This window comes from Schistocerca nitens, chromosome 1, assembly GCF_023898315.1.
Source record: "Schistocerca nitens isolate TAMUIC-IGC-003100 chromosome 1, iqSchNite1.1, whole genome shotgun sequence".
NCBI classification, from domain to species: domain Eukaryota; kingdom Metazoa; phylum Arthropoda; class Insecta; order Orthoptera; family Acrididae; genus Schistocerca; species Schistocerca nitens.
In genome coordinates this window covers 1,266,379,083-1,266,451,171 of record NC_064614.1, presented here as the reverse complement: position 1 = coordinate 1,266,451,171, position 72,089 = coordinate 1,266,379,083, and the positions used below count along the sequence as shown (strand labels likewise).

At 45.5% G+C, this 72,089-nt stretch overlaps 1 protein-coding gene across 1 annotated transcript; it reads right to left on the bottom strand.

Annotated features, from left to right (window-relative positions):
* Nucleotides 1–18,616: 18,616 nt before the first annotated feature.
* Nucleotides 18,617–61,154, bottom strand: LOC126233972 (proline-rich protein 36-like). Its single transcript, XM_049942897.1, has 6 exons — nt 59,957–61,154; nt 57,337–57,570; nt 56,995–57,281; nt 56,548–56,815; nt 55,369–56,072; nt 18,617–18,892 (listed from the first exon to the last, which is right to left on the bottom strand). The coding sequence occupies exons 1-6, from the start codon at nt 61,152–61,154 to the stop codon at nt 18,617–18,619; spliced, it is 2,967 nt and encodes a 988-aa protein (XP_049798854.1).
* Between the last annotated feature and the right edge of the window lie 10,935 nt (nt 61,155–72,089).

Genomic DNA, 72,089 nt, shown 5'->3' with positions numbered 1-72,089 from the left:
TGTTGTGTGTTTCTTCAAAATTAAGAGTGTTCATTTTCAGAGAAACACTTATTAAGTCTTCAAAAAACATCATTAACAATCCTTCCTGTGTCTTTGTTGCCAGTTGGGTTTGTTGTAACACTAGTACCGTCTGCAAGAAGAACAAATTCTGCTTGTTGAATGTTAACTGAAGGGCATTCACATATATAAGGAATAGGACTGGACCTAAAAGTTGAACCCTGTGTGGCACCGTTTGTGATTTCTCCACAGTCACTAAAATTTCCTACACATCCAACGTCATATGAATTATTCAGCACAATGTTTTGCTTTCTGTTTCTTACGTACGATTCAAACCTGACGTGTGTAAAGCCATCAGTTCCATAAAACTTGAATTTTTCTAAGAGTGTAACATGATCGACACAGTCAAACGCCATACAAAGTTGACAAAAATTACCAAATGGCAATATGTTATTATTTAAGGCGTGTAATATTTGATGAGTAACTGTACAAAAAGGATTCGGAGTCGAGTAACCCTTCTGGAATTGAAACTGTGATATGCTAAGTAAATAGTTTCTACTTAAATAAGAGACTTGATACATTACTTTTTGGAATATTGGACGATAATTATTTAAGTTTCTCTCGTTACTTCTATTAAAAAGAATTTTAACAATAGCATATTTTAAAATGTCTGGAAAAATTCCCTGTGCCATTGATGCGTTACGTACATCATTAATGTCATTACAAGTTAGAACAAGTTTTCACAATTATGTTTCAGATTTCATTTACACCAGATTGGGTTTTGTTTTATAGAGTTTCCATAATTCCTTCATGAGTAACATTGGTGCTACTTCTAGTTGCTTAAAACTTTGTGGAATAATTTTCTTAACATATTCTCTTACTTCTTCTACTCAACCCTGTAACTGCACTTTCGCTGCTACATTTAGAAAGTGATTGTTGAAGGTACTCGCAGCTAGTGAGTTATCAGTCACAGCATTGTCATTTAGCTTAATTGTTATGGTATCTCATGCACTGACTGGCTGTCCTGGCTCCTATGTATTATTAATTTCTGTCAGGATGTGCATACGTCTTGACACTGTAATGATTTTGCTCAAAATAATGCAACATTTTTTGTAGTGTGCGAAGTAATCTCGGCTCTTGACTTGTTCTGGCCTTTATATAGATTTCCCTCTTCCTCTTACTTGGGATTTTAACTCCCGAAGTTATCAATGGCTTACTTTTTTTTCTGAAATGGGGTTTCTGTATAGCTTTTTGGGAAAGTTACTTATAAATATCGACACGAATTTACTGTGTAATAAATAGAATTTGACGTTAGTATCTCTTTCTATGTACACCTCTTTCAACTTACTCTTAAAACAATTTATCATGTTCTCATTAATAAGCATCACTGCTTTCAATGAATCTGCCCCAATTCTTTAATGTGCTATAATGTTTACTTTTGTGGCGGCGTTCGTAGCGACAAACAATTCGCTGTAGAAACGGCTTACGAAGTCACCGCCACACTTTTAATAGCGGGCCGACCGGTCCGCTGGAACAGTGAACAGAAAGATGAAAACCCAAACACTCTGATTAAATAAAAGTCGGTACTTATCTTTATTAACGAAGATACAGAAACACAGTAGTGTACTCCTTGTCTGCAGTGATCTGTCCAGTTCGAGTCGGAGCGGCTAGGTCAGCCTCGGCTGACGACAAACAACAACTCTGCTGCGATGAACACACAACTGACTAGCAAGTACACAATTCGGTGGCGAGTATACAACTGAGCGGCGAATACAGAACTGTCCTAGCGCTCGCGACTCCAGCGCTTAAGAAACCAGAAGCCAGCGGTGGCGCGCGCAGACTTGCGGCGATTTCCTGTCTCGCTGGCGCTGCTTATGCGGACGGCGTCCGGACTTTGATGCTGCCAACCTTTTGGCAGCGGGCTCGGGTGGCAGTACTGGCTAGGATACAACATTTACTTTGTTTAGTAGTGCATCACGATAAGATAGTCTGTTGACAGTTGGGTGCACGTTAATTGTTTCAGCCTGAGCACTGACAACAAAAGAAGTTATCAATAAGTGTCCCACTACCTGCCTGCACGTGAGTTACCTGATATTTGATTTCTACATCCCTGTGGTTACATGGTATTCAGAGAGGCACAGATATCTATCACTTCAGAATTTTCCACATCATCTAGGCGTATAAGTTTCTCATTTATCTATTTTTCAATCCCATAATGTTATTATGAAATTTTTTTCTGGAAACATTACATATATTAAGTTCCAGTTCTGCTTTAATTTCTTTCAATACTGCCATAATCTTACTCTAAAGCAAAATACGTTGCACTAAGGCTCCATTAATAACAGAGATTTTGTCTTGTGCGCTTGTGGCCCACCTTCACTTCCCGGAAGTTGCCCAGCTAACCATTCCGTGTTTCTGCTATTCAGTTACAGACCATGAACTGTGTCTATCCATCTTGCAAATGCAGCAACAGGCACGGCACAGTTCTGCGTCTTCATTTCAGGCAAAAACAATCCACTCAGCTCTTTGTTCAAATAGCTAACAGCATCGTTAATCTCGGGATGGTCATGGTGCTGCAAAGTCCCCGCAAACCGCGAACGAGTGTGTGCCGTTGCTGTTCCTATTTCCTCCAGGTCACCATTAATACTATCTGTTGGTATCCTGGTTGCTTCCTGCTGCTCCTACTAAAATACAAGGTGTTCTCCATCAACATCTCTTATGTTCTCTGTCACCCGGATAAGTTTTACATTAGGTTTCACGATGTTTGTGACCTGGTATTTTACATATACCCTTTCCTGTAGTATTTGACCTAGACACCTCTCATGATTGCTACCTACCAGCAGGACTCTCTTTTCTTTGTACCCGATTTTTCAAGTGACCTAGCCTTAAAGATGTTCCTACGAATCTGCTGCACTTTACTTTGCTCAAAAACTGGCTGAGGCCCTTCTCCTACGTCAGGTAATTTGTCATGCTACTGCTAATCGGAATTTGAAATTTGGTTTCTGAGGTTTTCTGCTTTTGCCTATTACTTGTCACCTTTCCCCAGCTCGTGTCGTCTCTTTCCCCCTTCAAGCTGTCTAATTCAGAATATACCATTTCTAATTCTGCCTGACTAACTATTTTCTTGTCTCGACCACATACTCTACAACTCCATGGGAGAGCCCATGTGATATTTTGCTAGCTTCCGCTCTCCGATTAGCCCAGTGAAACATTAATCCAGTCTTAACATGTTTCTCCCATACTAACTAACCTACGGCATCACGCACATTTGTTTCGTATGACACTGCTTTCACATAAAAGGCACTGTAACACACTTAAGCTATAATGAAGTAATAATTGGAAACATGAGCGGAAAAACGGGTTAACCTTCAAATGCAAAAACTTAGAGGTAGGTGTTGCCATCTGTTGCTAGGTACATTAGGATATTTAGGGGTGAGACCGATGTTAATTTGTCAGTTCACCCGGCCGCGGTGACCGAGCGGTTCTAGGCACTACAGTCTGGAACCGCGCGACCGCTACGGTCGTAGGTTCGAATCCTGCGTCGGGCATGGATGTGTGTGATGTCCTTAGGTTAGTTAGGTTTAAGTAGTTATAAGTTCTAGGGGACCGATGACCTCAGATGTTAAGTCCCATAGTGCTCAGAGCCATTTGAACCATTTTGACAACACTTATCTCTGAGCTTTTACACTGGAGGATTAGTCCGTTTCTCCGCGCATGTCTTCAGTTAATAAAAACTTATATTTCGGTGGGCTGTACAGGTAACTTCTTGGCAGCAGGCCGACTTAAAAATACTAGAATGTAAACAACACACAGATGCTCGCTAAACGTAGGTTGTAGGTTGCAGAAGACACGAAATGAATAAAAATTACAGAGTACGACATTTTCCAACAACAGTTCTAAACAGTCACTATCAGGAAATTATGTAAAGCACTGAAATGTTTCCAAAACAACTAGTAGCGCCTAGCTGGCGGGTGGCCGTAAACAAACCACAGATATTCATTGAACGTAAGTTTTAAATCATATAAGAACCGAAAGTAACGAAATCTAGAAAAAGCACGTCATTTTTAATAATAGTATTGAACAAGCACTATCTGGAATTTACGAAAATTACTGCAATGTATCTAAAACTCAACGAAGCATTCCGCAACTGCTGATGAACGTGCCGTCATTAAAATCTGTCACGTCACCAGATGCTATATTGAAAAACTAACCCACTGGGACGTGATCTTTCGACAGCGTGCTGTTACTGAATTCCTTGTTAAAGAGAAAAAATCTGCTCCTGAAGTTCACCACAAATTTCAACGTGCATAAGGTTACGCATGCATGCGCTCCAGCTGTATCAAGAGACCGGTGAAACACTTCGGGCACGAGCATCCGACATTACGGTTGTGGCGGTCATCCTAGAATTGCCTTCAAGGTAAGCGACAAGAAAAAATCTGCTAGCTGATTAGAGAAGAACAACAAAGTTTGCAATAGAAAGTAAACCAGTGATGGAGATGATTCAATGCTTGGTTTACCGAAAGTTCTGCTCTCGTTGGGTCCTGTGTTCATCGATCGAGGAGCACAAAAATCAGGGAAGAGCCACTGAAAGTTTTCGTGCGTGATTTTAAAGTGAAGTTTTTTCATGGGCAACAAAAACTCGCTCTATCATTAAGAGCGTAAAAGAAAAGAAAGTAACGGTGGGATAAGGCATCATTTGCATTCGCCATGGAATACAATGCAAGGACAGGTGAAAGTTGCGGGCAGCGTCCTCTGTGAAGGGGCGGTGACATTTTGGTTGACCTTCGTTATTTTGGACAGGTAATAAACACTATTTGTTGCAGCGAGACACTTTCGAAGCTTCTTTTTCTATCGAATGATTAAAGCTCCGTGGTGCAGGTAATTCTGCAATATGACAACGGGCTGCCTCACACGGTTCATGCTACTAAGGAGAAAATTAGGGCACGCGGGCGGCAAAGTGTTCTTCACTCTCCCTGCATTACGACTTGGCAGACGCGAGAACAACGCTAAGAGACGCTGGAAAACATCCAGTGCGCCGTGAGTCAGTATCTCAGGACTGCCGCAAGCGAATTCTAATGCAAGGGAGTTCTCCCAAACTAATAGAAGAAGAGTGGTAAAAATTTGTGCAAAGATATGGAGATTGTACTGAAATGTGGCAAAATCCTATACTTTAAGATCCTATAATGATCAGCCTGATAGGTAAAAATTAATAGTCAAAATAAAGGGTTGCTCACGATTTTCAAAATGCCTGTAGTGCAATCAACATACATAAAGCAGAGTCGCTACTCCTCCTAGAAGATTCAGATGTTACAGAACTCAAAGAACTCAACAGAAGAAATTGGTCACATGTTTCTTAAAGATTCATTAATCTATACGCCCCAAAAAGTGAAAAAGCGAAAAAGAGGGGTATATTTGGATCTGTACAACAATTAAAATAGCTCAGCGATTAATGCGGTACATACCAGAATTTTTATTTATTTATTTATTTATTGTTCCGTTGGACCAAATTAAGGAGAAGTCTCCATGGTCATGGAACGAGTCAATACATGAAATTATAACACGATAGTAGAAACAGATAAAATGAAATACAAGAAACGTTTTCAGGCGGCAATTCGTAAGTTTAAATAAAGAAAATCAACAATGTAACACTGGAATTTGCTTAATTTTTCAGCTCTTCCATTAGCTCCTCGACAGAATAGAAGGAGTGAGCCATGAGGAAACTCTTCAGTTTGGACTTAAAAGCGTTTGGGCTACTGCTAAGATTTTTGAGTTCTTGTGGTAGCTTATTGAAAATGCATGCAGCAGAATAGTGCACTCCTTTCTGCACAAGAGTCAAGGAAGTGCATTCCACATGCAGTTTTGATTTCTGCCTAGTGTTAACTGAGTGAAAGCTGCTAACTCTTGGGAATAAGTTAATATTGCTAACAACAAACGACATTAAAGAAAATATATACTGTGTTGGCAATGTCATAATTCCCATACTATTGAATAGGGGTCGACAAGAGGTTCTCGAACTTACTCCACGTATAGCTGGAACAGCCCATTTTTGAGCAAAAAATACCCTTTTTGAATCAGAATAATTAACCCACAAAATAATATCATATGACATTAGCGTATGAAAATATGCGAAGTAGACTACTTTTCGTGTTGAACTGTCACTTATTTCAGATACTGTTCTAATGGTAAATAAAGCAGCATTGAGTTTCTGAACAAGATCCTGAACATGGGCTTTCCACAACAGCTTACTATCTATCCGAACGCCTAGGAACTTGAACTGTTCCGCCTCGCTTATAATATGCCCTTTCTGTATGATCAAAATATCAGTTCTTGTTGAATTGTGAGTTAGAAACTGTAAAAACTGAGTCTTACTGTGATTTAGCATCAAATTATTTTCCACAAGCCACGAACTTATTTCATGAACTACGTTATTTGATGTTTCAATATTACACACAAGATCCTTCACTACCAAGCTGGTGTCATCAGCAAACAGAAATAGTTTTGAATCACCTGTAATACTAGAAGGCATATCATTTATATAAATAAGAAACAGCAGTGGCTCCAGCACCGACCCTTGGGGAACGCCCCACTTAACAGTGCCCCATTAGGACTGAACATCACTACCACCGGAGAATTACCTTCTGCTTTCTGTTCTTAAAGTAAGAGACGAACCAATTGTAAGCTACTCCCCTTACTCCATAATGGTCCAACTTCTGCAGTAATATTTTGTGGTCAACACAGTCAAAAGCCTTCATTAAATCAAAGATAACACCTAGCGTTCGCAACCTTTTATTTAATCCGTCCAAAACCTCACAGAGAAAAGAGAATACAGCATTTTCAGTTGTTAAACCATTTCTAAAACCAAACTGTACATTTGACAGCAAATTATGCGAATTTAAATGCTCCAGTAACCTTGTATATACAACCTTCTCAATAACTTTAGCAAACACCGATGGCATAGAAATAGGTCTATAATTGTCAACATTATCCCTGTCTCCCTTTTTATAAAGTGGCTTCACTACTGAGTACTTTAATCGGTCAGGAAACCGACCACTCCTAAAGGAAAAGTTACAGATATGGCTAAGTACTCGGCTAACATACATGGAACAATACTTCAGTATTCTGCTAGATACCCTGTCATATCCATGTGAGTTCTTGGTCTTTAGTGATTTAATTATTAACTCAATCTCCTTCTTGTCAGTATCATGGAGGAGCATTTTAGGTAACAGTCTCGGAACACTTTTTTCTACGAGTGCTATATGATTGCCTGTTGGGAGTAGGTTTCTATTTAGTTCACCTGCTATATTCAGAAAGTGATTATTAAATACTGTACATATATGCGACTTATAAGTAACACGGATATTCCCACTACGCACTGATTCTATATCCTCGACCTGTCTCTGCAGACCTGCCACTTCCTTTACGACTGAATAGATGGTTTTAATTTTATCCTGAGACTTAGCTATTCTATCTGTATACCACATACTTTTTGCCTTCCTAATAACTTTTTTAAGCACCTTACAGTACTGTTTGTAATGGGCTGCTGCATTTAGATTTTGACTATTTCTAACGTTTTGATATAATTGCCACTTTGTTCTACAGGATATTCTTATCCCTCTGGTCGGCCACCAAGGCTGCCTGTTTGTGCTAGTACCCTATTTTGAACGTTCTAACGGAAAGCAACTTTCAAAGAGCACGAGAAAAGTCTTGAGGAAAGCATTATATCTATCGTCTACTGTATCAGCACTAAAAACATCTTGCCACTCTTGTTCCTTGATAAGGTTTACAAAGGTCTCCACAGCAACTGGATCAGCTTTCCTAAAAAGTTGATAAATATATTTAACAAAAATCGTTTAGAGTTAAAGCTTGTGCATCATGATCTGAAAGGCCATTCACTTTTTTGGTAACAGAATGCCCTTCTAGTAATGAGGAATGAACAAAAATGTTGTCTATGGTTGTTCTACTGTTCACTTGCACTCTCGTTGGAAAGAATACGGTTTGCATAAATTATATGAATTAAGGAGGTCTACCAGCATCCTTTTCCTTGCACAATCACTTATACAATTAATATTGAAGTCACCACATATAAATAACTTATTGTATTTCCTATAAAGTGAACCAAGAACCTCCTCTAGCTTTAGCAAAAATGTTGTGAAATCGGAGTCTGGGGATCTATAAATAACAACAGTTAGAAGTTTAGCTCCATTAACCACACCTGCACAACATTCAAACACCTTTTCAGTGCAGCACTTTGAAACATCAATTGACTCAAATGGGATGCCGTTTTTCACATACATGGCTACTCACCCACACCGCAAAGAGCTCCTAGAAAAGCTGCCAGCCAACCTGTATCCTGGTAAAGGAAGCCTCTGAATTATCTCCTTATTTAAGAAGTGTTCAGATATACCAATAATTTCAGAGTCAACATCTATAAGCAGTTCACTAACTTTATCTCTAATACCTTGAATATTTTGAAGAAATATACTAATTTCCTCATTACTCGGATACCTAAGCTTTGTCAAAAGTGGTTCCTTTGTTTGAGAGACTTCCCTTAAGCAGGAATACCTATCAGCTGACTTCAATCTAAGAAAGGTGTAGCTCTGACACCCACTACTGCAGGAATTTTCCCATGAATGATCTCACCACCCCAGCCTATGCTGTCACCTATAAGCTTTGCCAACATGTCGTTCCCATACTTGTTGAGGTGCAGGCCATGTCCAGTGAACCCCGTCCTGCTGATAGACTCCACCGACACCACTAAAATATGACCCATGCTTTCTGTCATCAGCGCACCCCCAAGTCTCATGTTATTACGCCTGACGGCTGTATTAAGATAAGGCCGATCGTGACGCTGAAACAGTTCCACGAAATGCACATTCGTGTTGCCAGTCTGAGTGGATATCTTTTCCAGGTCACCATTTATGTCATAGTCCCCATCCCTATCAATACTATTACCAGCCCCATCCACAATCACTACCTGATCCTCTTTAGCAAAATCCCTACATAACCCCCATATGTTAACAGTCACCTGAGCCAATCCTGCATTAGGTTGGTTGGTTTCGGGGAAGGAGACCAGACAGCGAGGTCATCGGTCTCATCGGATTAGGGAAGGATGGGGAAGGAATTCGGCCGTGCCCTTTCAGAGGAACCATCCCGGCATTTGCCTGGAGTGATTTAGGGAAATCACGGAAAACCTAAATCAGGATGGCCGGACGCGGGATTGAACCGTCGTCCTCCCGAATGCGAGTCCAGTGTCTAACCACTGCGCCACCTCGCTCGGTAATCCTGCATTAGGCTTCACAATGCTGGTGACCTGGTACTCACTCCCCAACACTTCCTGCAACTGCTGGCCTACACCTCTACCATGAGAACTACCTAACGGCAGAACCTTCTTCTTCCTCTTAGACTTTGCAACTGTCCTAGCCACCGTAACTGCTGAGTTCTGCTGCATACTTCCTACATCTACAGCTACTAGAGATTCCTCTCCACTAGACTCTGACAGTTGGTCATATCTACTGCAAACACCAATAGTAAAACTGTCTGAAAATCTCCTTCTCCTAGCAGATCTCTTGCCAACAGGCAGCTCCCATTCCCCAACCCCCTTCTTCCTCCTCATCCTATCTAGCTCCTCCGGTGCGTGTTTCAACTGCGCCTGAAGGGCAGAGATCTTACGCTCCTTTATCAAGTTACTCTTGCTACATAACCTGCAGTTCCAGGAGAGGATCTCACCAGAATGCCCACTGGCTTCCCCAACTGCATTCCTCCAGTAAAAATACTAACAAGTCTCACACCGCAATCCACTACTCACGAACCTATGGCAAAGCCCACACTTCTCACTCATGGTAAAATTTTACTTTTTCTAAGTTCCGCTAGTACAATAAGAAGATGTTAAAAAACTGACTACAATAATCACAAACTTATTCTACAAGGGAAGTAACTACTATTATTTACAGTATTAATCAACAGCAAATAAGAATATACCAAAAGACTAACACAGAAAGAAAATCAAACGTCTAATGACACAGTAACGAAACTGAAAACAGTTCCCAAGAATTTCTTCTGAAATTATTTCACCAGAAAACACCAAGAACACCGGTTGATGACTACTAAAGTTCCTAAATAAACCACCATACACAAACAATTAATTAGTACTTAGCTTTCAATGCGCCGCTACAGCTGCAACTCAAGCAGAGCAGAATGTCTCAGTATTTACAGTGAAAACATTCGTGAGAATATGAACTAAAAGAAAGATGCTGTGAAGCTTCTCAAACGGATTTACAGACTTTACTAACTTCGGAGACACTTCCATTGATACGTTAGCAAGTTTTTTGTATTTTCACTCTTATATCTATGCTCTGTGAAACATAGCGAAATGCTTGATAGAGGGCACTTTTACTTAAACATATATGAAGGTTTATTACCGTTCTAGGAGGGGAAAAAGTAACAGTTATGTGCCTCGATTTATGTGCATGAACTCTGCCAGATGCATACCTATGGGCAAGAGAAATAATAGCAGTACCTAAACTGAAAGTCGTCTGTTGAAGTTTTATGAGCACATCCCTGTAAGACGTATAAAGTCTTTTTTAGAATGTTTGACACTTCCGATTTTTCCTACATTTCTGTCACTCTCTTGCGGTTGCAACAAATATAACCAATCGCCCTGCCCTTCTTGCTATGCGCTCGCTGTACCCTGTTTGCTCGCCCTGATACACGTTCAAATGGCTCTGAGCACTATGAGAACATCTGAGGTCATCAGTCTCCTAGAAGTTAGAGATACTTAAACCTAACTAACCTTAGGACATCACACACAGCGATGCCCGAGGCAGGATTCGAACCTGCGACCGTAGCGGTCGCGCGATTCTAGACTGAAGCGCCTAGGACCGCTCGGCCACAACAGCCGGTTTGATACACGTCTTCTGTACACAGTTTCGTTTGTAGGCGACACGGCAGTTTCCCAGTATTCTACCAACGAATAGCAGCCCGCCATTTGGGTTTACCTACAACAGAGACTGTGTCGTCGTCGTACTTCGTATCGCTAATACTGCTGTCAAATATTTTTAACACATGACTTGACCTACTTGTGACTCATATATCCTGTAAGTAAGGCATGGCACGGTTTTATGTTTCCTGTAGATCCCAGACAAATACTGGTTACCACGTGTTTCATGTTTGCACAGTATCAACTACACACGATGTATTCCTTATCGCTAGGAACAAAATTTGTTTTAAAGTGGACTCTTGCGTAACCACCAATAGAGCGGACCCAAATTAGTCATGTGTTATATTCGGTTCAACGATATGTGTTAACAGAGAAAGCAAAACAGGAAGGATAAGAAGCAGTCCCATAGCGTGCATTGCGCCAGCCTTTAGATACCACTAACGCCGACTTTGTACTGTGTTTCAATCGAAGGAGATATACTTCATGAATAAGTTCTAATACGTCGGAGAAAAGCAACGTTGGCCAATGTAGCTCACTCTCGTAATACTGCAGTTAGTTGTCCTAACAAGGTCTTGCAGGCACTCAATGACGTAATCTGTGTGACTTGAAATAGTCGCCTGTACTAACACACCGACGTCACGTAAGAGTTCAGCTTCTCAGGCTATAAATTACACTACAGCTCGATACATCGCTATGTACGAAAGGATGGACACAATAACACTTTTCGAGGTATAATGGGGTATTGATAGCTATCTGGATATTAATTACAACAACGCACATGACTATCAGGGTTCACTAGATTCGAAAGATAAACCACTATTAAAGCCAGTATAAGCCATCAGAAAAATACTAAATGCAAGAGTCTATTGGGAGTAGGAATGATGTACTTACTTTACCAATAACAGCAACCTAGATTGAAGAATGTGTTCACAAGGCAAAGACAATTTTATACTGTTTGTGTCTTGTTGTCAATCAACGATAACCTCTATCATTAGCGGCTTGCTACAACAGTATCCTTGACTCTGTTGAAATTTTATCGTAACAAACTGTTTCGTTAATCGCAATCTTTCAGAATTAAGTGGACAAATTTTTCATTTATCACTTTTCAGTAACACGCAAACGTGTTTTTCCTGTCTAAAGATTAATTATCTTTCTTTTCGTTATAAGTCGTTCACTGAAAAATAATATTCATTTTCTTTAATTTATTTGAACTACGCTTTTTCCAAAATTTCAGTCTTTTACTTTATTGGACTTTGGATTTACTTTATTCATAAAAGATATATTCCAGATATTAGTCTGCTTTCAAATAAACGTTTGATTATTTTTTCTTGTTATAGTTTTGAATTAGTTTGGAGATAAAAGGCAAGTTGGCTACTGATTTCTTAAGTTTAAAACTGGTTTCTTTTTTTCCCGCAATTAAATCAACTTCAGGTACAAGTCACCGATTTATTTTGCGAGTGTTGGTTATCTACGCAAAACCCCACTAAGCGGAAATGTAATAAAAAAAATAAAACAAAATAATCTCAGTCTCATCGTCAGTTTTCAGTTGTATGAACTCAAATAATCACACAAAACTGAACCACTTCAGGCGTTGACTTCCGCGACCCATTAATATTTAAAATTCAAAACACAGCACTCAGTGATCTCTTTCAGAGATAATTAGCTTGGTCTCTTTTAAATGGTTCTTGATTTGTCGTTTAGGGCCAAAGGGAGAAGTTGTCACATTCACAAAAGTTAACCGTTCTCTTTAATATAGACTACACATTCAGTGCATCCGAGATTTCCGGAATTTGCTATGTTACAACTCTTACGACGAAGACACAAAATAAATCCTAACTCAAATATCACTAAGTCACCACTCATTAGTGCTTGCGTGCACCTATACAACCACAATAATACATTGCAATGGTACTGTCCCTTAGTGTGTGCTTTAATCCTGAACCACAAAACAAAGAACTTCGCGTTAACACGTTTCTTCACATACACCACCCAACGGAGAATCTCTCAAAGATGTTGAAATACTGTTCGCCTGCCATTACGTCGATATTAAACAGCACAACGTACAATTAATCACAATTGGGAGAAACTGAGGTCACATTTCAATGAATCACAGGTGAGTCTATAACAAAATAGGCGAAATAATCATTTCCTACACAATGCGATAATCTTCTCGAAATAAGTTTCTATACGACTTAGAACTACTTTGAACACATTTGAGTTCAATCCGCATTGAAAGCTAGTTCATGTATCGTAGGTGTGAGCCGATCTCACCACACACTTGAGATAATCTCTCTCGAGGTTCACTACTCGAAAGATACTCTGATACTACTTGAAAACTACCACTGAAATTATCCAAGGACAAGCCAAGACCCATTCTCTGCGAACAAACATATCATGCTAATTTTCTCTTCAACAGTAACTGTTCCTTCTTTGCAGTCGCCGGCTAAAGCTCGTAGTGGCCAGCTGCATCGAAGTTATCTTTGCCGTACGCTGCGATTCAGCAATCATCTGGGCGTTGCTAGCTCGCTGACTTTACAGGACAGTTTTTGGCGGTCATCAAGTGTCACATATCCACAACATTTTAACACAAAAATAAAAAAAAACTGCATTAACAGTTTAATCTCTTCATTGTTATAACACATAAAAATCGACAGTAAGTTCAGGCGACACAAAAAAGTGATGTTCTTTTTTCGGACTGAAGATGTTTTGGCGCATTAGAAGCGACTCGAAAGAGTTGCTGCCTGGCGGAAGAAGACGGGAAAGAGCCGGCTCGCGAGGCAGTGCAAGGAAGACACGGCAACAAGTGTTTACCCATATGTCCAGAGGTAGAGGGCCCTGGAAAATGAATTATTCTGTCTCAAAACATGGTGAAATACAGACGTATCATCATATTAGGGATACGAAAAATCGAACATCTAGTTACTCTCTGAAAAGTTTTGAAAAGCTGTCCCGAGCTGTATTAATACTGTTTTTACATCGCACGTTCTTGATGACTCGGATCATGTGGGTAACAACAACAGACACCGAAAGATCGTTAACTATTTGTTCGATACATCTTTTTGGGCCAAACATTCAGTGCCTCGTGTTTTTTCTGATGGACTCGTTGGTAGTTGCTGGACGTAAGTTCGTTTTTCTTTCGCGTTAGCTGTTCCTTTACACATATCGTTACATCGAACAGAGCGCTAAATTAATCTGGGACTGCTTTATCGCATGGGCATATAAATTCCACCTTAAAGAAAAAAATGTTCGCAACGATGAAAGGTGCGTGTTACTCCGTAATTCCGTTTTCTCACCTTACATTTTGTGTTTGAGTTTTTGTAAGTATTTGTATGCTATAATCTGTGAGATCTTGCTGTAGCCAGTTTCGACATATCGATACTAACTTCTCAGGGACGTCTTTGCGTGATCGCCGTGACAGACTTTAGTTCTTGGGCGGGTCGGTTGTGCTCTCAGCCAACAGCATTCGTTCGCAAGGTTGAAACATGTGGCTTTGTTAGTGTGAACGTAGTTGACCATTACTCGCGGTCATTTCTTGTCTGGAGCTGGTACAGTACTGAAATCTGTTAATCGGTGGCCTTTCATGAACCTCTCATCTCACGCGCTTGTGGTTCTCATTTTCAAGATGCACATTATTTTATTCATTTTACCAGGAGCTTCTCGAGAAGGGATAAGCCGATCTGTTAATTTATTTTGCTTATAAAAATCCTCCCCAGTCTCTATGTATCTTAAAATTAATATTGAACATGAGTAAGTGAATACTTGTGTGTCTGGCATTCGAGTGTTCACACGGACAAAGACAGCGTTAAAACAACGAAACAAACAACAAGAAACAGTTACTTAATTAACACATCTGTACATTTGCTTTCACGAAGCAGGTCGGCACTGCAGTCAGTGAGACTGTCCGACAGATGTGACGAGTACTGAAGCCAACTCTAGTAGACAAACACTACCCGACTGTCGGAATAGCTTCCCCCATTGTGTGAAGGGACTTTGCTGCCGCCGGCCGGAGTGGCTGTGCGGTTCTCGGCGCTACAGTCTGGAGCCGAGCGACCGCTACGGTCACAGGTTCGAATACTGCCTCGGGCATGGATGTGTGTGGTGTCCTTAGGTTAGTTAGGTTTAATTAGTTCTAAGTTCTAGGCGACTGTTGACCTCAGAAGTTAAGTCGCATAGTGCTCAGAGCCATTTAAAACCATTTGGCTTTGCTGCCGATGCATAGAGACCAAAGAAGGTCAATGATCCCCGCCATTCACTGTATGAACATCAATCGGTAGTGTGCCGGCTGCAATCTAGAAAGAACTTTAATGAGATTTTCACTCTGCAGCGGAGTGTGCGCTGATATGAAACTTCCTGGCAGATTAATACTGTGTGCCCGACCGAGACTCGAACTCGAGACCTTTGCCTTTCGCGGGCAAGTGCTCTACCATCTGAGCTACTGAAGCACTACTCACGCCCGGTCCTCACAGCTTTACTTCTGCCAGTACCTCGTCTCCTACCTTCCAAACTTTACAGAAGCTCTCCTGCGAACCTTGCAGAACTAGCACTCCTGAAAGAAAGGATACTGCGGAGACATGGCTTAGTCACAGCCTGGGGGATGCAGTATCCATTCTTTCAGCAGTGCTAGTTCTGAAAGGTTCGCAGGAGAGCTTCTGTAAAGTTTGGAAGGTAGGAGACGAGATACTGGAAGAAGTAAAGCTGTGAGGACCGGGCGTGAGTCATGCTTCGGTAGCTCAGATGGTAGAGCACTTTCCTGCGATAGGCAAAAGTCCCGAGTTAGAGTCTCGGTCGGGCACACAGTTTTAATCTGCCAGGAATTTTTATATAAATACCGTTTCTTCCAAATCGACCCAAACAAACGCAAAATAATTTTATTTAAAAAAGCGGATAAAGTGTCACTAGAAGCCTTCCTAAGAGACAATCTCCATTCCTTCCGAACCGTCTATGCAATTGTAGACGAGATGTGGCTCAAATTCAAAGATATAGTAGCAACAGCAATTGAGAGATTCAATTGGTAAGAGATGGAACTTATCCCCCATGGCACACAAAACAGGTCCGAACGCTGTTGCAGAGGCAACGGAAAAAGCATGCAAAGTTCAGAAGAACGCGAAATCCCGAAGATTGGCTAAAATTTACAGACGCGCGAAATTTGGCACTGACGTCAATGCGAGATGCCTTTAATAGTTTCCCCAACGAAACATTGTCTCGAAATTTGGTAGAAAATCCGAAGAAATTCTGGTCGTATGTAAAGTACACAAGCGGCGAGACGCAGTCAATACCTTCGCTGCGCAGTGTCGATGGTACTGTTACCGACGACTGTGCCGCTAAAGCGGAGTTATTGAACGCAGTTTTCCGAAATTCCTTCACCAGAGAAGACGAATGAAATATTCCCGAATTTGAAACACGAACAGCTGCTAGCACGAGTTTCTTAGAAGTAGATACCTTAGGGGTTGCGAAGCAACTCTAATCGCTTGATATGGGCAAGTCTTCAGGTCCAGATTGTATACCGATTAGGTTCCTTTCAGATTACGCTGATACAATAGCTCCCTACTTAGCAATCATATACAACCGCTCGCTCACCGATAGATCTGTACCTACAGATTGGAAAATTGCGCAGGTCGCACCAGTGTTTAAGAAGGGTAGTAGGAGTAATCCATCGAACTACAGACCTATATCATTTACGTCGGTTTGCAGTAGGGTTTTGGAGCATATACTGTATTCAAACATAATGGGTCACCTAGAAGGGAACGATCTATTGATACGTAATCAGAATGGTTTCAGAAAACATCGTTCTTGTGCAACGCAGCTAGCTCTTTATTCGCTATCGACAGGGATCTCAAGTTGATTCCGTATTTCTAGATTTCCGGAAAGCTTTTGACACCGCTCCTCACAAGCGACTTCTAATCAAGCTGCGGGCCTATGGGGTATCGTCTCAGTTGTGCGACTGGATTCGTGATTTCCTGTCAGAAAGGTCGCAGTTCGTAGTAATAGACGGCAAATCATCGAGTAAAACTGAAATGATATCAGGTGTTCCCCGGGGAAATGTCCTGGGACCTCCGCTGTTCCTGATCTATATAAATGACCTGGGTGACAATCTGAGCAGTTCTCTTAGGTTGTTCGCAGATTATGCTGTAATTTACCGTCTAGTAAGGTCATCCGAAGACCAGTATCAGTTGCAAAGCGATTTAGAAAAGATTTCTGTATGGTGTGGCAGGTGGCAGTTGACGCTAAATAACGAAAAGTGTGAGGTGATCCACATGAGTTCCAAAAGAAATTCGTTGGAATTCGATTACTCGATAAATAGTACAATTCTCAAAGCTGTCAATTCAACTAAGTACCTGGGTGTTAAAATTACCAACAACTTCAGTTGGAAAGATCACACAGATAATATTGTGGGGAAGGAGAGCCAAAGGTTGCGTTTCATTGGCAGGACACTTAGAAGATGCAACAAGTCCACTAAAGAGACAGCTTACACTACACTCGTTCGTCCTCTGTTAGAATATTGCTGCGCGGTGTTATCAGGTGGGATTGACAGAGGACATCGAAAGGTTGCAAAAAAGGGCAGCTCGTTTTGTATTATCACGTAATGGGGGAGAGAGTGTGGCAGATATGATACGCGAGTTGGGATGGAAGTCATTAAAGCAAAGACGTTTTTCGTCGCGGCGAGATCTATTTACGAAATTTCAGTCACCAACTTTCTCTTCCGAATGCGAAAATATTTTGTTGAGCCCAACCTACATAGGTAGGAATGATAATCAAAATAAAATAAGAGAAATCAGAGCGCGAACAGAAAGGTTTAGGTGTTCGTTTTTCCCGCGCGCTGTTCGGGAGTGGAATGGTAGGGAGATAGTATGATTGTGGTTCGATGAACCCTCCGCCAAGCACTTAAATGTGAATTGCAGAGTTATCATGTAGATGTAGATGTACTAGATAGACCAGTAAGCCGTAGCCGAATATCCCTGGAAAGGAAGAGGGAGCGCCGGGAAACGATATGCCCAAACCTGTTCGGAGTTCACTCTTAGGAGTGCGGAACTCCCTTTTCAAGACAATGATGATGATGATGATGAGTCCCATACTTCTTTACAAAGCGTAGGGGAGCGACGCGGGAGAACCGCGCCGCCTTACTAGGCAAGGTCCTAATGGAGGTGGTTTGCCATTGCCTTCCTCCGACCGTAATGGGGATGAATGTTGATGATGAAGACGACACAACAACACCCAGTCATCTCGAGGGAGGAAAAATTCCTGACCCCGCCGGGAATCGAACCCGGGACCCCGTGCTCGGGAAGCGAGAACGCTACCGCGAGACCACGAGGGGCGGACAGGCAAGCAAAAAAAGGGGAATCATTCCGGATGATGGAGACATGTTCTCTGAAATCCGGATCACTTGTTGACATACCCTGCACAACACAGAACGTGATTGAGGTAAATAATAAGGTCGTAGGAACTGCTCGATTCTGGGAATGCTGACCGTAAATGGAAAGAAATGCGTATGTGGCAGGATACCATGATTACATCCCTGAGTTGATTTCTCGTCAGTGTTTCAAACGCTGAAATAAAAATTGTAACAATGTGAGCATACACTTATCAACGACAGTGCAATTTCTCGAAAGCTGGTGCTCTCCGTACTAATGCGAATCGTCAGGATCTTGTTTAACGGGGACTGACGAAGCCACCGGCAGTGTAGCCCTAGCAGTGCAGGAAGTAACGATTTTCGGCTGCTTCAGAGGGAGCGGCCGCCGAGTTTCCCACGTCGCCGCTGCTGCACGCGACGACAAGCGGAAACAACACGGCAGGGCAGGGCAGCAGCAGCACAGTAGGGCAGTGGGTGGGCTTTCGTGACCGGCGGCACGTAACGGGTTTAGCATCGGCCGCGGGGGCGGCGCACCGTGTCACCGCGAAACCCCGCGGCTGCCGCCGCCGACAGCCCACAAGTTCCGCCGCCACACGATACTCGTCAGGGCTCTGCGCACAACACACGTGGCGAGCGCTGAGTGACCGCAAAACCCCTCCTCCCCCCTCAACCCTGTTACCTGGATTAAATGTTGATTCTACAGTACTGCTCTCTCTATCTCTCTCTCTCTCTCTCTCTCTCTCTCATTTCCCAGTGTTTTTGAGTAGCTTTATTCCCAAGGTACACATATCAATTTTTTTCCACTTTGACTTTTGGGAGGTGCCCATTCTGCCAGATCAACAGTGGAATGTCACCTACGACGATGCGAACACCCAGTCCCCGAGCGGAGGATATCTCCGACCTGGGCGTGAATCGAACCTGCGCCCCTTCGCTTGGGAATCCGCCACACTGACTGTGCAGCTACCGAGGTGCACCAGTAGTAACATTCGTAACCGTGATCCTAGATCACACGTCTCCTATAAACTTCTATTCTCACTCCTCCACGTGTTCTGATACAGTCAATTCATACAAAACTTACGTGAAAAATTTCTTTAAATCCGTAACAGATTTTATTAAACACTGAATTTACTGTAATTTGTGTTTGAAGAAAAAAAGCTCCGTAGGATGTCTATCGTTCACTCAAACCACAGTCGCATTCACACGATTTCACTTCACCACCCGAGTTAGCCACTGCTTTCAGTTTCAGTACGGTCCAACATTCGTACGAAAACGCTGGTAAATCAGTGATTACATTATCTTCGCGTGTATATTTTCCGCGACCCGAATGTGTGACTGGGCCCACCTCATACGTGTCCGAGTCACACCACACACACACAGGCTCTGTCCCACATCGTAAAACACATGTGAATATATTATAATCACTACTCCCGTCCACTTTCCATACTTCGACGCACATCACGCTCGAACGCGACCCGTTCTGCAGGCGTCGTCAAACCAAACTGACGCCTACGTGTCAAACCGGCAGCCGCGAGAACCCTACTTCTCTTGAGGGTGGTGGGATTTCCCAGCGCTCCGATCCCACACAGACGAGCAAGATTCGAAGCGTAGTAACAGTATCCATGTATCCACATCGGCACCCTTAGATACTTCCGGAGCTCCCTAGACAGAGAAAAAAAAAACAACTCGCGTCCCTAAATGAGCATGAGTACATGTATAATGTGCATGTTAGTCCACCTTGGTGGTCTAGCGATAAAGCGCTTGCCTGCAAACCGAACGATCGCGCGGTCAGATTATGGAAGGACCATGGAGTTTTTCGGACTGCCTTTTACCTATTCTTCACCTCTGAACGATATGAAGATTCGCCAGACCAACACGTGGTGGGAGTTCCCGCTAAACTGTAGGTTATCTACGGGGTTGAATGGAGTATCGACTGTGCCATCTCTACCGTAAGCTCGTTATTCGTCAATGGTTGAACAGCTGCTTTCAGTTCTCCCTTTTCGTGTGTCCCCGGTTCTTGTTGGACACCTGCTGGGAGCACTAGGAGGAATCTCACTGTTGTTTCTAGGCAGCTTAGTGTTTAAATACTGCCAGTTTATGTTGCCAAGACGGGGTGGATCAACTCACTGGAGCTCCGAGAACGCAGATTTATCAAAAAAGTATTACGACCCACAAAGAACCTCGAAGGCGAGCGAAAAGTCAGGACTGAGCATCTAAGAGACGTCTTACGTAAACGATGGTTGAAGTTCTATGGCGATATGAAAAAACCCACTGCCGTCAAACAGGTTGACATAGAGGGCATTGATGTATTGTGAGATACTCTGTCTGAATCATGCATACGTCAGATGCGTCGGCAAAGTCGGAGACGACCTAATACAGTATGGCGGTGTACAGGACACCATTCACGACAGAACCATATACAGATGTAGTACAATAAATGGACGACAGACAAACACACAAATGCCGGAAAAGAGAAAGAAATTCTACGAAGAACAGAGACAGAAGATAAACGAGCGCAGAAAAAATAACCACTAAGTACATCTACATCTACATTTACACTCCGCATGCCACACAACAGTGTGTGGCAGAGAGCACTTTACGTGCCACTGTCATTACCTCCCTTTACTGTTCCAGTCGCGTAAGGTTCGCGCTAAGAACGACTGCCGGAAAGCCTCCGTGCGCACTCGATTCTCTCTAGTTTTACATTCGTGATCTCCTCGGGAGGCATAAGTAGGGGCAAGCAATATATTCGATACCTCATCCAGAAACGCACCCTCTCGTAACCTGGACAGCAGGCTACACTGCGATGCAGAGCGCCTCTCTTGCAGAGTCTGCCACTTGAGTTTGCTAAACATCTCCGTAACGCTATCACGCCTACCAAATAACCCTGACGAGACGCGCCGCTCTTCTTTGGATCCTCTCTATCTCCTCCGTCAACCCGACCTGGTACGGATCCCACACTGATGAGCAATACTCAAGTATAGGTCGAACGAGTGTTTTGTAAGCCACTTGTTTTGTTGATGGACTACATTTTCTAAGGACTCTACCAATGAATCTCAACCTGGCAGCCGCCTTACCAACAATTAATTTAATATGATCATTCTACTTCAAATCGTTCCGTACACATACTCCCTGATATTTTACAGAGATAACTGCTACCAGTGTTTGTTCCGCTATCATATAATCACACAATAAAGGATCCTTCTTTCTATGTATTCGCAATACATTACATTTATCTATGTTAAGGGTCAGTTGCCACTCCCTCCACCAAGTGCCCATCCACTGCATATCTTCGTGCATTTCACTGCAATTTTATAATGCTGCAACTTCTCTGTATACTACAGCATCATCCGCGAAGAGCCGCATGGAACTTCCGACAGTATCTACTAGGTCATTTACGTATATTGGGAAAAGCAATGGTCCCATAACACTTCCCTGTGGCACGCTTGAGGTTACTTTAACGTCTGTGGATGTCTCTCCATTGAGAACAACATGCTGTGTTCTGTTTGCTAAAAACTCTTCAATCCAGCCACACAGCTGGTCTGATATTCCGTAGGCTCTTACTTTGTTTATCGAGGGCACCCTCAATAACAATATATGGAGGATATTTAAAACTAAAACAGGTACTGTAAAGTTCCTTCCACATTTTCCAAGTGAAATGATTGTCACTGATGTAAAATAAGTAAAAAAGGCAGGAACATGTACTGATTTGAGAGGGAGTAACAGTTCTGACGGAAACATGTAAATGTATGCAGCGTAAATCACCTAAATTTGCACCCCTTTCATTCTGGCAACGATAGTATGCAGATGGGCAAGAGGTTTTGTTGCGCTGTCAATACAGCAAGAGTTAAGGTCTTGTATCAGTCGAAGAACTGAAACCAATTATGCTTTTTTTCTAAATGGAACAGAGTACCTTTATTAACGGAATTTGATTTTAAATCATCTTGAAAAGACGAGAGCAGTGACATAATGCACGTTTACGCCACCGTCAGAAAAATTTCGAGAAAAACACTAAGTCGACAAAAGTCATGAGACCCCTCCTAATATCGTGTCGGACACCCTTTTGCCCGACGTAGTGCAGAAACTCAACATGGCACGAAGTCAACAAGTCGTGGGAAGTCCCCTGGAGAAACATTGAGCCATGCTGCTTCTACAGCCATCCATTACCGTGAAACTGTTGCCGGTGCAGGATTTTGTGCACAAACCGACCCCTCGATTAGGTGCCATAAATATTCGATGGCATTCGTGCCGGACGATCTGGGTGCCCATTCGCTCGGATTGTTTAGATTGTTCTTCACACCAAACTGTGGTCGGGTGGCATGGCGCATTGTCATCCCTAAAATAATTCCATCATTGTTTGGGAACACGATGTCCATTAATGGCTGCAAATGGTTTCCAAGTAGCTGGACATATCCATTTCCTATCAACGATCGCTACCGTTGGACCAGAGGGCGCAGTAAAGACAACCGACATCGTGGAGACACCACCAGCTTGCACAGCGCCTTGCTGACAACTTGGGTCCACGGGTTCGTGGGGTCTGCGCCACACTCAAACCCTACCATCTGCTCTCACCATCTGAAATCTCGATCCATCTGATCAGGCCACGGTTTTCCAGTCGTCTAGGGTCCAAGCGATATGGCCTTGGGCCCAGGGGAGGAGATGCAGGCGATGTCGTGCAAAGGCACTCGCGTCGGTGTGAAACTCAGCTCGCGCTATTCGTCCACGAGACTCAGCGGGCCATAGGCACGGGTTCCCAGGTAGATGCCGTGTTTCTTGAATTCCGCAAGGCGTTCGATACAGTTCCCCACAGTCGTTTAGTGAACGAAGTAAGAGCATATGGACTATCAGACCAATTGTGTGATTGGATTGAAGAGTTCCTAGATAACAGAACGCAGCATGTTATTCTCAATGGAGAGAAGTCTTTCGAAGTAAGAGTGATTTCAGGTGTGCCGCAGGGGTGTGTCGTAGGTCCGTTGCTATTCACAAGATATATAAATGACCTTGTGGATAACATCGGAAGTTCACTGAGGCATTTTGCGGATGATGCTGTAGTATATCGAGAGGTTGTAACAATGGAAAATTGTACTGAAATGCAGGAGGATCTGCAACGAATTGACGCATGGTGCAGGGAATGGAAGTTGAATCTCGATGTAGACAAGTGTAATGTGCTGCGAATACATAGAAAGAAAGTTCCTTTATCATTTAGCTGCAATATAGCAAGTCAGCGACTGAAATCAGTTATTTCCATAAATTATCTGGGAGTAGGCATTAGGAGTGATTTAAAATTGAATGACCAAATAAAATTAATCATCGGTAAAGCAGGTGCCACACTGAGATTCATTGGAAGACTCCTAAGGAAATGCAATCCGAAAACAAAGGAAGTAGGTTACAGTAAACTTGTTCGCCAACTGCTTGAATACTGCTCACATGTGTGGGATCCGTACCAGATAGGGTTGATAGAAGAGATAGAGAAGATCCAACGGAGAACAGCGCGCTTCGTTGCAGCATTATTCAGTAATCGATAAAGCGTTACGGAGATGATAGGTAAACTCCAGTGGAAGACTCTGCAAGAGAGATGCTCAGTAGCTCGGTATGGGCTTTTGTTGAAGTTTCGAGGACATACCTTCACCGAGGAGTCAAGCAGTATAATGCTCCCTCCTACGTATATCTCGTGAAGAGACCATGAGGATAAGATCAAAGAGATCAGAGCCCACACAGAGGCATACCGACAATCTCTCTTTCCACGAAGAATACGAGACTGGAATAGAAAGTAGAACCGATAGAGGTACTCAAGGTACCCTCCGCCACACATCGTCAGGTGGCTTGCGGAATGTGGATGTAGATGTAGATACAGATTGTTATTTTGTCCATGCTTGATCTTGCGAACTCCGTGACCGTTAAGGATTCTTCCTGAAGACCGCAACTAGCCACAAGGACCTCTGAAAAAGCTTTATTTCAATGCCACAACCGGTTTCGGGCTATCATTCCTAACTTTTCCGGTTATATTTGTGGTGTCACAGCCAGACACCACACGTCCTAGGTGGTAGCTTAAATCGGCCGCGGTCCTGTAGTACATGTCGGACCCGCGTGTCGCCACTGTGTGATCGCAAACCTAGCGCCACCACAAGGCAGGTCTCGAGAGACTGACTTGAACTCAGCCCAGTTGTATGGACGACAGAGCTAGCGACTAGACGTACGAAGCCTTTCTCTCTCATTAGCCGAGAGACAGAATAGCCTTCAGCTAAGCTAATGGCTACGAACTAGCAAGGCGCCATTAGCCTTACAGTGATTGTATTTAGAGTCTCACTTGTGTTCACCATAGAGATGTACAAGAAGAAAATAAAGTTAAGTATTATACCAGCTACATACTTTTCTTCATAGCGTTAATTACGTATCCTGTTCCAGTACTTCACGCCCGTCTGCGTTAGTCTCGCGTGCTTTTTAAGCCACCTCTATCTACAAGGTGTTGGCCCAGCTGCCGACACATCAATATTAATGTATTCGTCACCAGCAGGGCGTACGCTGTTGCATTATGTTCCAGTGGACGTAGTTGCTGCTTCTCATTTTTATGCTTTTTTGGACGATGTACAAACTGTTTCTGAGCGAACAGAATGGAGAATTTCCAAACAGAAACGTTGAATAAAAGCACATGTTTGAAGCAGAAACTGAAGTGAAGAATACTATGAACTGTTTGCATGGCAGTGTGATTTATTTAGAGTTTCAATATGGTTGCTGTTTACACTGCAATAGTTTCTGCGCAATCCTCAAATAAGCGTAAAGATCAAAGGAAGACGAAACGCCGTCCACTGGAACATATTGCAGGAGCGAACAGCAGGCTACTGACAATTACATTAATGTAACAAACTTTAGACAGCTGAAGATAGGAAATATACCCCGAAACGTGTTATGCCATAAGCTAAAATTTTAAAAAGTATTTGTGGCCTCGCTGAGCTCTTCAGGAAAAAGATATTACTTATTAGAAAGCGCATTACTGAAGAAATATACTGAGAACCAGTAGTTAATGTCATCAGTTCCTTAATAAAGTTCCTCCAGAACGTTCGTGAGATCACATCACAAATAATTCGTATTTCACGATTTTGGGCTCTGGTACCTTTAATCTAAGACTTGGGATGAATTACCCTCACGTATGATCCCGTACAACATTACGCAGTCAACGTAAATGAAACAGTGAATCCACTGCACACTTTCAGGCAAACCCTTCCGAAACGAGCACGTCTGTTGCAAAACCAAAAAGAAATGAACTGCTGGAGTGTTACGTAACATTAATGTTGCGCCTGTGAATCGCAAATTACACTGGACCACAATGGATTTCTTGCAGAAACCAAAGTAGACGATCTGTATGGATGTCGATGTGCTGAACATGAATCTGACGATTAAAACTCTAATCTAGCTCACGGTTACAAGTAAGTTGGGAGTTTACGTTTCACGTATATTTGCACCGTCATGAATAGGATGTATACATTCATTAAACTAACCTAGTTCATTCCCGCCGTTTCTTTGCCCTCAACATAAGGGTTGTATCTGGAGCATCCAGCAGAAATCAGCTTACATAACAGTAGTCCGCCGTACTGTGTACCGCTGTTCGAGGGGAGACAGTACTCGGTGGAACCCCTAGCGGTGATAATCACTGAATGCACCACAATTCCCTGGCAGCACATCGAGGTGGCAGCAAGGGAACTGCATCTTCAGGATACGTTGCAGCTAAGCCGCTGCGGCTCACAAGTTGCGGCCGATACTTGTTTTGGTATCTTTGGTGTTGTCCTCTCTTCACGGTCTTGCCTCCTTGGCCGGTTTTGGTTCTGAAATCGGTGAGGCAGGGAGTGAGGAGTGACCGCTTGGACAGTGGGCAGGGAGCGTGTCTGTGGCAGCGAGTGTGCGAACAGTGTGGCGTACCGAGCTGGCGGGCTTTCCGGACCGAGTTGTGGCTGTTTGGCACTTGTTGGCCGCCATATGCCGGAGGACGGGCAGTTCTGCACGACTCGACGGCGATTTCTAACTCAGCCGCAAGTGGTGGTCTGCTGTTACCAGCCGTGGACGTCAAACTGTAACTCAGGATACTGATTGTTTGCCGCCACAACATCTCGCTGGTATTGTATTGCTGATCGCTGCCGTCTTTGCCAATACTGACTGTTCGCAATGAATTAGCAATCAGGCTCGCTAGTCATCTGTTTTGCTTCAGGGTGGTCGCTTTGGTGATTCGCTACGGGCTCAACCTCTCACTTTTACAAAGTTCGAGGTCCTATTTATTATCGGTTATCAAATCGTGATCTGTTCAAAATGGTTCAAATGGCTCTGAGCACTATGGGACTCAACTTCTGAGGTCATTAGTCCCCTAGAACTTAGAACTAGTTAAACCTAACTAACCTACGGACATCACAAACATCCATGCCCGAGGCAGGATTCGAACCTGCGACCGTAGCGGTCTTGCGGTTCCAGACTGCAGCGCCTTTAACCGCACGGCCACTTCGGCCGGCAAATCGTGATCTGTATCCTATCTTATTTAAGGAGAATATTTTATAAGTTTACCTACTTTCAGTTGATCTGTGATCAGAAATTTGTTTTAATCACTGAGCCGTACTGTTGTTTCTCCTCACTTGTTCCAAAAAAGTTTAAATTGCTTCTACTGTCTAAGCGTTACTTGCTTATATTTATTGTTATTCCCACTAATCGTTTTAAAATAAGGGTAAGCGAGTTAACATTCGCGTATAAGCTCAGAGGTTCAAAATAGTTTTCTCCTTATTTGCGGAGATCTATACATACACATACACGGTGGTCCATTGATCGTGACCACACCAAATATCTCCCGAAATAAGCGTCAAACGAAAGAAGTACAAAGAACGAAACTTGTCTAGCTTGAAGGGGGAAACCAAATGGCGCTATGGTTGGCCCACTAGATGGCGCTGCCATAGGTCAAACGGATATCAACTGCGTTTTTATTAAATAGGAACCCCCATTTTTATTACATATTCGTGTAGTACGTACAGAAATATGAATGTTTTAGTTGTACCACTTTTTTCGCTTTGTGATAGATGGCCCTGTAATAGTCACAAGCATATGGCTCACAACGTCAGACCAACAGTTGGTAACATGTAGTATTTTTAAATTAAAATACAGAACGTAGGTAGGTTTGAACATTTTATTTCGGTTGTCCCAATGTGATACATGTACCTTTGTGAACTGTATTTCTGAAAACGCATGCTGTTACAGCGTAGTTACGTGTAAATACCACATTAACGCAATAAATGCTCAAAATGATGTCCGTCAATCTCAATGCATTTGGTGTGTAACGACATTCCTCTCAACAGCGAGTAATTCGCCTTCCGTAATGTGCGCACATGCGTTGACAATATGCTGACGTATGTTGTCAGGCGTTGTCGGTGGATCACGACAGCTAATATCCTTCAACTTTCCCCACAGAAAGAAATCCGGTGATAGTCAGAACCGGTGAACGTGCGGGCCATGGTACGGTGCTTCGACGACCAATCCACCTTGTAAAAATACGAGTCAAGATAGATGTAACGGAACTTGAATAGCGTATTTGCCTCTATTGGTTACGGTAGAGAGATCGATCTTTCGGTCCTGTCTGTATATTTATATATAATATTGCATGAATAAAAGCTGGGCGAGTATGAAGCTATCGTTAAAAACGCACGCCGCACGATTTGTTACGATTTGGTCGGTCATAATAATAATAATAATAATAATAATAATAACATGCTTTTGAATACAATTAAAATATAACGGCGATACCTGTTTAGTGTTATTGGAAATAATATGTAATAAATTTATGAGTAAGGTAGCCGATCCTGTAAGAAGAGGTAAAATTGGGCATATTGAGGTGTTTTGCTTTATATCGACGAAGTCGATGATACGGCGTCATGTTTTCGTTTACTCTTAGAAATAAACAAGTAAAGAAGTGCTAATTGTCCGTTGTGAAAAAATATAGGGGCGAGTTTTAAATAACCACGGTATAAAATCAGAGTAACAAAAGGACATTTAGTTACACGAAATCGCGGATGGCGAAGTGTGGTCATTAAACTGATTGCACCTACAGGGCGGTCAATTCCGGAATAAATCTATACGCATCTCACGGGGGCGCGGTATTGAGATTTTTTTTTTAATTATATCGCGGAGAGCAGGCTCCAATTTATGAAAAGGAGAAAACCGTTAACTTTTACGCGAACTCTTAATAATTCCGGATCGGAGAGAAAAGTGTGTAATTGTCTTACACCTAACAAACATTCGTGGAGACGGTGGCTAAACTAGAAGAGTCAGTTACAAAATACTGTGTCATTATCTTTGACTGTTGGTGTCGAGCAACCAAAACTGTTCAGCAAAGGGTTTCGATGGAACTTGGGAGTTACGGTTCAGGCACTCGCATATACTCCACATCAGAGTCTGAATGAGTGGTGAATGCGAAATAAAACTGTGAACAAAGTTACGTTAAATAAAACAGAAGAAACAAGACGGTTTGGTCGTGTCTGTTATTATTCCATGAACTGTAACATTTCTTATCGTTGTACGAAGCCTTTATAGATGATCTTTATGACAATTTGCTTCGAAGGGATCTCTTCACGAGTTAAGGTTTGGGGAGCTGATCAAGAGGGGGTAGTTCGTAGATCCTAACTACTGCAGCTAGTCTGGAATCAGGTGCTACCGTGACCGTTGTGTGTTGTCAATGACTTAAGGTCATCATATCTCATGCTCTAAGATCGACGCGCCTTTCCACTTGGTATAACGGTGCCTCACGGCAACAACGACAACGCCGACGACGAAGGAAGATACGGTAGAACCTGTCATGAAATATGCTATTCAATACCGTTTCAACCGCACGCGAGCTATGTGCCGGACATCCATCATGTTGTAAGTACATCGCCATTCTGTCATGCAGTGAAACACCTTGTAGTAACATCGGTAGAACACTACGTAGGAAATCAGCATACATCGCACCTTTTAGATTCCTATCGATAAAATGGGGGCCAATTATCCTTCCTTCCATAATGCCGCACCATACATTAACCCACCAAGGTCGCTGATGTTCCACTTGTCGTAGCCATCGTGCATTTTCAGTTGCCCAATAGTGCATATTATGCCTGTTTACGTTACCGCTTTTGGTGAATAACGCTTCGTCGCTAAATAGAACGCGTGCAAAAAATCTGTCATCGTCCCGTAGTTTCTCTTGTGCCCAGTTGCAGAACGGTACACCACGTTCAAAGTCGTCGCCATACAATTCCTGATGCATAGAAATATGGCACGAGTGCAATCGATGTTGATGTAGCATTCTCAACACCGACGTTTTTGAGATTCCCGATTCTCGCGCAGTTTGTCTGCTACTGATGCGGATTAGCCGCGACAGCAGTTAAAACACCTACTTAGGCATCATCATTTGTTGAAGGTCGTGGTTGACGTTACACATGTGGCTGAACACTTTCAGTTTTCTTAAATAACGTAACTATCCGGCGAACAGTCCGGACACTTGGATGATGTCTTCCAGGATACCGAGCAGCATACATAGCACACGCCCGTTGCGCATTTTTATCACAACAGCCACACATCAACACGATATCGACCTTTTCCGCAATTGGTAAACGGTCCATTTTAAAAACACGGGTAATGTATCACGAAGCAAATACCGTCCGCAGTGGCGGAATGTTAGGTGATACCACGTACTTACACGTTTGTGACTATTACAGCGCCATCTATCACAAAATGAAAAAAGTGGTCCTACGTACCACACGAATATGTAATATAAATGGGGTTCCTATTTTAAAAAACGCAGTTGATATCCGTTTGACCTATGGCAGCGCCATCTAGAGGGCCAACTATAGCGCCATCTGGTTTCCCCCTTCAAGCTAGAGAAGTTTCGTTCTTTGTAGTTTTTTCGTTTGACGCTTATTTCGTGAGATATTTGGCCCGGTCACGAACAATGGACCACCCTGTATATTTGCCGGCTGCTTCATAGAGAGCATGTAGGCTACCCTATACGTATATGTAGTTTATGGTGGATCAGTTGCTTATGCCTTCATCTGTGCGGTGAATCATCCTTATTATCGTCTGTATAGAAACTAACTGGTGATGTGTCTATATTATAGAGTTCGACTGTAATTTGGTTTGTGGGTGTTCTGGCTCGGCGTTTGTGTGGGAGGTCCTAGCTGGGCTCTCCGTTATCCCTCGCCGGCAGGTCAGATGCGTGGGAGTGGTCCTGTGGTTGTGACGGACGGTGCGGCCCGCGTCTACGCTGGTTGGCCGTTGAATGAACGCTTGTGGACGCACCGCTAAGTGCAGCCTTATCAAGCTATGTTATTCACTTGTATTGCTTTCTTATTGTAGACTTCAGATTTTGCTTGACTATTAATTGTTGTAGCTACTGTCATTTTTATGTTTTGATGTTCGGCGGGTGCTCGGTTTTATGTTTCCCTTTGATTTATAGTCATGTCCTGAAGGTAAAGATGACTTTGATCAACAGGAAACGGTTTTCTAGTTCCTGGTCCTTGTATGAATTTGTTACACTGTTTTAATTTAAACTATTGTCTCATTGTTTTTCTTCCTCTTCAATACTTGCCATTGTTAAAACACTTCATTTTTCAGAATATATCAGTTTACAATAATTGTGTTCATAAAGTCTCGCGGTAAATGGTGTCCAATTAAACCACCTTGGCAAGCCCTTCCACGATTCCCTCTTCTCCTGGTGAGGTGTTAATTACTATCGAAGATATTTTGTTTGCCGGCCGCGGTGGTCTAGCGGTTCTGGCGCTGCAGTCCGGAACCGCGGGACTGCTGCGGTCGCAGGTTCGAATCCTGCCTCGGGCATGGGTGTGTGTGATGTCCTTAGGTTAGTTAGGTTTAAGTAGTTCTAAGTTCTAGGGGACTTATGACCTAAGATGTTGAGTCCCATAGTGCTCAGAGCCATTTGAACCATTTTTGAGATATTTTGTTTTGTTTTAATGCCTCTCTAGGAAAGCGGTATCATTTCGGTATCAACAGCTAATGACTTTATAAGTATCAATGAATTCGTCCACACTTTCTCCATAATTTTCTGTTTGACAAGAACGATTTTCGTCACGTTACGAAAGCAATACCAACCATGCAGCTCTTCAGACTTGGAGTGGACTCAAAGCTCGACCTGCCCACACATTAATTTCAGTGCTTGTTTATCTGACAAGAGACACGAAGAGTTCCATGCAACCGACAATGCGCTGATGTAGGTGAGAAAGTGCCTCACATCTGGCGCATCTGTGGACCAAAGATTATCCCCTCTGTGACCTTGTCTGTGTTGAGTTGTGGAGAAGTCTTACAATATACTGAAATGCTGATACATTCCTGTGCACAGTCTCAACAAACGCCGTAATGTGTCGCACTTTAATGAGTAATGATTGGAGCCAAATTATGGTCAGATTCAGCACAGGTCCTTCGACAATATTCTTTTGACCCAGCCACCAGAGCTGTTCGTGGGGGCCATTCCCTCTGTGTGTAGCCTTTTTCTCTTGCGCATCTCTGCACTAACATAAGTAGCGGCAATATTAAGTAGAACCCTCTTGCAAACCCAACAGTATACCAATGATTTTGAAATCTCGACTTACCAGTCATTCATGCTTTTCGTAATTAACACAGGTCACAACGAATTTCATGGTGGTATAGCTTACTTCAGTTAAAGCAGCATATGTGACAGGGATGGATGACCTTTCAATACTACTGTATAAGGATACAACCTTCAGGCTTGGTTTTCAAGCATTTACATGGAGTATCAACTCGTCTGGTTTGTATGCAATGTCAATCTGGAATGCAATGCTGCATCCAGTACTGAAATTACGCTCAAGATTTTGACTCTTGTCTGGAACCGCGCGACGCCTATGGTCGCAGGTTCGAATCCTACCTCAGGCACGGATGTGTGTGATGTCCTTAGGTTAGTTAGGTTTAAGTAGTTCTAAGTTATAGGGGACTGATGACCTCAGATGTTAGGTCCCATAGTGCTCAGAGCCACTTGAACCTTTCTGGCACTCCTGAAATACAAACACACATCCTGTGCCAGCAAGGAAATGGATATGTCGACCTAGAGAAAGCGTTCGGCAGTATAAAATGTTAAACGACATTCGAAACGCCGAGAAAAATATAAGTAAATTGTAGAGAAACTCTGTTATAAACAATGTGTAGAAGATCCAAAAGGGGTCAATAAGATTAATTATCAAGAACGAAGTGGTATGATTGGAAAGGGTGTAAGAGAGGGACGCAGTCTTTCGCCCGAACTTTTCATTCTGTATATCTAAGGAACACTGACGGAAATAAAAGGAAGATCAAAGATTAGTAGAGGCTGAAAGAATATCAATCGTAATATTCGCTGATGGCGTTGTTATCCTCGGTGAAACTGAAGAAGAATTACGGGACCTGTTGAATGGACAGACAACAGAATACAGAATACGGAATGGGGAATATTGACAGAGTGAATCGAAGAAACACAAAAGTAGCAGAAATGAACTTAACACTAAAATTGATATGCTATGCATGAAGTGGAAGAAGTTAAGGAATTACTTTACCGTCAAAACAAAATAACACCTGGCGGACGAAGTTAGGAGGATATAGAAAGAAAATTAACAAGGAAACATGGCGTTTCTGGGAAAGAGAAATCTACTGGCATGAAACATAGGCCTGTATTTGAGGGAGGAGTTCCTGAGGTACGTCAGGGGCACAGCATTGTATGGTAGTGAATCATGGGCGGTGGGATAAGCGAAAAGGAGTCGAAGCGTTTGATATGAGATGTTATAGAAGGATGATTAACATGGAATGTGCAGTCCTAAAGCATCGCCTGTATACCCACCAGCGCAGCGCCGCGAAACGGTATCAAGACGGCGCTGACCGGAGCGTCAGTGGAAACATCAGGGAGCTCCACACCTCCAGGGAAACAAAGAGTTCAGCGCCACCTGTCAACGCTGATTTAACCAGCCAGCTACGGCTGGTCGGGCCTGTTCGGTAGCAGACTTCGGGAGCATCAGTGCTGGGTGGTGGGAAGACGTTACTTAGCCTGCGTTCTGCGGGTGGTAATAGTGGATAAAAGTAATTGCAAGTAGGAGGCACAGGAAGCCACCCCACAAAAATAACTTAAATAATGGTTCTCTTTGTTTTTAAAATAAGGTGTTCATTTAATCTGCCAGTGTTTTGTACAGATGTTTTTGGATTCCCGTCACTGGCCACCGCAACTTCTCTTCTTCCTTGTTTGTGTCGGTGCTGACTCCCACAGTAGCCGACGCAACACAGAAGACCTCAGCTGTAAATATCGGTAAAGAACAAGCTGGTTGTTTTAAAAGACTGCACGCTAAAATTTCAGTGAAGTATCACAGATATGATATCTCATGCTAAATAATTCAAGAGGCATGATCGCATAAATATTTGGTTATTTAAGACAACAGGCTTCGACAGACTTTGCTGTCACCTTCAGGTCTTAAAAAATCTTTTGTTTGAAAGGCGTTCATTTTACGTTGGACCTCACACTATGTTTTCATGTGGATGAAAATCAGAACACTATAAAAGGTTTGTCTTAATGTGCTGATTTTCATCCACTTGACAGCTTGTGTGAGGTCCAACGTAAAATAAACACGTTTCATAAAGAAATATTTTTTTGAAAAGCTGAAAATGACAGAAAAGTCTGTCGAAACCGCATGTCTTAACTACAAATATATTCTTGCGACCTTGTCTAGTGAACCTTTTTAGCAGGTAAAACAGATCGCTCCTTCAGTCTTCTCAAAACGAGAAAATTCACTCTGATCCCTTTATTCAGATAAGTCACTGTTTTCAAATATTTCTAGAGTAAAGACTTATTTTTGAAATCGTAAATTCTATCCTAATTTACTTCCTAAAAATGTGCCATTAGGTACTGAACATTGCTTACTTGCACACTCACAAGGGTACCGCGCCTATTCGTCGCTCAGAAATTAAAGTGACAGAAGCGGGCTCTCCACATGACGTTCAGAAAAAGTAACGTATTTGGCGCTGTTCGGGCACGGTATTTTGTTTCGAGGCAAAGGGGAAAGAATGCAGAACGATAAACCAAGGGTCATGGAACAGAGTCCATCTAGGAATGCTTTTTCTTCAGCTTTTTCGATACTTACGTTGCAAATAAACTGAGATAATGACCAATACTATTGTACACTACTGGCCAGTAAAATTGCTACACCAGGAAGAAATGCAGATGATACAAGGGTATACATTGGACAAATATATTATACTAGAACTGGCAAGTGATTACATTTTCACGCTATTTGGTTGCATAGATCCTGAGAAATCAGTACCCAGAACAACCACCTCTGGCCGTAATAACGGCCTTGATACGCCTGGGCATTGAGTCAGAGTTTGAATGGCGTGTACAGGTATAGCTGCCCATGCAGCTTCAACACGATACCACAGTTCATCAAGAGTAGTGACCGGCATATTGTAACGAACCAGTTACTCGGCCACCATTGACCAGACGTTTTCAATTGGTGAGAGATCCGGAGAATGTGCTGGCCAGGGCAGCAGTCGAACATCTTCTGTATCCAGAAAGACCCGTACAGGACCTGCAACATGCGGTCGTGCATTATCCTGCGGAAATGTAGGGTTTCGCAGGGATCGAATGAAGGGTAGAGCCACGGGTCGTAACACATCTGAAATGTAACGTCCACTGTTCAAAGTGCCGTCAATGCGAGTAAGAGGTGGCACCCCATACCATCACGTTGGTTGAAATGCCAGTATGGCGATGCCGAATACACATTTCCAATGTGCATTCACCGCGATGTCGCCAAACATGGATGCGACAATCATGATGCTGTAAACAGAACCTGGATTCATCCGAAAAAATGACGTTTTGCCATTCGTGCACCCAGGTTCGTCGTTGAGTACACCATGCCAGGCGCTCCTGTCTGTGATGCGGAGTCAAGGGTAACCGCAGCCATGGTCTCCGAGCTGATAGTCCATGCTGCTGCAAACGTCGTCGAACTGTTCGTGCAGATGGTTGTTGTCTTGGAAACGTCCCCGTCTGTTGACTCAGGGATCCATACGTGGCTGCACTATCCGTTACAGCCATGCGGATAAGATGCATGTCATCACGACTGTTATTGATACGACGCCGTTGGGATCCAGCACGGCGTTCCGTATTACCCTCCTGAACCGACCGATTTCATATTCTGCTAACAGTCATTGGATCTCTACCAACGCGAGGAGCAATGTCGCGATACGATAAACCGCAATCGCGATAGGCTACAATCCGACCTTTATCAAAATCGGAAACGTGAAGGCACAGATTTCTCCTCCTTACACGAGGCATCACAAATACGTTTCACCAGGCAACACCTGCCAACTGCTGTTTGTGTATGAGAAATCGGTTGGAAACTTTCTTGATGTCAGCACGTTTTAGGTGTGACCATCGGCGCCAAACTTGTGTGAATGCTCTGAAAAGCTAATCATTTGCATATCACAGCATCTTCTTCCTGTCGGTTAAATTTCGCGTCTGTAACACGTCTTCTCCGTGGTGTAGCAATTTTAATGGCCGAAGTGTATTTGATGTGATGGAAACCTGCTTGCAGAAGAAAACATTTCTTGTGTTTTAACAGCTCGTGGGGAGGACAAACAAATCCAAAATTATACGACAGTATTTTTCAAGGTGGGGAAGGCCTATCATCGAGCAGTATTAAAACCACTCCTTCCAATTACTGATACACTCCGTAGTTTAAACCTGCGGTGTTTATTTTTATTTTCAGGTAAATAATTTTATAGGAAAGCTACAAAACTGCACGTATCTCAACTAGAGATGAAAACAAAAGCCATTCCTTCGTACATCACCACCTATTCTCGCATATATTTGGCGAAATGATACGCATGGTTTGCTGCAAAAATGTGCGATGAGAGAGAACCCTTCATGAATGCAAGCCAAGTTTGTTTTTGCGTAGAAGTTTTAAACCGACCGCAGTATTATAAAAGTGCTGGTTTCATAACAAGTAGAAGATACCGAGAAAATTACTGTTTCCCTTGCTTTTGCTATGAATGCGCTGATGTAGGTGAGTAGGTGCCTCACATCTGGCGTATCTGTGGACCAACGATTACCCCCTCTGTGGCCTCGTCCATGCAAAGTCGTGGAGAAGTATTACAGTAACTGGAATGCTGCTACATTCCTGAGCATAGCCTTAACAACATGAGTCGCAGTTTAATGTGTAATGGTTGGAGCAAACTATTGGTCATATTCAGTAGAGGTTCTTCCACAATATTATTTCGACCCAGCAACCAGAGCTGTTCGGGGAGGCCATTCCCTCTGTGTGTAGTCTTTTTCTCTTGCGCAACTGTTGTATTAACGTAAGTAGCAGGAATACTAAGTAGAACCCTCTAGCAAACCCAACAGTATACAAGTGATTTTGAACTCTCGACTTACCAGTAATTCATGCTTTTCGTAATTAACACAGGTCACAAAGAATTTCATCGTGGTATAGCTTTCTTCAGCTAAAGCAGCATATGTGACAGGGATGGATGTCCTTTCAATACTACTTTGTAACGGTACTACCTTCAAACTTGGTTTTCAGGCATCTACATGGAGTATCACCTCGTCTGGTTTGTATGTAATGTCAATCTGGAATGTAATGTCGCATCCAGTACTGAAATTACACTCAAGATTTTGACACTCCTGTCTGGAACAGCGAGACCGCTATGGTCGCAGGTTCGAATCCTCAATCGGGCATGGATGTGTGTGATGTCCTTAGGTTAGTTAGGTTTAAGTAGTTCTAAGTTCTTGGGGACTGATGACCTCAGATGTTAAATCCAATAGTGCTTAGAGCCTTTTGAACCGAAAGCATTCTAAATTGTACGTTTCTTAGGAGATGAGGTGCATATTAATTGCTCGGAGCTCACTAATTCATTTATCAATGGTGAGTAGCATTGTTTATTCAAGACTGTCGACGACGCAGCATGTGATACGATTACAGAAGCTGCAAAACGGGGATATCAGTTTCCACATTCACGAGCGCAGGATTCGAATATTGGAGCTGACATTCTAAGTACGTGAATCACTGATAAGCGAATCGCCCCATCCATACGGAAGAGTAATTAGTCATACAGCGCAACGTTGAGCTTGTTTTAGCTCGTATCCGGTGCTCAACGCCGTTCATCAGGTACGAATCGCCCTTACAAAACACGTGCCCTTCCATTTAAGTAGAAGCAATTGTTGAGCCGTTGTCATATATGATTACCAACCCTGCACGTGCTCTGGATGTGGTGGTGAAGGACATCTTTGATCTGAGTGGGTGAAGAAAGCACCCTTGCAACTACCCAGCCGAGACTTATCGACGCAGGCCACCCCGACGTCACTCTCGCTGAAATACTCGTCGGTACACCGCGAGGAGGTGACGCCGAGGTCGGAGGGTACATTCGAGCCAACACTGTAGATAACGGAGGAGCCATCGGTCCGCAATGATGCTGACATGTCTCTTACTCCTCTCAAGGCCCAGAAGATGCAGTTGATAGATCACGAGGACGACCGTACAACAGAAGGCATGGAAACTGAAGTGGAGGGGTCAACCGACGCTGTGGTAACGCTGAAGCAACAGGAGCTGCAGCATTCAACAGCACCGCAGGTCGAGATAAGGAGGCGTAAACAAGGCTCCCCGAAGCGTCTTAAGAAGCTCCGCCTCTGCAGAGACAGCTGAAGACTCTGGCAATATGGACCTGTCTGACTTGGACCAAGAGGCACCGGACGTCGCTGAACAAGTGCATTCAGATAGGGAAAGGGTGTCGTGTCGTTCCGACGATCCGTTTCCCCAAGCGTCCATCCACACTTCAACAGCGAAGGATGATGCTGCGGAAATTTCGCGAACACTAAATACCATTACACACCCCGGCGTATTCGAGAATGTTGCTCGTGCTAGCGGCTGAGCAGGACAAAGGTGTCACCGATCTGACACCTCCCTTTGGTAGGGACTTGCGTTCCTCTTCCACAACCGAAGGCAACTGAGGCTGCAGAAAGACGTCGGACGGGCAGCTTCTGACGACGTGTAATGATACCACCGAACTTGTAGATTTTGGCTAGTTCAGCACTGCGTGTAGTGTCGCTTAGTCAGACCCAGTCGTACAAAAGAGGACAGTTAACGTTAATACCATTAAATCGCCTGCGGAACAACAGCTTTTCTGAGACAACCTGCCGCGAACTACAAGCGATATGCCAAGAAATGAACTTATCTGACAGAATCCACGGGAATCGTGAGGAATATACGTTTTTGCTATTCACTCAGCAAACATGAATAGATGTAAACAATGTCGGCGCACCGTCACAATTGCCACAGGGAAACACGGCACTTTAAACCCGTTAACAGCGTAATTATCTTAGTAACAGCTTCAGTAATTAGCCTCTTCTTAGTTAAAGGTAAGGAAAGGATTGGAGACTGAGGATCAATGGCTTGACGACTAATTCCAAGGCTTTCATCCTCAGTTCCCCAGGGTGGAGGGACTAAAAACATATTCCTTTCCTATCTTCTTTCCTCTTCTTTATTCTAAACTACATTTTTGTATTTCTTTTTGAAAATTTAAACTTCATGTAAATTTTTGTTAAACGGTTTGGGAAATCTTCCATAAGGAAAAGAAAGATAAATAGCAAACAAATATAACCAAGTAAAAGAAAACAAAATAAAAGAGACAAAAACAAAACACGATCAACTGTGACCCGCCTCCACGTGGCGGGACACGGACAACGGTGCGATCGGATGCGGGAACTGGTGTGGAAGAAAAAAAAAATGGTTCAAATGGCTCTGAGCACTATGGGACTCAACTGCTGAGGTCATAAGTCCCCTAGAACTTAGAACTACTTAAACCTAACTAACCTAAAGACATCACACACATCCATGCCCGAGGCAGGATTCGAACTTGCGACCGTAGCGGTCGCGCGGTTCCGGACTGTAGCGCCTAGACCCGCTTGGCCACTCCGGCCGGCTGGTGTGGAAGCTCAGCCGTATCAGCGCCCATATACCGATCGCAGCGGCTAAGTGGGCAAATAAAGACCCACCTTGAGCAATTAGCAGGAGGGGTCGTAAAATCAGGGTGGCAAGTGAAAAAAAAAAGTGCTTCACTGGGGATTAGTGTCTGCTAAGCCGATGACACAAAGAGCTCTTATATAATACGGCACGGATAAGACAAGATGGGTAAGGCACGCTCTTTATTACTATTACATTATGTTTCTTGAGCTGTCATTTCGGGATCGTTCAGAACATCATTCAGAACTTCATCGTGTTAAGGCATACATCATAACAATCACGCGACGTCGACCGGGAGGCATCCAGATCCGGGCAAAGTGCCTAGACAACATCGCTGGGGAACGCACCTCAGTGCATCATCCGTCAAGAGAAGACAAACGCTACCGCCGATCATTAGTCACAGTGCTCCATGACTCTGGGGGGACGTCAACTGATGACACATAAGGACATTGCGGCTGGATTTTTGGAGCATTTCGGCCACCTCTTAGCGGCGCACCGACGGACGACCATGAGGGGGAGGAGATATTGCAACAGTTTCCAGCGAGACTGACTGTTGTGGATATGGCTGCAGTAATTGAGACATTCACAGAAGCTGAAATAATTGGGGCACGGCCGGCCGCGGTGGTCTAGCGGTTCTAGGCGCTCAGTCCGGAACCGAGGGACTGCTACGGTCCCAGGTTCGAATCCTGCCTCGGGCATTAATGTGTGTGATGTCCTTAGGTTAGTTAGCTTTCAGTAGTTCTAAGTTCTAGGGGACTGATGACCACAGATGTCAAGTCCCATAGTGCTCAGAGCCATTTGAACCATTTGAATTGGGGCACTCAAGAAAGAAGTGGCACAGAAATCCCCATGGCCGGATGGTATAACGTTAGAATTTTATCGGGAATTCGCGGAAATGTCGTAATAGGTTTTGATGTGCAATGAGCTGATGTGCCCTACATGTTCATACAGCCGGATTATGATTACGTGACGGATTTTATTCTTCCCATTCCGAGGGAAGTCGCTGTGCTAATTTATATCGGTCGCTCACCATTCAAAACAACGACTACAAAATCTTTGCACGAGTTCTAGCGTCTTGTCTTGAACTGGCGTTATCGAGTACCATCTCCCCTGATCAGGCATGCCTAGGGGTGCGAAGCAACGTCCACTCAGCTTTAAGTGAAAATCGTGACGTTATAGCCCTGGCAGAAACGTGTCGAGTGCGAGCAGCTCTAATATCAGCGGACTTTGATGGTGAATTCGACAGCATAACCCATGAAGTTTTCATGGTCAGTTACGAGCGGAATGGCGGTTCCACCGGTCTACACCTCCATAGCTACGAGACCGATCCGAGGAGCTACATCAAAAGAGATAGTAAACGGGCTCAACTCAGATTAACAGCTCGGTCCGACAAGCGTGCCCGCTTTCAATGGTACTTTTTGCGATAGCTCTCGAGTCGCTGATGTATGTCGTGCGAAACTTTTTTCACTGGGATAACGCTCCATGAGATCTCTGTCTATGCGGATGGCCTGATACCTCTCGTCCGTTCAGGACATGAAGAGCGTAAGTCTGCAGGGCCTCTCAATACTTACGGGATGGCGGCAGGTAGTATCATTAACATGACGAAGTCCAGAATGCAACACACTGGACGAGGACTGGAAGACGTAGCAGGACCTTTTCAGAAGGTGGAAACGAAACGCCGCGGTGGCTAGGATTCGCATTTACTGGTTATTTGCTACGGTCAGCGGCGACGAGTTGTCGGTGGCAGCTGCAGAATAATCGGTTGTCCATACACAACAATTCGTTGAAAGTCTCCGATATCGTCCAAGGTTTAGCTTACACCAACGTTCACCTGATTTCACGGCAGCCACATGTAGCGCAGATTCTGCCCACACCAAAGGGTATCGCGACCGTCTCAAGGCTGCCTTTGGATACCAAGTCAGTACTGGGATGTTATTTAAGATGAAGTATGGAAATCAGACATCCAACGAGAGCTTTGCAGCATATCTGGTGCGCAGTGCATGCTCCACTGCTGTCAACGGCAGCACGGTCAATGTGGTATACCCTCAACAACCATAAAATTGTGACACGGAACCGATTGTACGCCATTCATATGGTTGAGTCTCCACGTCGCTTTACCTGTGGTGTGTTGGACACGGAAGAAGGTGGCTTAGTTTGCGGAGCGGTGAGGGACGTTTCGGAAGCTGACGCGTCTTATACTGGCCTTACTTCTGCGCACCACCAATACAAAAGTCACGTCCGATGCACTCTTTTAATCGGATATGAGGTTCTTTCCCAATCATAGGACCGCTGCGGGCAACTGGATCGTTGGACACGTGACGCAATACATGGATTCGCGAGATGGTGGTGGATTATTGAATATAGCTACAAGTACACCATGAGATCATACGATGTCGTAAGAAATACAGAACTTACTTTACCAACAGTCCACCCGACGTCAATCTGGTGGTTCGACCTGTTGTCTTGCCATTCATGAACAGCATTCGAAGGGGTGCTTTCCAACAGGATAACGCTCTCCCACATGCCGCTGTTGTAACCGAACGTGCTGTATAGAGTGTCGACATGTTGTCTTTGCCTGCTCGATCACTACATCTTTATCTAATCGGGAGCATATGGGACATCATCGGACGACAATCCAGCGTAATCCATACACAGCACTAACCATTCCTGTATTGACCAACGAAGTGCAACAGGCATGGAACTCTATCCCACTAACTGACATCCAGCACTTTTGCAACACAATGCCTGCATGTTTGCATGCTTGCATTCAACATCTTTGGCAGTTACACCAGTTATTAATGTACCAACATTTCACATTTGCAACAGTTTACTTCGCGCTACATTAACCTGTGGTCTTGCAGTGTTAATCACTTATATGTTACCCGAAATTTCATTACTCTAGATTACTTGCTTTTTGGTGCTGCGTCAGTGTATTCGCGTGGATTCGTGGTAGCTCTTTGCACAGTGGAAGGATTACAGAATGGTAAAGCGGGGGTCGTGTACGTCAAGGGCAACTTTTTTATTTTTAATTATTTTCCGCACTTATACTACAAATAAACCGAAATAATACTCAGTGTATTGTATTCAGTAATATCTCGTCAAGAAGCATGGAAAGGAAAACCAAAGGGAAATTTGAAATTGGAAATAAATTTCCAAGAAGTGACCCTGCAAATAATGTTTCAAGAAGGGACTGTTATTAAAGCATCCAGAACTACATATTGCGTAATTGTCATTTAGTTGTTAGTGAAGACTTGACCAACATACTTTCCATTGTACGTCACTTGCTATCGTCGATAAAACTTAGCGAAACTTAGCGTTGCGCATCGTTTGCTGCCAAACTGTGCGATGAGGGGGAACGTTTCATGAATGTAAACCAAGTCTCTCTTCCCGTGGAAACTTTAAACCAACAACGTCATTGTATAAATCTGGCGTTTATAGTGTGTGCGAGATAACGAGAGATTTACTGATTCCATCGTGTTTAGAATGAATATCACCTCAGCGCATATAAACCATCAACCGGAAAAAGATAAAGGTATCTCTTTTTACGTACGAATTTCTCGTGAACGTATTACAACCCCTGCGCGGTGCCGGGGCTAGCAGTGTATTTAACACTAAATTCTTCTAGAATCTTCATATATAAAGTATGCCCTAAGCCCCCCCCCCCTATACCAACTCCGACTTTTGCTGTTGCACATGGATTAAAAAAGAAACGCGGACTGACTGTAATCGACCCTGTAAGTGGAGTAGAAAAGAGTTTGGCACCTGCAATAATTTAATTTGATAAATAAGTTAAATAAAGGAAAGTTTCATTAACGTAGTGAGAAATGAAAGGGTTGCTCTACCAATTAACAGAATGAAAGTTCTGTCCAAAGTAACAACATGATTTATTATGACTAAAATCAAAATAATAAACAAAACACATGAAACATTTTACAATACATCAAATTGGCTCAAATTGGATACTCAAATAAATGCTGTGAAGGTGAAGTTGTCCCTAAACTAGATTGTGACATTTATGACGAAGTGGTATGTGGAGCCAATTCCTTGCAACTCAAATCTTAAGAGAAAATACACAGCCAACCCAACATTCATTGCTGCTACCCAAGACAGAAGAAAGTTAGAAAAAGTCGAACAGGCGCACTCTGCTGAGCTCTGATTATCACCTAGGAAAATCCTTATCTGCCGGTGCTGCGGAAATACATTACCAAACTGTCTTCTTAACTGCCAGAACACGATCTGGCGTACCGGAGGCGATAGCTGGTTGCTTCGACGTCCCGTCGTGGTGATGATAATGTCGCGAGTATAGCCCAAAACAAATTATCCTGGTCTGGTTGTTCCAGACTAAAGACTTCCTAGCAATACAAATGCGCCTCTGAGGGAGACGAAGAAGGCTCGCCAGAGGCGAAGTCACACTGTAACTCCGATACAGTCAACTTTAGCCAAAACTGCTCAAGACAGACAACATAGGCCGCTTGTACGCAGAACGCTCAATTGCTAAGTGTACTCGGAAAGTTACGTTGAAGTCGAAACTTAAGCAACTTCGTCAAACAGTTACAATTAAATGAAAGTATATTAGACAGCCAATGGAACGCAGGCTGTCCAGAACAGCGAGAGCTCAGTCTTGTAACCTACTCCGACTGAAAGGCGAGAGCCGACTACCCCACAAGAGCACCCGTACAAACCGAACACAGAACATTCCCGCCCCCACGACAGTGGCCGTGGTTAACCGTTCCAATCAGCAACTCGAAAACCGACGGAAAATTTCACTCTATTGCCGGAGCACTACCATTCCACCAATGGGGATTCTTGGCGCCAGCGCTGATTTTGCTACGTCACGGAGCTATGCCCTGAGCAAGCCAATCACAGTTACGATTTTGCAGAAAGCGCGGAAATTTGCCCGCCACAACTGCCAGGGTACACAAGTCATTCCCACGCCTCGCTGGTAGCCCGCCAGAAAGTGTTTCTGCGAAGTAACGGAACCTCTAGCCAGCTGCTACTTCAGGGCGTGTCTCAGCCGCTATTCTACAATGTCGGCGTCTGGAAAGCATTCACTCGACTCCCTCACATCCGTCGGCTTACTCTTTCAAGATCAGCAGAACCCGCCTGTCACCGGACCACCCGGGTGACGAGAGACGCTGCGTGGGAAGTCTGCGTGTGAAGGAATAGCAACTTTCCACCGCATGCAATTAGAGAGGAGAATCGTAAGATAGAAATATGAGAGGGGGCTCATGCCACCTCTCACCCCTTCATAGAAATTTATTTGCAATCCCAAATTTTCCTTGCCTTTCCTTTTCATGCCTCTTACAAAAATACCGATAAATGAAATATATGCACAAGTTCGGTTTATTCGCAGTGTAATTCACTTATAACTGAAAATAAAAAAAAAATAACCGTGTAAGGACTGTACTTGGCAACCGTCCTGTAGTGTTTCAGCTGCGTGAACTGCCACCTAGTCGCACTACTCAGGTAAATGGCACATCCTTCGCCGGAGCAGCGCAAAAAATGTCACTTTAATTTCTCCTAAGGCCTGCATGTATCATAATTTTGGACAAAATGATCCTCAAATTAGTAAAAATCGTCCCTGAGAAGAATTATCATGGCCCAAACACGACACACGTTACTACTACTGGCAGCTTTTTAATGGCGCTTACCATTATATACATGCATACATCCTGACAAAGCTGCTAGTAGAGAAAATCTGAAATTAAAGTCAGAGCCGCCATTTCTCGGTTTATTGTAATACTACCAAATACTATGCAAAACATGTATGTATTTTACATACAAAAACTGTGTATATTATGGACTGTCTCTTACCATTGTTTACAACAGAGGTCTTCAAATGTGTGAAGTGATAAGGTAAGGAATGAGGAGGTAGTCCACAGAATTGGCGAGCAAAGTAAAATGTGCGGAACCCTGGCAAGAAAACGGGACAGGTTGATGAGACACGTGTTAACACACCACGGAATTACCTCCATGGTATTAGGGGTGGCTGTGGAAGGTAAAACCAAGAACACGGCTTCGCGTGGCGAACCCGCGTGAGCAGCGTGTTTTGTCCATTACTCGCTTTTCACGCGCACGCAGGAGCACGCGGCCGGTGGTCGCCTGAGGCTGTCGTTACTATGGATACGAGTTCTGACGAAAATGTGCTCTGGCTAAATCGTTCGAACAAACAAATACCTGTTTTTCAACGACAGTGTTTACACTGCCAGCGACGAACACGTCAGGATACGCTTGCCGTCGTCAGGACAAGCTGACATTCTAACATGTTCGATTTTTCGTGCGACCTGCCTCTCTTTTGGGTGTTTTCGTTGGTTGAATGTAGAGTGATTTGATTATTTCGCCATAGATTACGATAAACTGATCAGTCTTCTGTACGAGAACAGATGTCTGTGGGATATGAGAGACAAACATAATCAAAACAGATATATTTCTCGGCTTAAGTGGGAGAAAGTTGCTACAGAACTCAACACAAGCCGTAAGAACAATTTTTTATCTTGTTGTGGAGTTTGACTTAATTAGGTACATAAGCTCAATGGTTCAAATTGCTCTGAGTACTATGGGCCTTAACATCTGAGGTCATCAGTCCCCTAGAATTTAGAGCTACTTAAACCTAACTAGCCTAAGGACATCACACACATCCATGCCGAGGCAGGATTCGAACCTGCGACCCTAGCGGTCGCGCGGTTCCAGACTGAGGCGCTTAGAACCGCTCGGTCACATTTTAGCCATTACTAACATACTTATAGAGCTGTCACTGTTATAGTACGTTGTATTTAAACGGAATTTCACCTGCTGGACTAACAAAATAATTTTTCGAGGTTTCCGTAGCCTCATTCGCGTTTCTTCGCTAGTGATTGAATCTCCGTGAAACTGGCATATTGTGTAGTTGTTCAATGTCCGACTCAGAGATATCAAGGAAAGTAAGACTTTCCTTAAGGATGCTTACGTTACGCAAAAGACAAACGCATTTAACTACGATGTCTACTTTATCTGGATAGATCACGTTTTAGACAGCTCCACTTGGCTACCATAATACCAAGACACATTCCGGCCATTATCTGTTTCTTGACAGTCTATAATTGAAAATCTGTTCATTAATAGTAAGTCTTAGTCTTGAATATGATTTCAACAAATACATTTTTAGGTGATATGCATCATCACCCAACAGAACAAAGGGTGCTGAAATGTCGGTTGAAGGAATATTTTCATTTCCTGGTATGCTTAAAGTGTTTGCTTCAAACCGTTGATAAACATTTGAATCTGAAAAGTTTTCCCCATCACTTTGCTTACTGTAAGCCCGAACGTCAATAGCAATGAACTTGCAATTTGCATCACATATTCTCTGCAGTACAGAAAGAAAAAAAAATACCCGTTATATTTGAAATATGTCTACCCTGTTTGTTTGGGACTTTTCATGCTAATATGTTTCCCGTCTATGCAACTGACGCAGTTGCGGAAATTTCGTTTGTTGCAGAAGTCACTCACGATGGTTTTCCATTCCTCTGATTACGCAGAAGGTCTGCCATATAGCTTGACATGTTTCATGAACTATGTTTCGAACAGCACATTGTGAAACTCTGTGGGAGAAGCTTAGTGCTCGAAATGACGTCCCAGTGGACAGAAATCTGCAATAAGAAACAACTACAGTAATTCAAAACGCCAACATAACACTAGATTACAATTAAAAACATTGATCAATTGGTCTTTTGACTAACTCCAGATGATGCAGCCAAAACTAAGTGGCGATGTTTCAGGGACACGTTGCTGAACTGTCAAAGACATCATGGAAGCATTCGCAGCCTGAACATTTACCAATGAGAGAGAGAGAGAGAGAGAGAGAGAGAGAGAGAGAGAGAGAGAGAGAGAGAGGGGGGGGGGGGAGTGATTGCAACAGGTGAAGTGTGGAATTAATTTTATAACTACACAAGTTCTCTTTTCATAATTTTGGAAGCCTTTCCAGATGCAGAGCATTATTTTTATTAATCGACATTGAGATGTGCGGCGGCAACAGTGGTGGGACAGTATCAAAAGCAATCTGCTTTAAATCCGTAGCATATTTGTATTAGAGGTTCAGTACGGAAAATATGATGCATCGGTTGTCCTAATGTATGCTGTATTTTATTTAAGAAACACAACATGTTTCAGGAAATCATCCCATTATATCAAGACATAATTTTTAAGAATTTGGTAATGGGATCACGTCTCCCTGAAACTTTTTTAAAAATTAAATACGGCACACATCTGAACATCTGATTTGTCATGTTCTCAATACTGACAAAAGTCTTTTTCAGTAACTTGTGTTTGCCGGCCGCTGTGGTCGAGCGGTTCTAGGCGCTTCAGTCCGGAACCACGCGGCTGCTACGGTCGCAGGTTCGAATCCTGCCTCGGGCATGGATGTGTGTGATGTCCTTAGGTTAGTTAGGTTTAAGTAGTTCTAAGTCTAGGGGACTGATGACCTCAGATGTTAAGTCCCATAGTGCTTAGAGCCATTTTAGTGTTTAGAGGCGAGTTCCAACTTCTGGATCCTACATCGCTGCTGTAAGAATACAGAGTCCTGTATTATGTTGCTAGATATTTTTTCCTCTCACAAAACACATTATGAGAACACATTCCCACAGACATTTACCACATGAAAGGTGCACCTGTAATTACAGATTATCTAGGAGTTGGAGGTATGTATATTGGATTTTTGGTACGATGGTGCTGAAGTTCCACATTTTGGTTCATAGGCAACCTAATTACATATTTCTGTTTAGTTCTATATCTTCTTTCTTTTCCACAAATTCCTTGAACTAAGTGCAATTACTGCACCTGCAATCATATCTCACTTGTTACTTTCTGCGTTCCCGTAGCTCTGTTTAGTACTTCTTCAAAAAACCAACGGAATAAATATTGAAATAAGTACCGTTTCTTGTTCTCCTGTGTACAGTGACAATCGCACAACCAAAGGAGAAATTTATAACGGAGCCTGTTAAATACAGCGCATAACATTCATCTGGCAGCGATGTGGAATGCCGGAACACGCGGTGAAATCACGACAGTCCATTGGCGCAGCACCATTAGACAGTGTGTGTTACAGCTAAGGTATCTCTAGCTGGCTGCAAGCCACGCGGCACACTTCTTCGGCAGCTGTCGAAACGACATCGCCTAGACGGTGTGGCGCCACAGCTGTTCCACATTTATCCGGCTGCTATTGTGAGCGGCGCGGTAGCTCCCATCATTTCGTTCCTACCCAGCCTCTGAATACAGTCCCAGCGAAATGAAACGTAAACAGTTGCTGGCATGAATCGGAATTTAAAGTCTTTGCAAAGAAAAAGGGGAAACAGAATACAGTGAAAGCATCCATTTTAACTGAAGATGCAGCACCAATAATTGGACTTTAAGCAAGTGCAGACATGTGTACAGAGAAATTTCAACAAAGTATGTTAACAACATACTAATGGATTACTTTTCGACTTCAGATGGGTCTGTATATTGGCCATATACTGAAATTTAGTTTGTGTGATGACGGCACAGGGGAAAATAATTTAGAAAAGCTAGGTGTGAGACTTTTCCCTGATCTCAAAACGAGGTTTATATTTGATATGTCAAAGTAAAATACAGATTGAAGTCTATCAACAAAATGTTTATTATAGAAATACACAGTTTAGGAATTTACTTCTTAAAAATAATGTAATTTAAATGCAAACCAGCACTCCTATGACATTTAAACGATGAACAATATTTTGCATGGCTACTCGGCATATAGACACTGGGATGGCAGCCACTTCGCTTCGGATATTTTCTTTTAGATGCTCCAGCCCGAAATCTTAGTACAGACGCATTCGACGTGTGTGCTGTGGCTCCGTCTCGCTGAAACCATGTTCTTTGGTTACAAACAGGAATGATTTGTAGTTTATTCACCAAAACGTCATTTCGTAGTAGCTGCACGACGGCTATCGTCCTCGAGAAAGTACGGACCAATTATTCCTCGAGCCGACATCGCAGCCCATACAGTAACCTTTGTGACTGAAGCTGTTTCTCATGCTTCTACTTAGGATTCGTTGCACTCAAGTAGCAACAATTTTGCTTATTGACGTGACCATTCAGGTGACAATGAGCCTCGTCAGAAAAAGAAAAAAAATACTGTCAAATGGTCACTCAGTCACATCATTAACGAACTACAGCCTCTAATTGGCATCCTGAGTCTTTAATTGTTGCACGTATTGAATTTTGTAAGGATGCAGTCTAAAGTCTTTTTACGGACTTCGGTGCAGCGACAATGTATGCATACTTAAGGAACTTGCACGCTTACGAATGGAGATGTTAGTATCGCCACTAACAAACCGATTTACACTCTCTACAGATACGCCCGTTCTTTATGATCTTTTTCTCCCAGATTCCGATTTTTCCAGTGTTGAACCGGTCTTCACAAACGTTTTGATCCATTCCCGGATAAGGGGAACATTTGAAGCATCATTTATACTCTGCAGTCCACCATCACTTAAAAATATCCTCAGTGCTACAGTCGCTAAATTACCGTTTTTGTAAAATTCCTGCACAACGCGTAGTCCAATCCTGAGAAACTCTCCATATCGACTGAATTCCTGAAGGTCACACTCAAGCGATGAACATCCATCCCCCCCCCCCCTCAATCCCTCCATTCTTCTTCCATTTGTAGTGCATAGGCATAGAACTCTTCAAATACGAACGTTCTTTTGTACCGTTGCTATTTATACAGACGATTGCCTTCTTTTCGAAGGTTTCCCCAGAGTATGATCATCCTGCACCGACGTTCAGGTATCTGATGACTAAATCGAAAAAACGACCTAATACGTTATAATAATGTTAACAGCAGTGACCTCCCAAGAGGAAGGAAGCATAAGGTGTATTGGTAATCATAGCACATCGTGCAGGCGCCCACTACAATTTCGTAGCCAGTGTGCAAGCGAGTAAAAAAGAGTAGTGGGGTAACAGGTTGTAAGAGGTCCATGACTAAGCAATTTATTGCTAGCACACTCGAGCAGATGTAACTTCGATGGATTGCTCACGCGCTGCCTACGATATGTGAGCTGCAATAGAGTCGCAGACCAGAGAGCAGCGTCGGCAGCAGTGGGAGTAGTAGCTCGCAGTCGGGCGGTTGGGTCAGGTCGCTCTCAGAGAGTACTTGTGTCTTGTATGGAGTAGCGGGGGGGGGGGGGGGGGGGGGCAGTCGTGGAGAGCGGTGGCGGTGCCTGAGCGATGCAGTGTAAGGTGAAACCAAAAATTACTATTTATAGTCGCGCGCACATGTAATTTGTAACAAGTCATTTTGTACTATTGTTATATCAAGTCCCATGTAAATGTTTTTTAAAAATGTCCTTTAATAATAATCTTTCTTGTAAAAATAACTTTTGATAATCAATCATCTGAATTTAAAGATTTTACTAATTTCTCCTATCCATGGTCATCTCGATTATCGTAAAGAAAAATCAGTTGTTTCTTTTATACATGACAAATCTAGCGGCCAGCATTGCACTGGGCTGTGTCAGAAAAGTTTCTTATAGGAGCAGATATATACGAGTTATCCGGCGACTTCATTGAGGTAAGAATTTTCAGTTTATTCAGAATGACTTTTCAGGGCCATGACGCAGCATTGCTGACGCCCAGATTTACCAATTTAGGTTCACAGTCAATTATTGAAATTTTATATATGAGTCACATTTTCATTGGGAGGTTAGTCACATTTTATTCTGAGGTTGCGGGATCTCAACTATTGCGAGGTTACTGAAATAAACTATTGGGAGGTCACAAGGTCTACGAGCGCATTTTGCTAGAGCTAGTTGCATAGATTCAGCGGGAAAATTAATTGATTTATGACCACTTCCCCCACCGCATAACCTATTGTTCTATTAATTTATTTGTGACCAGCGGGGGTTGACTTATGGCCAACTGTGGATAATCTAACCTTGTGAGTAACCTTCCACCCCTCCCCCTACTTCCAACCCCCCCTTCCCCTCGCCAATACAAGTACACATTCAGGCCTGAGTTATTCAAATAGCCCAGTCACACTCTATCAATTTGATTGATTAGTTAATTGAATCGATCAATTAATTAACCTACCTCTGGGAAATTCTGCAACCCTCTCCTCCATCTCCACCATCACTCCCCTCCCCCCCCCCCCCCCTTATGGCAACTGGCAGAAAAAGGACTCAGTGTGTGCTGAAGAGGAAGGATCTCACGACATGAAATTGAAGTCAGTGTCAATTATATAGACTTGAGCTAGTGTACAATGCCATCACCGAAGGTCGTGTCCCCCCCCCCCCCCCCCACCAGCACCCCCTCCCCAGAATCCCTCCCCCCTGCCCCCTCCCACCTCTCCTATAAAAACCTGGCAGGAATGAGACTCATTATGTGCTGGAGAGGGAGGATTTCATGACATGAAATTCAAATCAAGGTCAACAAATGGCAGACAGCATTTCTACCAGAAAGCGTGACACTATACATTTTAAAAGGCGATGTATTTGTCAAAAGTCTTTGTGCGTTTCTTATGACCTACCACCGAGTTTCTTAACTCATACGTCACATAGTGTACCATCTACAGAACTTGAACATTCTCAATTAACCATCATCCTCCTTCGCCTATAACCCCATGGATATATCGCAGAACCTGTGTTACACTCTCTACGTGGCATTGAGATAGAATATGTTGCGAAATATTGTTTATTAGTGTAAAAAATATTTAGCAGCTGCATGAGGGAGTTGCAAATATCGGCTTGATATCACGATCCTTACCCGAATCATTTTCTACATTTGGTGAGAAGGATGATTTTATTACGAGCTTATACCACCGGCGACGTGCACCTCCACTTTCAGTCTGTTAACACACACCCCAGCGTTCACTGTCTGTACTCAATGCTACTTTATTTGTGTGCAAGACCACTTCATTCAGAAACAATGTCGTATCTCAATTTATAAAGCATGTATAGTTTTTATTACATGGATATCATTAAAGACTTTTGTGTGTGTCTGTAGAATCAAGACCGCTTTTTATCCAGGGTGACAGTACCATAGTTGTGCGTTTTTAATAACGTGGTTATTATGCGAAATGAATGTTGCCAGAGATACAATGATTCTGCAGTCAGCTTTAAATGTCGGTTCTCAATAGTGTTCCTCGAAAAGAAGACCGTCTTCCACCCATGGATTCATATTTGGGCTACCTGGCAAGTGTAATCTGACTGCTGAAAAAAAAAAAAAGAAATTACTCGTCATACAAAGCGACTCATCATCAAAAATGGTTCAAGTGGCTCTGAGCACTATGGTACTTAACATGTGAGGTCATCAGTCCCCTAGAACTTAGAACTACTTAAACCTAACTAACCTAAGGACATCACACACATCCATGCCCGAGGCAGGATTCGAACCTGCGACCGTAGCGGTCGCGCGGTTCCAGACTGAAGCGCCTAGAACCGCATCGCCACAACGGCCGGCGACTCATCATAAATTTAATTCATTAGCCTATCAATTGGATATCAATGACGTGCCGCATGAATGGGTGGAAGCGATCGCTAGGGTACCACAGATATGATTTGGGAGATGGAGCAATAATCAGGTGTTTTTTCGTAGTAACGATATCTTTTAACGAAATTTCATTCTCCCACCTACACAGGGAGAGATGATCAACGTAATGAAACAGGATGTATTACCGAATTTGTAAAGTGATACGTAGTATAAATCTGATATTTACGACTTCTTTGTGCTCTTAATGTAAGAGACTTCTTTTGTGGCGAAGCATTTGATTACTTTAAAGGACTTCAAAAGTGAGGAAGCATCCTGTGACAGATGTAGATCTTTTGCATCCTGTCGTGAGCCATAATTAAGTGTCATATTCTAGACCTGTGATGCAGGCTGAACAGATGTTAACCTGATTAGAACTGGTCTTTTTACCTGAAGAGAGAATACTTAAGGATTCATATCCTGTGACAAACTGCTACTGTATTTTCGCAATAAGTAATCACAGTTTTCCGATGTGAAAAGACGTATATGCGCGTATTTATTCTGTCCTGGAAAAAAAGTCATATAAATGAGAGAAAGCTACATTTCGCGTGAGAAATTCGAGGTGTATGGTCAACGAAATCATCGTGTCAGATTTTTGAAACTGATGTGGAACTACTGTATACATCCGATCTGTTGGTGCTTGACTCACAGTGCACCGTGGATGGTGGGATGAGGTGTCACGAGGCGTCTGACCGGACGTCGCAGATTAGCTTAGCCTGTGACAGGCGGTTAGGTACGAAGAAGGCGCCGACCTGTCTGTTCTTGCCTGTGGCAGCGGGTGCTTCTGAAGAGACCAGTGTGCTGTGTGAGCGGCGACAGAAGTGGATACATGTGTTGCGTGAGAAAATCCAAAACGAGGGGCATTTGCACTGGACGATTATTTCCTCGGTAGTCTGCTTGGTGACAATCTCCTTGACCTCTGAGCTCTTGCGGGCGTGTGGATGCTGGGGCATGGGGGAGTAGCTGCCGGCATAGCAAATATGTGTGTGCGGGTCTCTCGTCACCGGCTCCCGCGAGATGAAGTTATGTAGATAGCGCGAATGCGGCTGACAGCAGTCGTGGAACGGCATGTTCTTCATGATCATGAGTGTGTGAGATCGATTGTATTCTTTCACCTGACATGTCTAGCGGAAACGTTGTGGTCGAGAGCGTGCCTGTGTTGTCAAACGTTGGTGCAAACAAGATCTCAGATGAATTTAGCGCTACGATCTGTTTGTGGCGGAACTTTTAATTACTTGATACACATAATGTTAGATTGTGATAATGAAAAATTGAAAATTTTATTTCTGTTACGAAGAAGGATCATTGTAAGGTGGTGGTGAGTGTTTTAAGGGATATATTTGACTCCTGTAATGTGTTAAACAATTTATTTACCAGGGTAGTGCAAAAGGACTAATTCCCTCTATTTCTGATATCAAAATTGCGTCAGCTCTCCCACTGTCCCCCGCATTAGCCAACAGCAACACAGTATTCTGAGGAGAGATGAAACCCTCTGAGTGTTTGGAGATGTTGGATTACACAGACAAGGAGAAAGTGGGCTCTTGCGAGAGACGGAGACAGGAAGCGAATCTGGAATTTCCTGAACAACAGATGCCTCCACTTGACGCTTCTTTTGTGCCCGCGGGATCTAACGAGGCCGTTAGCCCGTCCGTGATTGGCGGTATTTAGTATCATAATTTGTTACTAGCGCATTGGGTGGATTTTGACCTTCTGTGGTGACGCTGTGACGATAGATACATACACGCGAGACCTGAAACGGTGGCTACTATACTACGCTTCATTCCATACCTGGGTGCTTACAGTCATTACATTAGGGAAAGTGCAGGTGGGGGCTGCAGACGTGATATCTACTCTAGGGGGGGGGGGGCAGCTCTCTCTTGCAAACTGATTAAATGAAGAACAATATTTAATTGCCATTGATTTGGATTTTATGTCGTGAGATCCTTCCTGTCCAGCACAGATTGAGACTCTGTCCTACCAACTGCTACCGGGATAGGTGGGGGGGAGTAATGACCTCTGGTGGTGGCATTGTGCACTAGCTCGTCGATCCCTCCTCGTCTAGGTGAGCACACACAAGAAAATTTCCCAACAACACAATGCATCCCATCTGTAGCACTGTAATCCCATAATTAGGACATGTAGTTCAAGGAAGTCAAAACTGATATTTAAAAATACAGTATATCCTCTGCTCTGTAACTGACATTCACTTCAATTTCCGGTCAAGAGATCCTACCTCTGTAGCACAGACCGAGCACGGCGGGGGGCGGCGGAGGGCGGCGGAGGGCGGCGGAGGGACGGTGGAGGGGCAGCAGGGGCGAGGGGGGCTGCAGAGGACAGTCGGGGGGCGACGGGGGCGGAAGAGGCGCGACGGGGGGCGGCGTAGGGGCGAAGTGCGCGGCAGAGAGGCTGCGGAGGGGCGACGCGGGGCGGCGGAGCAGCGAGGGGGGGCGGCGGAGGAGCGACGGGGGCTGGTTGGCGGGACGAGGGCGGGGGAGAGGTGACGAGAGCGGGGAAGGGATGACGAGGGAGGGGGAGGGGTGACGAGGGCGGCGGAGGAGTGACGAGGGCGGGGGAGGGGTTACGAGGGCGGGGGAGGGTTGACGAGGGCGGGGGAGGGGTGACGAGGACGGGTGAGAGGGGGCGAGGGCGGGGGACGGGGACCGAGGGTGGGGGAGAGGGGACAAGGAAGGGGCAGGGGGGACGAGGGCGGGGTGGGAGGACGATGGCGGGCCGGTGGGAAGATGGCGGGAGAGGGGGACGAGGGCGGAGAGTGGGACGAGGGTGGAGAGTGGGACGAGGGCGGAGAGGGGGGCGAGCACGGAGAGGGGGTCGAGGGCGGAGAAGGAATTGAGGGCGGAGAGGGGGGCTAGGGCGGCGAGGGGGGCTAGGGCGGAGAGGGGGACGAGGGCGGAGAGGGGGACGAGGGCGGAGAGGGGGTCGAGGGCGGTGAGGGGGTCGAGGGCAGAGAGGGGGTCGAGGGCGGAGAGGGGTTTAAGGGCGGAGACGGAGGCGAGGGCGGAGAGGGGGTCGAGTGTGGAGAGGGGGTCGAGGGCAGAGAGGGGGTCGAGGGCAGAGAGGGGGGCTAGGGCGGAGAGGGAGTCGAGGGCAGAGAGGGGGTCGAGGGCAGAGAGGGGGTCGAGGGTGGAGAGCGGGTCGAGGGCGGAGAGAGGGGCTAGGGCAGAGAGGTGGGCTAGGGCGGAGAGGGGGACGAGGGCGTAGAGGGGGCGAGGGCGGAGAGGGGGACGAGGGCGGGGTGGGGGATGAGGGCTGGGTGCGGGGACGAAGGCTGGGTGGAGGGACGAAGACTAAATGAGGGGACGAATGCTGGGTGGGGGGAAGAATGCTGGGTGGGGGGGACGAAGGATGGGTGGTGGACATGGGCGGGAAGGTGGGACGAGGGCGGGGGAAGGGGGAAGAGGGCGGGGGAAGGGGGAAGAGGGCGGACAAAGGGGAAGAGGGCGGAGGAAGAGGGAAGAGGGCAGAGGAAGGGGGAGGAGGGCGGAGGGAGGGGGAAGAGGTCAGAGGGAGGGGGAAGTGGGCGGAGTGAAGGGGAAGAGGGCGGAGTGAGGGGAAGAGGGCGGGGGACGAGAGTGGAGGGAGGGTGACGATGGCCGGGGAGGGTGACATGGCGGGGGAGGGGGACGATGGTTGTGGAGGGGTGACGAGGGCGGGGGAGGGGGACCGTGGGCGGGGGAGGGGGGACAACACAGTGGCAGGGGGGACGAGGGCGGGGTGGGGGGACGATGGCGTGGCGGTGGGACAATGGCGGGGGAGGGGGACGAGGGCGGAGAGAGGGACGAGGGCGGAGAGTTTGACGAGGGCGGAGAGGGGGTCGAGGGCAGAGTGGGGGTCGAGGGCGGAGAGGGGGGCTAGGGTGGAGAGGGGGTCGAGGGTGGAGAGGGGGTCGAGGGCGGAGAGGGAGTCGAGGGCAGAGAGGGGGTCGAGGGCGGAGAGGGGGGCTAGGGCGGAGAGGGAGTCGAGGGCGAAGGGAGTCGTGGGTGGAGAGTGAGTCGAGGGCGGAGAGGGAGGCTAGGGCGGAGAGGGGGCTAGGGCGGAGAGTGGAGCGAGGGCGGAGAGGGGGACGAGGGCGGAGAGGGGGACAAGGGCGGAGAGGGGGACGACGGCGGAGAGTGGGACGAGGGCGGAGAGGGGGTCGAATGCAGAGAGGGTGGTTAGGGCGGAGTGGGTGGATAGGGCGGCAAGGGGGCGAGGGCGGAGAGGGGGACGAGGGCGTAGAGGGGGACGAGGGCGGAGAGGGGGTCGACGGCGGAGAGGGCGTCGAGGGCGGAGAGGGGGTCGAGGGCGGAGAGGTGGACGGGGGTGGAGAGGGGGTCGAGGGCGGAGAGGGTGTCGAGGGCGGAGAGGGAGTCGAGGGCGGAGAGGGGGTCGAGGGCGGAGAGGGGGATGAGGGCGGAGAGCGGGACGAGGGCGAAGAGGGTGTCTAGGGCGGAGAGTGGGACGAAGGCGGAGTGGGGTTCGAGGGCGGAGAGGGGGGCTAGGGCGGAGAGTTGGGCTAGGGCGGTGAGGGGTAAGAAGGCGGAGAGGGGGACGAGGGCAGAGAGGGGGATTAAGGCGGAGAGGGGGGTAGAGGGTGGAGAGGGGGTCGAGGGCGGAGAGTGGATCGAGGGCAGAGAGGGGGATGAGGGCGGAGAGGGGGTCGAGGGCGGAGAGGGAGTCGAGGGCGGAGATGGGGTCGAGGGCGGAGAGGGGGTCGAGGGCGGAGATGGGGTCGAGGGCGGCGAGGGGTTCGAGGGCGGAGAGGGTGGCTAGGGCGGAGAGGGTGGCTAGGGTGGAGAGGCGGGCTAGGGTGGAGAGGGGACGAGTGCGGAGAGTGGGACGAGGGTGGAGAGGGAGGCGAAGGCGGAGAGTGGGTCGAGGGCGGAGAGGGAGTCGAGGGCGGGGAGGGAGTCGAGGGCGGAGAGGGGGTCGAGTGCGGAGAGGGGGTCGATGGCGGAGAGGGGGGCTATAGTGGAGAGGGGGCTAGGGCAGAGAGGGGTACGAGGGCGGAGCGGGGGACGAGGGCAGAGAGGGGGACGAGGGCGGATAGGGGGTCGAAGGCGGAGAGGGGGTCGAGGATGGAGAGGGGGTCGAGGGCGGAGAGAGCGGAGAGGGGGTCGAGGGCGGAGAGGGGGGCTAGGGCCTAGAGGGAGTTGACGGCGGAGAGGGAGTCGAGGGCAGAGTGGAAGTCGAGGGCGGAGAGGGGGACGAAGGCGGGGCTAGGGATGAGGGCGGAGAGGGGGGATAGGGTGGAGAGGTGGGCTAGGGCGGAGAGAGGGACGAGGGCAGAGAGGGGCACGAGGACGGAGAGGGGGACGAGGGCGTGGTGGGGGACGAGGGCTGGGTGTGGGGACCAAGGCTGGGTGGAGGGACGAAGACTAAAGGGGGGACGAATGCTGTGTGGGGGGAAGAATGCTGGGTGGGGGGACGAAGGCTGGGTTCTGGACATGGGCGGGAATGTGGGACGAGGGCAGAGGAAGGGGGAAGAGGGCGGAGGAAGGGGAAGAGGGCGGAGGAAGAGGGCAGAGGAAGGGGGAAGAGGGCGGAGGGAGGAGGAAGAGGGCAGAGGGAGGGGGAAGAGGGCAGAGGGAGGGGGAAGAGGGCGGAGTGAGAGGGGAAGAGGGTGGAGTGGGGGGAAGAGGACGGGGGAAGAGGGCGGATGGAGGGTGACGATGGACGGGGAGGGCGGCGATGGCGGGGGAGGGGGACGAAGGCGGGGGAGGGGCACGATGGCGGGGGAGGGGGGACGAGGGCGGTGTGGGGGGACGATGGCGGGGTGGTGGGACGATGGCGGGGGATGGGGACGAGGGTGGAGAGTGGGATGAGGGCGGAGAGTGGGACGAGGGCGGAGAGGGGGTACGAGGGCGGGGCGGGGGTACGAGAGTCTGGAGGGGGTGGGCGTGGCGGGGGTACCAGGGCGAGGAGGGGGTACGAGGGCGCGAAGGGTGTACGAGGGCGCAGTGATGGGATGAGGGTGAAGGAGGGGTGCCGAGGACAGATGAGTTGTGTCAAGGGCGGGGAGGGGGACGAGGGTGGGGAGACGTGACAAGGGGGTGGATGTGGGACGAGGGCGTGGAGAAGGGACGAGTGCAGGGAGGTGGGACAAGGGCGGGGAGGTGGGACGAGGGTGGGATGAGAGCGGGGAGGTGCGACGAGGGCGGGGAGGTGGGACGAGGCCAGGGAGGTGGGACGAGGGTGGGGTGGTGGGACAAGGGCAGAGAGGTGGTATGTGGGTTTGGAGGGGGGCCGAATTTGGGGAGGGGTGACGAGGGTGGGGAGAGGGCCTGACGGTTGTGGAGGTGGTAAGTGGGTGGAGAGTGCGGACAAGGCCGGTGAGGGGGGACGAGGGCGGTGAGGGGGGACGAGGGCGGTGAGGGGGGACGAGGGCGGTGAGGGGGAGCAAGGACGGGGAAGTGGGACAAGGGCCGGGTTGGGGACGAGGGCTGGGCGGGGGACAAGGGCTGGGTGGGGGGACGAAGGCTGGGTGGGGGGAATAATGCTGGGTGGTGGACATGGGCGGGAAGGTGGGATGTGGGCGGAGGAAGGGTCAAGAGGGCGGACGAAGGGGAAGAGTGCGGAGGAAGGGGGAAGAGGGCAGAGGGAGGGGGAAGAGGGCGGAGGGAGGGGGAAGAGGGTGGAGGGAGGGGGAAGAGGGCGTAGGGAGGGGGAAGAGGGCGGTGGTCAGGGGAAGAGGACGGAGGGAGGGGAAGAGGGCAGAGGAAAGGGGAATAGGGCTTAGGGAGGGGGAAGAGTGCGGAGGGAGGGGGAAGAGGGCCAAGGGAGGGTGACAATGGTGGGTGAGGGGGACGAAGGCGGGGGAGGGGGATGATGGCGGTGGATGGGGACGATGGCGGGGGAGGGGGACGATGGCGGGGGAGGAGGGACGAGGGCGGAGAGGGGACAATGGTGTAGAGGGAGGGGAGGGCGGAGAGGGTGGCGAGGGTGGTGAGGGGGGCGAAGGCGGAGAGGGTGGCGAGGTCGGAGAGGGGGTGAGGGCGGAGAGGGGGCTAGGGCAGAGAGGGGGCGAGGGTGGTTAGGTGGTCGAGGGCAGAGAGGGGGCGAAGGCGTAGAGGGGGCGAGGGTGGGGAGGGGGACGATGGCGGAGAGTGGGACGTTGGCAGCGAGGGCGACGAGGGCGGAGAGGGGGATGAGGGCGGAGAGGGGGACGAGGGCGGAGAGGTGGTTGAGGGCGGAGAGAGGGCGAGGGCGGTGAGGGGGGCGAGGGCGTAGAGGGTGGCGAGGGCGGAGAGGGGGCGAGGGCGGAGAGGGGGTGAGGGTGGTTAGGGGGTCGAGGGCTGAGAGGGGGCGAGGGCGTTGAGGGGACGAGGGTGGAGAGTGGGACGAGGGCAGAGAGGGGGACGAGGGCGGCGAAGGGGATGAGGGTGGAGAGGGGGATGAGGGTGGAGAAGGGGACGAGGGCGGAGAGGGGGTTGAGGGCGGAGAGGGGGGCTAGGGCGGAGAGGGTGACGAGGGCGGAGAGGGGGACGAGGGCGGAGAGGGGGTCGAGGGCGGAGAGGGGGGCGAGGGCGAAGAGGGTGACGAGGGCGGAAAGGGGGACGAGGGCGGAGAGGGTCTCGAGGGCGGAGAGGGGGCTAGGGCAGAGAGGGGGACGAGGGCGAAGAGGGGGATGAGGGCGGGGAGGGGACAAGGGCGGAGAGGGGTACGAGGGCTGGGAGGGGGTACGAGGGTGCGGAGGCGGTATGAGTGCACGGAGGTGGTACGACGGCGCGGAGGGTTTACGAGGGTGCGGAGGGTGTACGAAGGTGCGGAGGGTGTACGAGGGTGCGGAGGGTGTTCGAGGGCACGTAGATGGGACGAGGGTGAAGGAGGCGTGACGAGGACAGATGAGGGGTGTCGATGGCGGGGTGGGGGACGAGGGCAGGGAGGTGTGACGAGGGGGTGGAGGTGGGACGAGGGCGGGGAGGAGGGGCGAGGGCGAGGAGGTGGGACGTGTGCTGGGAGGTGGGACGAGGGCGGGGACGAGGGCGGGGAGGTGATACGAGGGCGGGGAGGTGGGACGAGGGCAGAGGGGTGGTACGAGGGTGGGGAGGGGGGCCGACAGTGGGGAGGGGGGACGAGGGTGGGGAGAGGGGGCGACGGTGGGGGAGTTGGTACGCGGACGGTGAGGGGGGATGAGGGCGCGGAGGCAATATGAGGTCGCGGAGAAGGTACGAGGCAGGGAGCGCGGGCGAGGATGGGGAGGGTGGACGATGGCGGGGAGGGAGGACGAAGGTGGGGAGGGGGATGCGGGTGGTGGGATGAATTCGGCGGAGAGGTGACGAGGGCGGGGGAGGGCTGTCGACGACGGGAGAGGGGGACGAGGACGGGGAGGGAGATGAAGATTGGGGGTAGGGGGTTTCCTCAGAAGCATATTGTTTCCTCAAGAGGTCATAAATCAAGGAGAAGCGTCCGAGAAATAATTGAGAACTTTGGGTGCAAATACTACTCTCAGATGAAGAAGTAGGCGCATGAGAGGACTCAGTGGTGTTCTGCGTCTATACAGTTAAAAGACTAATGACCCAAAACAAATGGCCGTAGCTAAGTGTCTCATTAACAGTAGACACCAGGGAACATTTTGTTCTCCGTTGTAATTTAGGCATTGAGACTGACACACATGCCTCTCCACATTTCGGTGTGTATGTGCTCTGTGGTGTCCATCATAGGACGTGACACCATAGGTCTTATGAGTGGCAGTGACCATCACTGGCAGGCGACAAGCTATTTACTATTTTAGACTAATTAAATACTTCTTAGCTGAGGGTTTAAATACACTCACGCACTCGATAACATAACTGAGACATCGATCATTTCCGCCAGGTCTCGAACGTACCGAGACTTCGAAATGTGTGTCGGGGAAGGCAACTAGTGTGACGTTACAAGTTCTTTGTGGCGGAGGGGACGACGACATATTACAAGGGGAGCGCGGCTAATCCTTGTCACTCATTTCGTCCAAATGTATGGTATACGCAGGACTTGGCCGGTTATGAAAGTGTCGCCAATGGGAACAACATGTGGCCAAGGATTCAGAAAGAATTTGGCGCGAATTTGGTGAGACATGACCACTTATTTATATTAGCTTTGATTTAAAGCCTTGGTTCGCACAGTGGAAAGCGCACAGATCGGTAATTGTAGGGTTCTGATGTCTCGTACCTACTCTCAAAAAGTTATTTTTTTCAATTTAGTTGAATTTACGGCCTTTATATTAGACTGATTTACGTGTAAACAAAGTTCAACGGAATCCTTTTAGCACTCATGTGGATGAGCTCACACTTTTGATTGTTTAGGTTCAACTGCCAATTTCCGCACCATACGGATATCTTATGTAAATCGTTTTGCAATTTCTTTTGATCTTCTGATGACTTTACAAGACGACAAACTACAGTATCATCTGCGAACAACCGAAGACGGCTCCTCATATTATCTCCAAACTCATTTATACAAATGAAAAAGGCTAGAGGACCTGGGCAGCGGTATTTCTCCTGCAACAACAACGTATGGAAAACGTATCTGACTCAGGGACATCAGAATATGGTGTAGCCAGCCGCGGTGGTCTCGCGGTTCTAGGCGCGCAGTCCGGAACCGTGCGACTGCTACGGTCGCAGGTTCGAATCCTGCCTCGGGCATGGATGTGTGTGATGTCCTTAGGTTAGTTAGGTTTAAGTAGTTCTAAGTTCTAGGGGACTGATGACCACAGCAGTTGAGTCCCATAGTGCTCAGAGCCAGCCAATATGGTGTAAACCATCCTTCGAAATTACTGCGTATGGTGGAACACTGGCTCATTTGGATCAAGGATGCAAGTAACGGTGGATGATAACGTGCAAAAATATGACTGTCGTCATTACTTCACTAAAATCTGTAATTTTGTGGATTACTCCTAAAACATTTCTTGAATACTGGTGTGATATGTGCAACTTTCCAGTCTTTGGATACAACAGCCTTATACAAAAAGTTTTGGACCGACGTGACAAATCCGTAGGTGTAGGAGAATAAATTTCTTGAGTTAATGGTGCGGGAAAGGTGGGGCAGGGGAGGGGGAGGGGTAGGTGGCGGGGGAGGGGGAGGGTGGACGAGGTGGCGGACGACACAAAAAATAAATAACAATTATTTTACTAGCTTATAGTAGATGAAGTGTTAAAGTGTTTCAACAAAGTGCACTCCGCAAGTGTAACTCTGCGATATCTTTTTTAATAGTCAGGTAAAAAATTCGAACATAATACTTGAAAACTACTCTTACTTCATCGAAAGTGATAAAAAGAAGTCACATCCTAAGAAGACTGCATAAAAATACATTCCGTTGTACATCGCCAGCTATCCTTGCCAACATTTGGCGAAATGATGCGTCAGCGTGGTTGAAAAAACTTTACAATGAGAGAGAACCTTTTATGAACGTAAACTGCGTCTGTTTTTCTATAGAATCTTTAAAACAACTACGATATTGTGAAAATGTGGCGTTTGTAACTGTGAAATAATAGGAGTACCTAATCTTATAGACGAATTCCTCGTATACGCTTTACAGCCCTTTCGTGGAAGTTTATTTGCCACCCTAACTTATCCTTTCCCCCTCCTTTTCATGCTTTTGTAAAAATACTTATAAATGTAATTTATTGAGCACTGTTTGGGTTTATTTGCAGTGTAAGTAACGCAAAAATTGGAAACAGAAAAGGAAAGATTTATTGCTCGCTATTCACTGACAAGCGACTGCAGACGTACTATCGTTAGCAAACAGTGCCCTTGTCTACTTGTTATGTCTCAATGGAACTTGTTTGTGGGGAAGCCTTGGTGCAGACTCGTGTTGATACTGTTAAAACATTGTTCCCGAAATTGCCAGACTGATGTTGAGATATGTTAAGAGCCTGTGTAAGCTAATATCTGATGATATTGACAATGTTGGATAACGTGTGTGCGTGCGTACGTACGTGTGCGTGTGCGCGAGCGCGTGCGCGCAAGGAACAAGCTATATCCATAAATATAGCTTTTTGGATTATACCAGCAATGCAATGCGGGTTACCACGAAACAGAGTAATGAGGCGGTTATAATTCAACTTTCGATACTTGAGAGAGCCCCCAAGAAAAACGAGTGATCCTGGGACAATGAAACTGGTGTATGAACATCTTAAGGACATGCGGAAGAGAAATAATGAATAACCTATTCAAACAAACACATTTCAATTTCCACGTGAGAGGGTAACTTGTGTTAATTACGTACCATGTTTACATTCACATTACACACAATGTTCAATATGACGACCATCTGCACCCACCACAGTTCGGAACCGCAGTAGAGATTCCATTTCACAATTGTTCGAAGGACTTTTCGAACGGTGGACATTAGAACGTTCAGATGTCGTGACACAGCTCGTACACAGTTTGAAGATCGTACATTGCGTTCAGCTCTCTCAGCTATGGCAACTTATTCAAGAATTTGTGGTGCAATTGGACATCTCACTCTCCGAGGAGCAATCCCCAAATCGCCAGTTAATTCGGACTTCCGAATCATGTTCTTCAACTCCAGTGCAGAGAGAGGACCTCTCCGTATTCCTTTAATTCAGGCATGGGACCCCATCTGTGACTCACGGGTGTGTTTCACATACGTACTTAATCTCTCGGACCGCTTTTTCATGTGATGCGAGAACAGCGACAACAGCGCCCTAATGGGTAGAGTCTCTAGCGTTCACGATGTTAATGGTTATAGGCTAATGTACCTATATGAATGGCCGATCTTTTTCCGACACGCCGCGCCAACAAATTATGCCATAGAACACGTGCATTGGGCGTACATTCATTTTGTGTTCACCCTGTCTTCAGATACTCGCACTTTACATACGAGTTGTGAACATCGTTGATTTACTTGCGACGTTTTACAATAGTTGCTTTCCGCTGCAAAGTTCTGCAACGGCGTTAATAAAGATTGAATGTTTACCGCGCGTAAATAAATGCAAACAAACAACATTCTGGGGAGCGCAACCATAGTTCAGAGACATTGTAAATAACAATAAGAAACACACAACGCCCAATGACCATTCAAACTATCATAAAACTTATAACAATTAAAACATCATTCTTGACTTTTTTAACTGTTAACATTATGTTAATTTGAGTGGTTATTCAGCGCTGAGTGTTTTTTATTGTTATTAAATGAAACATCGAAAGAAGGGCTGTCAGACATCTTGAAATATCATCATGGAAAAAAAGCCTATAAAAGCAACTAGTGGCAACTAATCCATTACACATTACCCTTAAATTCAAAAGGAAAAGAATTATTTACTAATGTCAGTACGACGAAGATTAGAAAACAAAATACGGCAATGAGGTAGGTATTCCTCGAAAACAGGCAATCTGGATTAACTTGATAATTATTGGCCATGGGCAGGTCATTCGAGTTTTTGAAATTTGGTGTGTTAATATCCACAAACTCTATCAGCAAGCAGTTTTTAAATATTTGTCTCAAAATACTTTGATCACAGACCGCATAGGAATGGGTTTTTTCTCTAACACTAAATAAATTATGCCATCCTTTGTTTGTTAATTTAAAAAAAATTAAAAGTCTAAACAGTTTGAACTTATCACATATCTGCTGTATTATACAGAGGCCAAACAGAAAAAATATGAACAGCAGAACTGTAAATTGTCAAACCGATAGTACTCGCCCTCGCACGCTCAGTACGTATTGGTAATACGGCGGAACGTTTTTTGGTCAGCATCAGTAGTACTCGTCAGTATTCGCGCCCTCCGGCGGTTATAACATGAACGTACTGGCAATGATATTGAATGTAAGAGTGGCCGATCATTCGCACTCTCCCACACGAGTTTCTTCCTCGGGTCAAATTGTAACCAACAGCAGCAGCACTATCGCTGCTGTGTTGATAAAACGACATTATGAGTAAATCCCTGTTCACCTTGTCCAGAACCATGTTTACTGAAATGCACAATAATGCTTGTTAGGCTACACCAAGACTACAATTCGGTATTTTAGTACACTACATAAATGACGTAGTAAATCGGAGGATTACTGGTAGTATTGGCAGCATTATTAGGGAAGAATGATCAATGAATGTCTAAGTGAAAAACTAGTTGAGAGCTTCTGTTTGATTTTTGTTTGTGTAGTTATTTGTATTGCACATAATTAGAACCGAAAATCATTGATTGTTAATCCTGTGTATTTTATATCCTTACAGAATACAAATTTCATTTTGCAAATAACAGAAACATTAGCTGATCACGTAACTTCTGTCCTTTTATGAAATCGAAGAAATTACCTTTGATGTAAGTACAGTTCACATGCACTAACGTAAGAATATAGTTATTGTTATTTTGTACTTGATAGGGCATTGTTTGTCATGATCAAAGGTAAGAGTATTATTAAATCGGTATGTTGTTTATGAATAACAAGAACATGTTTTACATAAATGCGACCAAGTATCGAAGCGATGTCTGAAATATTTTGTTTTGTGGTTTTCCTTATTTTATCTGTTTTTTGAGGTGATTGCGTTTTCCAGCGCTATATGATAAATGTACAAGCATTTTGTTGTCTGTTTTATTACTACAGTATCCCTCTGTTTCACATTAAAATCAAAAGTATACGATAAAAAACTTGAAATAAAATTTGAAAATTTCAATTGCACTAAAATACTACACTCCTGGAAATTGAAATAAGAACACCGTGAATTCATTGTCCCAAGAAGGGGAAACTTTATTGACACATTCCTGGGGTCAGATACATCACATGATCACACTGACAGAACCACAGGCACATAGACACAGGCAACAGAGCATGCACAATGTCGGCACTAGTACAGTGTATATCCACCTTTCGCAGCAATGCAGGCTGCTATTCTCCCATGGAGACGATCGTAGAGATGCTGGATGTAGTCCTGTGGAACGGCTTGCCATGCCATTTCCACCTGGCGCCTCAGTTGGACCAGCGTTCGTGCTGGACGTGCAGACCGCGTGAGACGACGCTTCATCCAGTCCCAAACATGCTCAATGGGGGACAGATCCGGAGATCTTGCTGGCCAGGGTAGTTGACTTACACCTTCTAGAGCACGTTGGGTGGCACGGGATACATGCGGACGTGCATTGTCCTGTTGGAACATCAAGTTCCCTTGCCGGTCTAGGAATGGTAGAACGATGGGTTCGATGACGGTTTGGATGTACCGTGCACTATTCAGTGTCCCCTCGACGATCACCAGTGGTGTACGGCCAGTGTAGGAGATCGCTCCCCACACCATGATGCCGGGTGTTGGCCCTGTGTGCCTCGGTCGTATGCAGTCCTGATTGTGGCGCTCACCTGCACGGCGCCAAACACGCATACGACCATCATTAGCACCAAGGCAGAAGCGACTCTCATCGCTGAAGACGACACGTCTCCATTCGTCCCTCCATTCACGCCTGTCGCGACACCACTGGAGGCGGGCTGCACGATGTTGGGGCGTGAGCGGAAGACGGCCTAACGGTGTGCGGGACCGTAGCCCAGCTTCATGGAGACAGTTGCGAATGGTCCTCGCCGATACCCCAGGAGCAACAGTGTCCCTAATTTGCTGGGAAGTGGCGGTGCGGTCCCCTACGGCACTGCGTAGGATCCTACGGTCTTGGCGTGCATCCGTGCGTCGCTGCGGTCCGGTCCCAGGTCGACAGACACGTGCACCTTCCGCCGACCACTGGCGACAACATCGATGTACTGTGGAGACCTCACGCCCCACGTGTTGAGCAATTCGGCGGTACGTCCACCCGGCCTCCCGCATGCCCACTATACGCCCTCGCTCAAAGTCCGTCAACTGCACATACGGTTCACGTCCGCGCTGTCGCGGCATGCTACCAATGTTAAAGACTGCGATGGAGCTCCGTATGCCACGGCAAACTGGCTGACACTGACGGCGGCGGTGCACAAATGCTGCGCAGCTAGCGCCATTCGACGGCCAACACCGCGGTTCCTGGTGTGTCCGCTGTGCCGTGCGTGTGATCATTGCTTGTACAGCCCTCTCGCAGTGTCCGGAGCAAGTATGGTGGGTCTGACACACCGGTGTCAATGTGTTCTTTTTTCCATTTCCAGGAGTGTATTTACTTTTAACTCAGAGCCCTGAGGATAATTATGTGGAAAAAAAATGTTGTGTTAGCTTTTTAGGGGAGTCTAGTAAGACACTGGTCACATCCATAAAGAAAGCTAACATTATGAGGTAATGGCTAATAGCTATGCAACACACCCTACATACAGGTAATGTGTGTATGACTTTAACTGGCCAAAGCTACTAGGAGAACTAGAGCAATATACACTTACTTATGATAATCTATGGTGGTTTTACAACTCTAGTTGCAACAATGTCACTGAACCAGTACTAGCACCTGATGGCAGGCCATGACACTAACAATACTGATAACGCAAATCCTGCAGCACACAGTCTGAACATCATGCCAACAAAGGTTGGAACCCATACAGTAAATAGTTTTCCATGTACATTGGTTCAAGTAGGGAAACTTTAATTATAGCCACCATATGTACTGTTTGCCAATATATTTTTGGAAGTCAATATGTGATTATTCTTGTTGTGTACATAGTTCCGTGTAGTCAGCGCGTACACAACTTTCCTACTAGAGCGCGCCCCGCTAAGCACAACAGCACAGGCGCAGCGCTCGTCCGTCTCCGCACTACGACATGGCGCTGCCTTAGAGACGGACCTAATTCTCCTTCCGCCGATCTGCGTAATAATATGTAACGCAGTCAATGAGATTGCTGCTAACGTAGAAGCTTTTCTTCTCGCGGATCACACTCGAGCAGTGTTACCTGAAAACGCAAGGTATTATAACGAGCGTACAGACCTCCGGTTAGTCAGTCTGCATTTGTCTGCACCAGTCTATAGTCAAGTTTCAGTCTGCGCCTAATAAGATTATCATATTCCTGTACATAGCCATGAAGATAAATGTATAAACACTTTGTCAAGTACCAGATATATGTGAGAATAAGATTAACGTACCAAGACCAAAGGAACTTCAGATTGTCAATTGTAAACAGCATCCAGAATCAATTTACGTAATGTCTATGCTTTTTATTATTTTAATAAATGTGTGTGAAAATTAATCAAGTTCTGTTTCAATTTGGTCACCGTCAATCTGCTACTCTAAGCGTGCAAGTGGCATTTCTATCGTCTGACCTAATGGCAGAAGATAAGCACACCACGATAAGACCGTGAGACATATTGCTGACACTCGCCTACTTTGTTAGAGTGACAAGTCAAATAATCTGATGGTGTGTGTACCGGAGGTCTTACAGTACACACACCACAGTTCTGAAAGGGAAATAGTACATGTGTGAACTAGTAAGATGAGCAGTTGCCGAATTCCTTTTCGAAATCATGTCTAACACTTGCACAACGTGTAACTTCACGTAGAAAAGCAATAAAACTACGAATATGTCTTATTTCAAATGAGTACTGTTTTACTGACCGCCTGGGGATACAGAATTTATATGGCAGCAGAAGACACTGTCGAGAGACGATGTACATCTTAGAGTGGTATATACAGAGGTAATATTTTTTCTGGCAAAAATTGCTATGCGCCAACAGTTGTAATTTCGTCATTTCCTTTCTGATTTTAAAAATACATGGCGGAAGGTTGTTCAGTTTGCTTCACTCTGTCCGCAGTGTTGCCTCTCTACTTTATTCTGTCTCTTTGGTTCGGTATATTGTATTTATTCTGTGTAATTAAATTTTAAATTGCGATATTATCTCATATCTCTTTTGTTTATGTCGTAGAATTATATATATATATATATATATATATATATATATATATATATATATATATATATATATATATATATATATATATGAGACTAAGGGCTGCTATGGTTGAACCAGGGCACATTTATAAATGGTGGGGTTCTGTGAGACACTTTGAAAGAATGATTTATTCTCGTTGTTATCGAACTATTTCTAATGCTATTTCCCGCAACGAACATTTTTTGGCTTTACTGTTCATAATATTGTTACTATGAGTGAGGAATGAGCAATGCTTTTCTTGGAATTACTATGCTCTTTTAAATAATATTTTTAGAAGTATTATACTTAATATTTTACTGACTCAGTTCGATTGTAATATTGTTAATCTGTGGTATAACTGCTGTGTTATAACTAAACCTTCACAATCCCCAACCACTTCCACTCAAGACACAAATAAATTACGGACATTAGCAGCGAGTGGGCGTAGATGCATTCTACGGGAAAGTTGAAAATTTGTGCCGGCCGTGTCTCCTGCTTGTCAGGAAGATGCTCTGACCCTAGTAACCAGAAGACCTAGGTGCAAATACCGATACGGCTCAAAATTTCATTCCTTTCCATTGATTTTATCAATGTCCACTCGCAGCCAGTGTCTCTAATTCCTTTGAGTCTTGATTCATAAAGGCTGCTGGTTCAAAATGGTGACAGCCCCTTCACACATGCCTGAAAGAACAAAAACCACATACATTCAGTTCCACTCAGTTTGTTTGGCTGCTAAAGCCCATTGAAGCAAAAACTGGCATACCGTGTATTGGCATCGTTGCGGAATATGCCATTTACTTGTTTTGGTTGGCTCTGAGCACTATGGGACTCAACTGATGAGATCATTAGTCCCCTAGAACTTAGAACTAGTTAAACCTAACTAACCGAAGGACATCACAAACATCCATGCCCGAGGCAGGATTCGAACCTGCGACTGTAGCGGTCTTGCGGTTCCAGACTGCAGCGCCTCTAACCGCACGGCCACTTCGGCCGGCTTACTTGTTTTAAGGAAATTCAAACCGAGTAATTTATATTAACAAGACAATCAATTGGCTCCCAGTTTCTGTGCTTTAGTGCTTAATTATTTCCAGGTATCGAAAGTCAGTCAATAATTTAGGCATTAGAATGGTTAGGAACGTTTACCTCCTGTGTACCGTTGATCAAAGTAGAGTGTCCGTCAGTTTCTCGAGGCTCTTCCACTGTCATGGCTGTAAAGAATGCCTCTGAGTTCCGTCGGCGAAGCATTTGTTTTGAGAACACAGAGTTACTGAGGCGTCTCTCAGTGATATAAGACTGGCTGCTGACAGATGCCAAGGGTCTTGTGAGATACAAGCGGGAGATTGATGCATTTCTTGCATGGCAGGCAAACGACCGAGGGCGGTTAATCATAGCTGTTTGTCGTGGCGCCGTCACTGGTTTCCGAGAGGAATGTTACGATCTCAATTGGCACAACGTTGACCGTTACCGGAAGAAGGGACGGAGAAATTACTCGTACCTGGTATCACGGGCGATTAATGTTGCATGGCGCTTTATGTTTGTGTGCAACGTACTCCGCAATTACATTTCTAGCAGCACCTACATCGGAAAACTATCGTGGAGGTTACCAATGCTACTCTTCCCGCGGGGACGAACGAATTTCTCCCAGAAAGGAATCAGTTTGTTTACACCGTCACTGTAGAATGTTTTCACTCTGTGGACGGAACGAAAACAAGACCTCTTCTTGAACTATCAAACTGAACTCCAAGAAGACCTCTCTTTTTCTTTATTGTTATTTCATCCCCCCTCGCCCCATGAAGGCGGGAGGTGGTTGGGGGTGGGAGATGGGGAACCGAGGTGGTGGGCTGGCAGCGGTACAAGTGACCTGCTCTTCAGCAAGTAGAACTTAACACTATCTTAGATGGTAAAAACAAGTAAACGAAGAAACACGTGTACTATGGATTTAAAATAATTGGAAAGGTGACATGAATGGGGTAAATATAAACAATATAGTGCTGTCTTTATGAAGTGTTTAAAAACAGAGATAGAAATATGGACTGACAGTTCAGTTAAAAACACTTGAGAAACACTTGAAAAACCCTGGAAATACACTGACCATGACAGAAGATACACCGAAATTACAATGAAATGAATACCCTTAGCTGCATACAGACGTTGATATAAGTCAACGGGGACAGGTGAAAATGTATGCCCCGACCGGGACTAGAACACCGGATCTCCTGCTAACGTGGCAGACGCTCTATCCATCTTTTTTTATAAAAACATTTATTAAAATAACGATGTTACACGTGTTATAGCCATGTACACGTGTTATACATTAAATGATTTAAACAAAAACAGTTTGATCATTGAAATTATACTTATGTTAAAGAAATACATAAACCGGAAACTTTAATACCAAAATCTCGAGACGTTCTTCACCAGTTTACCTCAAATTTTTACACAGTATACTAATTCATTTTTCTGAATGGCGTAGGCTATATCTTTTTTGAGGCATCAACGTGTAGATTTTGTGTTGGAACCGACTGCAGAAAGAAAATGTTGTGATGTAAAAATGA

Coding starts and splice junctions, on each gene's coding strand:
- LOC126233972 (XM_049942897.1), bottom strand. CDS start 61,154: ATGCTTCTGAGGAAACCCCCTACCCCCAATCTTCATCTCCCTCCCCGT. Junction 56,816..56,994: donor TCGTCCCCCTCTCCGCCCTC/GCCCCCTTGCCG, acceptor TCTCCGCCCTAG/CCTCCCTCTCCGCCCTCGAC. Junction 18,893..55,368: donor GTCAACCCTCCCCCGCCCTC/GTAACCCCTCCC, acceptor TGTTGTGCGCAG/AGCCCTGACGAGTATCGTGT.